Source organism: Anolis carolinensis, chromosome 1, assembly GCF_035594765.1.
Source record: "Anolis carolinensis isolate JA03-04 chromosome 1, rAnoCar3.1.pri, whole genome shotgun sequence".
NCBI classification, from domain to species: domain Eukaryota; kingdom Metazoa; phylum Chordata; class Lepidosauria; order Squamata; family Dactyloidae; genus Anolis; species Anolis carolinensis.
In genome coordinates this window covers 171,040,062-171,112,150 of record NC_085841.1, presented here as the reverse complement: position 1 = coordinate 171,112,150, position 72,089 = coordinate 171,040,062, and positions in this window count along the sequence as shown.

The following is a 72,089-nucleotide window of genomic DNA, read 5'->3' as shown; positions in this document are numbered from 1 at the left end:
TTAGGGCAATGTTTTCAAGGACATTAATATAAGTGGTGCTGGTAACTTCTTGTTGAGGCATAGCACAGAAGCACCTTGTGTTAAAGTATCGTGCACTTGGACACTTATTCTTTATGACATGCAAACTGAGAAGTGCCATGCGTATTTAACAAAAGAATTAAATGGCAATCCATCCCCCACCCTTCTTGTAGCTGGCAAATAAGGCACATGGGCACATGGAGTATATTTGGATCTGTAGGGTAGATAGATTTTTGGCTGTTATAAAAAAAAGTTTCCTTTGCCTCCTAAGTGTTCTGCTTGCAACTTTGTGAACCTAGCATACAAGGTGCAAACAAAATAGTACACTATGGCTCCTTCTATCCACCTCCATACTCTTTTCTAGGACATTCCAAACAATTCCCAATATAGTTTTTATGCCTCTCTGTAAAAGAGCATTGTGGACCAGAGTGTTTCATCACCTTCAGAGTGCAGATGTGTAGAAGGGTTGTCAAGTAGGGTTGTTGTGAGTTTTCTGGGTTGTATGGCCATGATTCAGAAGCATTTTCTCCTGGCGTTTCGCCCACATCTATGGCAGGCATCCTCAGAGGTTGTGAGGTATATTGGAAACTAAGCAAGGGAGGTTTATATATCTGTATTGAATCAAGGAACATGAAAGGCACTGCAGACTAACTCAACCAGGGAAGTCAGCCATAGCAGAGCACTTGATGAATCAACCTGGACACAGAATATTATTTGAGAACACAGAAATGCAGGACCACTCTAACAATTATCATGTCAGACTACACAGACAAGCCATTGAAATCCACAAGCATGTGGACAATTTCAACAGAACAACCAGAACAGTAAATAAAGAACAACACTCTGAAAACATAGGAATTCCAGACATGAATCAATCAGGGCCAGCTAACACTTCCAAACAAAGAATTTCCCCAGGCAGGAAGAAATCAGGCCTTGAAGCTGGCAAGGCCATTAATGCTAATCAAGGTGATTAATTACAACATTAACACTGGCCTCCAACAGACAAGAGGTCTTTCTCCCACCCTGGACCTTCCATAAATATATAAGCCCCCCCGTGCTTAACTTCCGATATACCTCATAACCTCAGAGGATGCCTGCCATAGATGGGGGTGAAACGTCAGGAGAGAATGTTTTTCAAACATGACCATAAAGCCCAGAAAACTCACAACAACCCAGTGATTCCATCCATGAAAGTCTTCAACAATACGGTTATCAAGTATCTTAGGACACTGCCACACATGACTTGAACATGTGCCAAAGTCTCTCCCCTGCTGAAGAAACCAGGTCTAGATTGCTCGATTCCTTTCAGCTACTGCCCGGTTTTGAATCTTTTGTTTCTGGGCAATGTGATTGAGAGGGCAGTAGCGGAGCAGTTGCAGCAGTTCCTAGACGACACAACCAGACTAGATCCCTTCCAGTCCGGCTTCCATGCGGGGCATGGGACTGAGTCTGTGTTGGTCTCCATCACAGATCATCTTCGATGCCAGCTTGACCAGGGTGGGTCGGTGCTGCTCGTGTTATTGGATCTCACAGCAGCATTTGACACAGTCGATGACAATCTTTTGACCCATCGCCTTGCCGTTGTTGGAGTCAGGGGGACAGCTTTAAATTGGCTGACCTCCTTCCTTCACAACTGTGGACAGCGAGTGGAGAGGGGAGACCTGATCTCTGAGAGGTCCCCTCTACTTTGTGGGGTTCCTCAGGGGGCCATTCTCTCCCCTCTGTTGTTTAACATCTATATGAGACCACTTGCTCAGCTGGTCCGAGATTTCGGGTTTGAGTGCTACCAGTACGCTGATGACACTCAGCTTGTGCTGAAGATGGAAGGCCAAACGGACTCTGTACCCGATAACTTTTATCAATGCCTCGAGGCCATTACTGGATGGCTATGTGCCAGCAGGTTAAGGGTGAATCCAGCAAAGACAGAGATCCTATGGCTGGGTCAGCCGGGTAGTGGGGAGGCACTACGTCCGTCATCACTGATAAAGAGTCTGGGAGTCCTTTTGGACCCTCTGTTGACGATAGCAGAACCGCCTTTTTCCATCTGCTGCAGGCTAGACGGCTGGCCCCCTATCTGTCTAGAGATGACCTAGCCACGGTGATCCAGGTCACGGTCATCTCAAGGCTGGACTACTGTAACGTCCTCTACAATGGCCTTCCTCTGTCGGTGATCCGGAAGCTCAAGTTGGTACAAAATGCAGCAGCTCGGCTTCTTGCGGGAGTCCCGTTGAGATGCCACATAACACCAATCTTACTACAGCTGCACTGGTTACCAATTGAGCACCGGATCGCCTTCAAAGTGATGGTACTCACCTTTAAGGCCTTACATGGTCTGGGGCCGATATACCTGAGGGACCACCTCACCCCCTACCAACCGCAGAGATTGCTCCGTCCTGAGGACCACGATCTATTGGAAGTTCCTAGTTTTAAGATCTTGCGCCTAACAGCAACTAGACGCAGAGCCTTTACAGCAGTGGAGCCATCACTTTGTAACACCCTGCCACCTGAGGTTCGTGCCTTGCGGGACTTATAAGCCTTCCGCAAGGCATGTAAGACACACCTGTTTCAGCAGGCTTTTGATTTCTGTTATTGCTGTTTTTAAATTGTTTTAGATTTTAGTCAGTTTTTGGAAGCCACTCCGAGCCCTAGGGGAGTGGCGGCATATAAGTTTGAATAATAAATAAATAAATAAATAAATAAATAAACCCTGCTTTGTTCCAAATCAATTTGGTTTTACCGGAAGCGTCATTTGGATGCGTCCAGTACAACTGTGACAGGTCCCAAGATATAGGCCTACCTGGATGGGCCCTTAGCAACATCTCAGAGACTCAAGTAAAGCTGAGGGAAAGAGGCCAGAGAAAGCCAGAGAAAGCTGAAAATCACAGCAACAACTGGACTGGGGACCAGGGAGGCTCAAAGAAAGCAGTTAGGGAGCAGCTGGAAGCTTTGTACCAGGCCAAGAAGCTATTTCTATTGCAGTTCCAACCCAGACAAGGAAGTTTCCCCAAGGAGAACATTGAGAAATAAAGCAGCCAGGACAAAACCAAGAGAGACCCACTTGTCCAGGGGTCCCCAAACTAAGGTTCTCGGGCTGGATTCAGCCCTCCAAGGTCATTGACCCAGCCTCTGCCTTAAACTTTAGACTTAGGGTTGCCCTAAGTCTGAAACAACTTGAAGGGGCACAACAACAACAATCCTAATTATCTTGGCTATCGCATCAGCCAAAAGCAAGCCCACACTTCCCATTGGAATATTGGTACGTTTATGTTGGTTAAAACTGTTCTTCATTTTAAATATTGTATTTTTTTCTTTCTTGGTTTTTTTTTTTTTGCACTACAAAAAGGATATGTGCAGTGTGCATAGGAATTCATTCATGTCTGAGTGTGAGGGACCATGAACTGTTTTTTTTTGTTTGAAAAGTTTAAGATTACCTGCACTAATCTTTTGTTCAGTAACTGAAGTGAGATCAAGAAGGCTAGTTTCTTAAGAAACAACTGGACAGGAACCAGATTGGACAAGCAGGGTCTGGCCAAATAAACCTTCTTGTCTCTTGGAAGACCAGTGCCAACCTAAGAGAGAAACATTGCCTGCAAGGCTTGAAACTAGAACATTTGTATCAGATCTTGGGATTTTTAGACTACAATTTCCACAATCCTACTGACCATTCTGGGTTGATGAATTATGAAAAATGGAGTCCTAAAAATAAATTCCCCACATTTCATTTCTATGCATGGATAAGCTTCAAGTTTTAGCTTCTGCTGGACTCAACAAGAATGTGTAAATATGTAAACAGACAAAGCCGGAATTCAGCTCACCCTTAAGTTAAACATATTTAGACAAGGGGAAGGCAGGTTTGGTGCTAGTATAGGACATTTCTAGTTCAGCCTGCAAGCAATCTGAGCTCAAATGTGTGACTGCTCTCTCAATGTTGCCTGCACGGTGTTTAAGCATCATAAAATGTGATGTGTAAGAATTCCCATAGGTGAACTTTTTAGAACAATGGCATCCTGCATTTTGAGAAAATATCTTCATGGAGCTATCCTTTCTCTCTGAAGTGTACTGACCACATCTCAACATTTAGGATCTACCTAAAGCAGTGTTTCTCAGACTGTGTTCCTTTAGGTGTCTTGGACTTCAGCTCCCAGAAATCCCAGCCAGCTTACCAGCTGTTAAGAATTGTGGGAGCTGAAGTCCAAAACATCTGGAGGAGCACAGTTTGAGAACCACTGACCTAAAGCATTTTTCTACCTGTTTAGGGTTAGCTTGTTCAGGATGTCCTGATTCCTCAACACTAGTGGTATTGCTTACAAAAACATGTTTGAGCTTTCAGTTTTATTTTCAAGGAAAAGCATCTGGAAGAACCTCTACCACAAGGTTGTTGTATGTTTTTCGGGCTGTATGGCCATGTTCCAGAAGTATTCTCTCCTGACATTTCACCCACATCTATGGCAGGCATCCTCAGAGGTTGTGAGGTATCTGAGGATGCCTGCCATAGATGTGGGTGAAACGTCAGGAGAGAATACTTCTGGAACATGGCCATAGAACCCGAAAAACATACAACAACCCTGTGATCCCAGCCGTGAAAGCCTTCGACAACCTCTACCAGGTTTTTGTACAGGAAGGAAAAAAACTAAAATTTCTAGTTGCTGTCTTCAAAAATGAAATTAGTGAAGGACTAAAATCCCTATTTGAATGACAACATTTTTCCCACTGTGTTTTGTCTTCCTGAAATGTGTTAGGCTAAAGTTAGGCAGTTCACTAAACCCTTTTCCATCAAATCCCACAGTCTGTAAAAATTACACGCCTCACTATTTCTTGTGGAATGCTCAGGATCAAATTAACTTTTATGCAGTATTTTCAGAGTTTTCTCTCTCAACCCCTTTGCCTCTTTTTAGCAGAAATAGAATTAGCCTGAATGTGAGAAAAGCCAATTGCTTCTTGTTCTCAGATGCAAATTCACAGGACAAATATTACATGTTCACTATTGCCTTTGAAACTAGCCCTGAATGTTCTATTTTAATATAACTTTATTTAGGATATTTTTCACATTCTCTTCCTCAAAAGGTTGTTTGTTGGAAAAGTACTAGAAAGGATGTGCTATTGAACTACTTTCTTTCATTGGCCAATGAGCAATTATAAGTCAATTCTCCTGTTATCTGGGGATATTCAGGAACGTAAGTGCAATTAGTAGACAAGTAATTAAGCTGTGCATATCTAAAATTATTGCAGGCAAATCACCTTCAATCCAGGGTATTTTTGGAAGCATGTAAAACATTCTCCTGAGATATTTTGTTGGAATTGAACATATACCTGGCCAAAAATCTACAGACCTTTTAACTGCAATGTTGTTTACTCTTTGCCATTTGGTCCTGGCATATCTAATGGCACCTATTTTTAGAAATTTTAACGGAATGGATATGTCATAATGTGTGCATTGTCTTCCCTACCACTGACTGTCTAGTTTGCATCATCTGAGGCATTCTACTACACTAGCTTTGTCCTCAGCATCTATATTATACAGTGGGTCTGGGAGAAAATATGTACAGAGTCTGGGAAATCATTCCACAGGCATCCATCATGTACTCTTTGTCTGCCTCCTTCCTATGCATTGGGAGTAGGGTTCACTTTGACTCATGGAGGCTGCCCAAAGGACTTGTCCTCATCAGGCGGACTAAATTTGGTGGTGTATGAAGATCCTACTTCACTTGCACCACTGAGCCTGCCCAGCTCTCATCCCACAACATCAAACTACTTCCAGCAGGGCTCCATGGTAAAAGTGAAGAGGGAGTGTCACACACCATCGCAGCCGCAACACAGATGCCTCCCATGTTGCATTGGCAACAATGGGGGGGGGGAGCCATGCGGTAACACTTCCCCCGTGGGATGTGATAAGGGGTAAGTTGGGCAATTTGGGGTGTGGGGTGATGAGTTCTCCCCGCTGTGCCCCACCAGATTCGCTACAATATATAGCCAATCATGTAATGTGCTGATATCCTTAGAAGTCTGGTTTCCTGAGTTCTGTAGTAGCACAGGGAGCCTACAGGATTACAAAAAGGCTTCTCATTGCAGAAGATCAGCCTGCAAGGAATGGAGAACTGCATGGATGTTGGGCTCTAGTATACTTTCAAGTATGAAGATTCACAGAATTATAGAGTTGGAAGAGACCAGAAGAACCATCCATTACAAACTCTTGCCATGTCTCTTTGTTGAATTTAGTATTTCAAACTGCTCTCAGAGAAGTGACTTGCATCCTATGAATCCCTTGCTCACCAAAATGAGCAAGAAGCTTTAGTGCCTTTCTCTAGAAAGTATTACTATAAGGAATAAATGATTACACTACTTTCAGCATATCCTCCATTCCTCTCCTTCAAAGATTTATACTGGGATTTTCAAATTTTCTTCTTCATTTTGAAGAGCTGCAAACCTGCATAATAGTTACGGGCATTCTTTATGAAAAAAAGAGGGGTAGGTTTCTGAACTTCCTACATTGGTTCCATGACTTCATTTTATAGGTTTTTCTCCTCCCGATCATAAAGGAATATGATGCTTCCACCTCACATTTCAATAGGACTGTCAATCCTTCCTCTCTCCTATTCTCCCATCCAAAGCAGTGATTATAGTAATATTTGTGACATCTTTTTTGTTCCTTTTGTGAAAACCTTGGATGGTGTAAGAAATCCCATAACTTCATGATTGAGGCTGCCTAAAATGTAAGGACAAGCATAAAGAAGATTAATGGCAGGATAGGACTGAGCCCAATTTTCCTTTACTCTTCAAAATGTCTAATTAGTGCTTAATCAATTTTTATAATATAAGATCACCACTCAATAATGCCCAATCCCTTAATTTTCAACTCATGTAAGCATTTCTCTGTCATGTTAGAAACCCTCAAATGCTATTTCCTGTTCTCTTTGGGGTGTGGAGTCTGACAAGATTCTTCATTCACTATGTGCTCATTAAAACGTCAAGTGTTTTTAAGTGTGAGTGTAAAACCGGTCTTAGGTTCTTAAGTATTTCAACTTAAGAATTACTGACTAGTGCTTATGCAAACATAAGGTAATTGTACCTTTAGTAACATATTTCACTAACATAGTTCCTTTGTAGGACTATTCACAAGCCTTTTCCCCAAGATATCTCCAAATTAGTTAACTGGCTAAAGAACCATGCTATGTATTCCACCTAAAAGATAGAATTCAGAGCCCTTTCAATCCACAAAGCTTTCCACTTTAACTTATTTGGTTCCATCCATCTGGGATTTGCATTTTAGAGAGAGGCATTCAGAATTCTCACGGAGAATTCTTCTGGTGCCTGGCAAACTACAAACTCCAGAATCCCATGGGATGAAGCCACATCAGCTAAAATACTATAACTGTCGTCTGAAAGGGCCCTCAGCTTAGATTCCTTATGGATACAGTAGAATTTTGCTTATCCAACATAAACGGGCCGGCAGAACAACGGATAAGCAAAAATGTTGGATAATAAGAGGGATTAAGGAAAAACTTATTAAACGTCAAATTATGTTATGATTTTAAAAATTAAGGACCAAAACATCATGTTTTACAACAAACGACAGAAAAAGTAGTTCAATACATGGTAACGTTATGTAGTAATTACTGCATTTATAAATTTAGCACCAAAACATCGCAATGTATTGAAAACATTGACTCCACAAACATTGACTACTAAAAGACAGACCATTGAATAATACAGAATGTTGGATGAGTGAAGGTTGGATAAGCGAGACTCTACTGTATTTGCTCCATGTGCTCTTCTGTACAAACTTTGCAGCTGATAAAGAATGGCTTGCCTCTTCCTACTCTATTAGCTTTATAACAACAACAGAAGGGAGGTAGCATCACAGCTTGTAAGTGAGCATTTTGGGCAATCCTATACAGATAACTAAAGAGAGCTCAAACCTGCATCAGATGCCAATTTGAGCTCACTCAGCGGCCTGAAGGGGACTCCCTGAGCAACCTCGGATGCAACAGGGAATCTCTACTGTTCCAGGACACAGCAGTGAGATGGCCACCTACCATATTCCTTGGGGAGGTTCTTCTTCTTTATATCATATTGTTTGATTCATAAATGAGGCTGGGAGGAGGAAGGGGAGACAGGGGAATCTGGATATTGCCTGTCCTTTGTTCTCGCCTCTCTGTATCCTTCTTTGGTCTGTACATGAAAGCCTTTTGCTTCCTTCTTACCTGAAGACATCACTTCTCCCTTTTCTCAATACGTTAGAGCCTTTTAACACTACTGAAAATGGGGTTGTTGTATGTTTTCCGGGCTGTATGGCCATGTTCTAGAAGTATTCTCTCCTGACGTTTCACCCACATCTATGGCAGGCATCCTCAGAGGTTTATATATATCTGCAAGGAAGGTTTATATATATCTGTAGAAAGTCCAGGGTAAGAGAAGAACTCTTTGTCAGTTGGAGGCTAGTGTGAATGTTGTAGTTTATCACCTTAATTAGCATTGAATAGCTTCATCTCCTGGTTTCTTCCTGCCCAGGGGCATCCTTTGTTCAGAGTCGTTAGCTGCCCTTGTTTGATTCATGTCTGGAACTCCTCTGTTTTCAGAGTGTTGCTTCTTATTTACTGTTCTGATTTTTGAGTTTTTTTAATACTGGTAGCCAGATTTTGTTCATTTTCATGGTTTCCTCCTTTCCGTTGAAGTTGTCCACATGCTTGTGAATTTCCGTGGCTTCTCTGTGTAGTCTGACATGATAGTTGTTGGAGTGGTCCAGCATTTCTGTGTTCTCAAATAATGTTCTGTGTCCAGGTTGGTTCATCAGGTGCTCTGCTATGGCTGATTTCTCTGGTTGAGTTAGTCTGCAGGGCCTTTCATGTTCTTTGACTCGTGTTTGGGCGATGCTGCGTTTGGTGGTCCCTATGTAGACTTGTCCACAGCTGCATGGTATCCGGTAGATTCCTGCAGAGGTGAGAGGATCCCTCTTGTCCTTCGTTGACCGTAGCATTTGTTGGATTTTCTTTGTGGGTCTGTAGATGGTTTGTAGGTTGTGTTTCTTCATCAGTTTGCCTATGCGGTCAGTGGTTCCCTTGATGTATGGTAAGAACACCTTTCCTCTGGGTGGATCTTTGTCTTTACTCTCCTGTTTTGCTCTTGGCCTTACAGTTCTTCTGATGTCTGTGGTGGAGTATCCATTGACCTGTAGAGCCCAGTTTAGGTGGTTAGGGATCCTCTCACCTCTGAAAACAGAGGAGTTCAGACATGGGAAACAGGGGCAGCTAATGACTCTGAACAAAGGATGTCCCCCGGCAGGAAGAAGCCAGGAGATGAAGCTATTCAATGCTAATTAAGGTGATTAACTACAACATTCACACTGGCCTCCAACTGACAAAGAGTTCTTCTCTCACCCTGGACTTTCCACAGATATATATAAACCTTCCTTGCTTAGTTTCTCCATACCTCACAACCTCTGAGGATGCCTGCCATAGATGTGGGCGAAACGTCAGGAGAGAATACAGCTGATGTAAAGGAAGTACGATTGAGATCAATTAGTACTCTCTGAAACTATTTTAAACTTTATAATATTAAACAGAGCTTGAATAAATAATTGAAGCATGGGAAAAATCAGGCTAAGGTTTTTTTTAAAAATTATTTCCATTGTGTGCTAAATCTCATATGTGCACATGCAAATATGCTTGTACTTATATGAATATATTTGCATGTGCACATATAAGGTCTAGTGCATAAAGAGTGATTAAAAAAAAAAAACACCTGCCAAGCTTGTTCCAATACTGAGGAAGCCTGTGAAGTGGGGGAAGAAATCCTGAGACCCACAGGTCTGTGTGGGGAAATATTCTGAGGTCTCGAGTTTTTTTGTCCTCCATTTAAAACCTGCATTTTCATGCTACCTGGAACTGCCCTGAGCCTGGGGGATGGTGGGAGGGATGACTGTGGGGATGCTTTCTGGGATCATGAATTGCAATCTCAGGAGACGGTCTCTACTGCAAAGGTATAGTTCTTTCAGTAAGATCTGGACCTTTACAGATATTTTTAAACCTAGGACTTTATCCCATTTGGGGGCGGGGAATCATATTATTGTGGCATTTAGTCCTGTAGGCTTGCAAAAAACATTGTTCCATTTCTCATTCCTTGTCACGTGTTGTTCTTTTTCTCCTAAAATAATCCATTTTCAGATTTATCACACCAGCAAGTACAGTTCCCGCCCACTCCATTGGTTTTTTTTTTAAACCTTTTGGGGAAAAACCCTAGGGATCCTGAGGCTTTTCCCTCCCTCCCATCCTGCTGCTCTGGAGGAGAAGGGAGCACTGATGTATTATGCTGGCAGTAGAGAGATTTCTTGGAATTAAGATTTCTGAATCGAGGGGGGGGGAGGTGCAAATGAACAAGTGGGTAAACGGGGGAAAGTAGGAGGCTCTTTTGACGTATTTCTTGTGCTGTGTTCACAGCAATCCAATGGAATTCCGTTCACTCATTACAATTGTGCCCTTGTACGGCTGGGAGGTGGAAGAGCAGCCTTTGCTGGGGTTCCTCTTGCATCACAAAGCTTTTCTTTAGGCAAGAGAATTTACCAAAGTTCATTGCTCTGTCTTTCCTTCTGTTTTTCAATTAAGCCCCCCAATGCTTCATACAAAACACTGTAATGTGAGGAACTTATTTGTGAAACTTAAAGAACTCAGCAAAAAGATGTCCAGTTACTGCCTCCCTGACCTGCATTTCCATGGGGGAAGAGACTGGAGAAAGCAGTATGAAGGAACTGGGGATACCTGCATTTCTCCAACCTCAGTATTCTCCATTGCAGGAGTCTGAGATTAAAAAAAAAAATAGCAGAAAACACAGATATTTTGAAATGTTGGTATTTCAAATGATAACATTGATTTTAAAAAATTACCGTGCCAGGCTCATGAATTTGGGGGAAAACATGTCAATGCATTGACATGTTTTCCCCCAAATTCATGAGCACAGGAATGCCCCTTACTCTCTATCACTAAAGCAATTCAAACCGGGCAAACTTGACAGCTTCTATCCCATGTGTTTTTGGGTGTTTTCTCCAGTTATAACCTTATTCCTGAGCCCAGAAGATGATCTCTGACTGTCTTCTCCCCTCTCTTTTTTTTATAACTGTTTCTGACGTTTCCCTAACGAATCCTGATGGAGCTGAGAGGAAGTTCTCATGCATCATGAGAAGAGCTCCGTCATAAATAATACCCTCAATGGATTAGAAATGTTTTAAATTGGGGGCAGAGCCGGGGTTAAGGTCCCTAGAGTAAACCTGGATTGCCCAACTGAAAGTCACCATAAAAAGCCAGAAGGAAAGTGCCATGAAAGACTGCTACTTTTAACAGGATGGAATAAGAGTGGCAGAAAACTGATCCACCAAGGCCCACTACTATACAGGACTGAAATAATAATAATAAGAATTGGACTTTTCCAGAAGAAAATCCTTCAGAAGAGCATATGGAAGTGCCACACACCCTTCAACTTGATCGTAGCCTTAGTGTGATGTCCCAGTTTCCCTCTTTTTTTTTTTTTTTTGGATCATCTGCCCGACACAATCATTTATTGTAGTCCTAGTCACTGGTTACTTTTAAACATTAAAAGTGACGCAATTCATTTTCATATTTAGGATGATGGACAAGATTAGCATTTCCACAGTTTAATATTTCAACAAGTGATCCATCTATGGGGAGTTTCAGCTTCTGTTTTCTTTACAATGCCTGTCAACTGCTATTTCATCTAACATCTCCTCTCTACCCCTGGAGATATTTCCCAATATTCTGTAAGAACTTAGCATTTCAAATACTTCTTTGTTCTCCAGCCAATACCTTATTCCGCTTGCAAGGTCACAACTTGATTGGTTCCTGGTTTATCTGCTCTCTTTTCCTAAATCGACACTTAAATCTACACTCAGTGCAACAAAATTCACATTTATGTCTATTTTACTTTATTGGCATTTCATTGTGGGATTGAATAAATGTTCATTCAAAGTGATATTATTATTTTAGCTGCAGGACTGACGTAGATGAGTGGTGCTTCTACATTTTTTGTTCATCCACTTTCTATGCGGACATTTGTGTAACATCATCATTCAAATGACGTTCATTTATATTTTCTCAAACCTCAGAGAACCTAAATTTTTGGTGCTGACTGGGGTTATAATAATAGCAAAATGTCCACATAACTATTCTTATGTCTTTTAAGGAGGTATGGTTTTAACCCGTACAGTGATATAGAAGATGGGAACAACAACAACAACAACAACAACAACAACAACAACAACAACAACAACAACACATTTCTAGCTCATGCCACTTTAGCTGTTTTTAAAAACTGATCCTTACACTTTTTTCTTGGGAGAGGGCCACCTGGATGGAAAGGGTCCATTCTACTTTGGTCCCTCCCCCCTCCCAGTAGGCAAACTGGATACAAGAACACTGGATTGCAGACAGGTCCACTTATGATTGGCCCCTTTCCCTACGCTGGACTAAACGTCATCAGCAATTAGCAAGAAAGTTGTCATCACTCTTATCCCAGTTCTTCTTCTCTGTCAGCTTTGTTTATGGGGTGTTATTTGGCTTAGATAGGTGTGAAACATGACTTGCTGCACCTTATGCAGCAATATATCTTAGACCAGCCCTGCCATTATATATCTAGAACAAAGATAATTCTAGTCATGCAGCAAAGTGGTCATTTCCTATCCTGAATAATCCTGATCTTTTACACAGCTTTCATTGCCCTTGCATTTTTCATCAAATATCTAAGGCCTCTTGTTCCTTTGGGTATTTATATGAAGCTTTTCTTTGTATCTTGATGAATGTGTATAGCGATGAAAAGCTGCATCCTCTACCAGACTCATCAGCTTTTGTGGTTTATTTATTCAGACTAAGTTCCTTGTACTTGAAGAACTGTCTAGCAGTGGGGGAAATTCAGAGGGGGGGGGGGGACAAGCAAGACATTTGGTAAGATTTTAGCTGTAAAGGGCATCTGGGGACCTGGAGTCATTGCAGTGACTGTATCATCTTCAATACACTATATTAATGCATTCCTCTCTCTTAAATTATACACACATGAACTCTTTGCAGCACTTTATTACATTTAGACAGTCTACGGAAAATACTTTTAGGCCTGAAACAGTACTTTGACTAGCTATGACTTTAAAAAAAAATCTGGGATGAATGGCTAAACCTACCACTATTTTCAGACAAAATCTGTGAAAGAGAATTATATGTTCTTCCTTTGACAAAATTTTCAAAATATAAACTGGGGCTTTCTTTGTCTTTCAGTTAACTTGCTGTATGTAACATTCCCCTTAGCAATAATTTGCCTTTCAAAAACACTTTTGGTTAAAAAGAGTTATGTTGGTAAAAGGCTGGAGTGGGAATGAGACAGAGTTTCACTCCAGCACCTTCTTGGGGGAAAGTGGGATATAAATAGTGATTGATTGATTGATTGATTGATTGAATGAATGAATCCTGGAAGGAAACTTAGCTTCAGCAGAAATATTTCCCGAACTAATCCAGAATTCTCAAAAAGGGAGCTGTAACAAAAATAAACAGGTTTTTATTGTGTTTCAGTTATTTATTGATACTAATCTGTAATTGTTTATACATTAATTCTACTGTAGAAGATTAGCAAGCTGGAGTGATAAAGTCCTAAAAAATCCCATTTTACGTCAGTGAGCAGAATTATGGGAGCCATAGTCCAAACGTAGTGCTTTCCAAGCTCTGGCTATTCATGCACACAGAGGCAAAACCTTGGTTACATATTTTTGTGTTGCAGTATTTTATTTTGGGAATTGATGCATCAGAAATAGTAGATAAAACTTCAGTTATAGCTACTTTTCTCACTTCCTTGTATGCTCTGCTTTATGAATGTTATGATTTCTCTTGTTATGGGATATATATAACTGAGATCCATTGTCTGCCTATTTATTACCTCTAATGTTGAATTACTCCATTATAATGAAGCAAGTTGTCACTACTTGGTTTCATAGTAAAGTACACCAAAAGAAAAGTGCATGTTCCCTTAAAATATTCCAAAATTGCCTTATGGCATGTTTTTTTTTTATCTCCCTTCCTCTTTTTAAGGTAGTAATTTTTTGGCACAACTTACTTGTATCTTTTATTTCTAGCTTTGGCAACTTTGAGATCAGTCTTAAATTTGACAACATGGACAGCTACTTACCAGATCTGAAACCTGAGCCACAGCTGTCCCAGTCTTAAACTGAAATGGCCTGGCTCAGGGATGATGTAACAAGTGGTGTATGTTACATGTACATAACTAACATACTAGAACTGATGGGGTTTAAGTAACTACAAATGCCAGAAATCAACCTGCTTGCCCTTGGTCCTTCTTAGTATAACTTTTGGGTCTGTGGTTTCTGCATGGCTAGACTCCAGAGTCATCATAGAGACTTTGGTTCAGTTTAATAGTTTCCCCAGTAGAGCCCATTTCTGGTTGAAATGTCATAGTAACTGGGTAAAGGAAATTCCAAATATATTCCATTGATTCCTCGTCAGAATATTTTTCAAATCAGTATCTATTGTCATTAGGGTACCATCAACTTTTATTTTTAGAGGACTTTCACACCAACATAGAGTGTTATTTATCAAAGAGAGACCAGTAGCTTGACCGACCTGCTTGGGCATTCACATTGAGGGCTAAGTGCCACATAGCTTGTAATGGTGTGAGACATTTTTCCATTGCCCTTCTGAATGTCAGTGGGGAATGATGTAGTAGAGGTAGGGGAGAATCTTTTCTCAACAAGCATGGGAGATTGAATTGTGCCCTATCTTTATATGTTGCTTTAAGTATTTTACTTAGTGGAAAAGTGAATAATAGCTGAAATACAGATCAGGGTCAGAATATTGTGGTCCTCAAGACATGATCGGACTGCAACTCCCATAATTTCTCACCATTGACTGGACAGGATTGGTGTGAGTTGTAATTATTACCATTTAGGTTAGTGGTTCTCAACCTGTGGGTCCCCAGGTGTTTTGGCCTACAACTCTCAGAAACCCCAGCCAGTTTACCAGCTGTTAGGATTTTTGGGAGTTGAAGGCCAAAACATCCCACAGGTTGAGAACCACTGCTCTAGGTGGCCCATGTTCCCCAATCCTGGTATAGGAACTTAATGCTGGAGGCAAATCAAGCTGTGTGGACTTGACATTGTTCCTGAAACTGTCAAGACAGCACCTGGAATATCCCCTCTTCTATGCAATGCTAATGTAACCAACATTAAAATATGGTGTATAGGCTGAAAAAGACCTGAAATTATATCAACCTACTATCAAATACATTTTGTTTACTTTCTCAGTGCCTCCCACACATCTTCTGAATAAAATTGTCCTTGTTTGGCCCGTGCAGTAATACTTTGCCATGCCCACCATTTGGAATTATTTAGATGTGCTGCAAGTTTAAGCAGCAATTTCCACAAGAAGGAAACTTTCCTGAGCTTGGATTTATATTGCCAAGCTCAGTTCTTGCTTTATAGCACCCTGGGTCACCATGGAGATATTTCTCCTAGGAATGGCTCATTTAAATATTAGATCTCAGCCTTTGAGAGTATATTGGCAGCTCACAGTTTCTGAAGCCTTGTAACATCTGCTTTTTCAAAGCAAGAATTTAAAAAGTGTGGGATGGGGAGTTCAAGAAAGTTGATTTGGCCTGCCTTGTTTGTTATTATGGCACAGTGTGCTTTATAGCACATTTTATAATAGAATCAAATGTTTCTGATTTTAACAGGCACCCACATTGTTTTAATGATATCTCTACATTATATGCTTTGTAACAGCTTGCTATAGCCTCATCTCTTAGGAATTTACAATGAACGTATTAAAAAAACTGCAAAGAAATGTTTTCTAATAAGACACCGAGGAATGGAGCTACATCTAATGACCTTTTAACAAATACATGAGCACAGCATTTATAAAATGAGCCTTCATTTAGAGTGCTTTTAAATATTGACATAGCTCAGCTAGGAACTGGACTTGTCTTTTGTTGTATACCAAAAAGGCCATCCTCTAGAAAGGAGCCTTAATAAAGAGCCTCTCCTTTCCTTGATTATTGATGGGCATGCTCAAAGTACAAATGCTATTTAGTTTGCAGTAAGGCGAGACTCTTGATTTGAATGGAATAAAGCTATCAGAGTGTGGATCATTTAATTTTTTTAAATGTACATTCAATTTTGATAAAGATGTGCAACCAGAATTTTCATGTTTACAGAGAGTAAGCCTCACTGAGTTCACTGGGATTTCCTTCTCAATACAAGTATGTATGACTCTACTGAAGGCTGATTAAATCTCCTGACAGTAAATTAGGACTATGCATCCTGTGTGGATAAGATTTCAGCCCATTTGTTTGTTTGTTTATTTAGGACACTTCTTCCCCACCTTTCTCTACCTCTAAGGGGACTCCAGGCGGCTTTACACATAGGCAACTATTTGATGCCTTTAAAAACAGTGTACAATAAAATAAACATTTAATATGGAATTATAAAATACAGTTAAAACAATTAAAAAACATTTAAAACAATGCCATCACAATTAATCACATGATCCAGAAACATAGATCACTGAAGTAGATAACTGAAGTTCTGAGTTATCCTCAAAGTGTTTTAGGTATGGGGGAAACTACTGCTGTCTGGAGTTCAGAGGGATTTGTATTGTATCAGTCTGTGCCTCCTCAGATACCCATCAGCACCAGTTAAAAGGACCAATAGTCAAGGATCATGGGAGCTGGAGTTCTACCACATCTGGTTAGCTGCAGGTTTCCTACCCTGGATTTTGGGCTGGGAACAGAAAGATAAATGAACCACAACTATTTATGTGAAAAAGAAAGAGACGTTTACCTTTACCTATCCCAGGCTGGTGTCTCACTGCAGTTGCATTAGTATAGGCGCCTGTCTGGAAGCTCTCTCGGAATAAAAAGAGAACAAAAAAGAAATAGAAAAAAAGGAAAACAGTCAGCTTGGGAATAGCAGGGGGGAGAAGAGGAGAGAATGGCTACTGCCTTTTTGAAACAGAAGCAGAAGGGACCTATCACACAATGGAAAGACAGTGGTATTGGTAGACATTGATGGGGTTTTCCCATCAATGAAAGGAAAGGAATGCTATAGTCATGGAGAGAATGCAAAGCAGCACACACATGACTTAATATAATAACTTCCAGTAAAAGATTACATTCTCCTGCTGAAAATGTTTTAATATGCACTTCTGAACCATCAAATTGGCCCGAAGTTCAACAACATTCTGGAATACACAGAACTAGCCATTGTACTTCTCTACAAAAATACAAATAATGTTTACTCTAAATAAAATGCAGTCAAGAAAGGATATATGGATATATGGACTGACCAACTATTTTTCACTTGTGCAAAAGGAAATATTTGTGGAATTTTAGTGAAATAGGACAGCAGAGATCAAGATGAACATGGCAAGTTTAAAGTGAATTTTGTGAATTTTCTCAGTGGTCTAGTTCACAAAGAAAAGGATAATATAATACAATTGGCATTAAGATGTGGATTTATTTTTGGCCTGGCAGTCAGCTTTATAGAGTTGATGTAGAGAAACATACACTGAAATGACATGAAGACGAAGAGTGAGCTGAAATGCAAAGTTCAGTTTTCTATGCAAAGCTGGAGGAGCAACACAAAACAGGGCAGCCCCATTTTCTATCTAACATTTTGTTCCACTTCTGTGGAACGAAACCGCAACCAAATGAAGAAGTTAACAAAAATGTTCACAATCCAAGAGTGGAAAGGGACAGTGGTTCACATGAAAATTATGTATGAAACAATTTCAAATTCAGAAATCATTACTATAATGGAAATTAATGCATCCTGCCATACTAGGAAATATTGTGATGAGGTTGGGCTACCTACTTAGTCTGGTATCCAGGCCATGAGGAGCAGGGGGTGAGGAAATGCAACTTCAGGGCCCTTGGTACTTTCCATAGCTTTAAACTAGTTATAAACTAGAGAACTCTTTAAACAAGGGCTGCCCCCAGGCTATGCAGTTTTTTTTCCCATGGAAGACTATATGTTTACCACCACTCCGCTCCCCAGCTTTCTTTTTGCTGTCAGGCATATACTTCTTATTTACAGATCTTTTAATTGGAGAGTGCTGCATTTTATAGGATCGCCTTCTATATAATCTGTCCTGCACGCTTAGGCCCTGCACAATGGTGTGGTATGATTGGCTCAGCAGGACTACATGCAGAAAAGACCTTTTGGATTAGTTTTGATGATAAATTGAATATGATCCAGCAGTGTGATTCTGCAGTAAAGTAGGTGAATAGTATTTAAGTCTGCATTAGTAGAAACATAGCTTCCAAGTCAAGGAAAATAATAGTTTCACTATATTCCATGCTCTTAAGGCCTCATCTAGTTACCATGTATAATTCTGGGCACCTCATTTTAAGGAGTGTGTAGACAAGTTGGAAAAAAATACAGGGAAGGGAAAGAAAATACTAAGAGCAGGGCCGGTCCAACGTGGAGGCCGTTGAAGTGGCCGCTTCGGGCGCACATCAGGGGGGGGCGCTGTCGAGGCCTTGACAGCGCCCCCGTGTAAATTTACTGAGGAGGGAGGCGGAGGCGGGGACCATCGCCTCCCTCCTCAGTGAAGAGCTAGGCCTCAGATGAGGCCTTCGCTGAGGAGGGAGGCGATGGTCCCCACTGCCGCTGCCGCCTCCCCCCCTCGGCGAATGCAGAAGGCCTATCTGGGGCCTAGCTATTCTCGCGAGGTCTTGCGAGGACTCACAAGACCTCGCGAGAATAGCTAGGCCGCAGTAGGCCTTCCCCGTTCGCCGAGGGTGGTGGCGGCGGCAAGACCATCACCTTCCTCCCAGGTGAAGGCCTTCCGTGTTCGCCGAAGAGGGAGGCGATGGTCCCGCCGCCGCCTCCACCCTCGGCAAACGGGGAAGGCCTACTGTGGCCTAGCTATTCTCGCGAAGTCTCGCGAGTCCTCGCGAGACCTCGCGAGAATAGCCAGGCCGAAGTAGGCCTTCTGCATTTGCCAAGGAGGGAGGCTGCGGCGGGGACCATCGTCTCCCTCTTCGGCGAACACGGAAGGCCTTCACCTGGGAGGAAGGCAAATGCGGAAGGCCTTCACCTGGGAGGGAGGCGATGGTCCTCCCCGCCGCCAAAGCCGCCGCCAAAGCCGCCGCCAAAGCCGCCGCCAAAGCCGCCGCCAAAGCCGCCGCCAAAGCCGCCGCCAAAGCCGCCGCCAAAGCCGCCGCCAAAGCCGCCGCCAAAGCCGGTATGTGCAGGGGTGGGGGGCGCAATTTCTGGGGGGGGGGGCGCGGCCACTAGGTTCGCTTACAAAGTGAAATTACATAGGGCCGGCCCTGACTAAGAGGTACATGGAAAAACATATATGAGGAAAATTTGAAGCAGCTAGGCTTGGTGAAGAGACTGAGGGGGTGGGATATGACTGCACTCCTTAAAGATCTCTCAAAGCCTGTTATAGGGAGGAGAGGACAGGTTTGTTCTCTGTTACCCTAGAGGATAGGGCCTGATCTCATGTCTTTAAGTTACAGCAGAATAGATTTTAATTAAATGTAAGAAGGATCACTGTAACAGCAATAGAACCAATTGTCTTAAAAAGTGGTGAGGTCTCCTTCTCTGCGGACTAATGGCAGCACCAGCTCTGTTGATGACTGAAATGTATGGGATTTTCATGCATGCACACTGTAGAAGAGACCCAGAGCTATGCTTGTGATTGTTGCCTTGTGAAGCTGAGATATCATTCAGTATCAAGAAGAAATGTTGAAAGAAATCTGGCATTTAATTTCATCTTCTATGCTCCAGGAGTGGCATGAGATCCTTGAATCCAATGAGATGCTTGACAACCTTGCTGCCTTGCCTACTTTATTTTTTGATGGGGTATATTTCAGCGGTGTGAAGCAGGATGGGGTCTTTATTTACTTATTTCCTTTGCGATATAATCTCCTACAATGGCACTGATTTACACCAGCTCAGGGGATGTGGTGCAATGGAATCCCAAGAGGGCACATTAAACTGAACCTAGTCTCCTTGAAGGCAGAGCAAAATACTGCAGTGATGTGATGTGACTGAGGAAGCTCATCTCAGTTTTTGAAACAAAGGGAGAGAAACATGCACTGCATATTTACATAGAATTCCCCAAAGAGTATCTGTCATGCCAGAGATTAAACCGAATGTTTCTCCCTAGTTTAATGTTATGCCTTCAGGCAGTTTGAGCCCAGTAGGTTTCCTTACTCTACTCCAGATCGGAGATTACGAACACAGGCAGTTTTAAACCCTGCCCTTATTCTCAATACACTACAACTACTTAATCATTGACTTCTGTTGGGGTTTTATAGCACCTCTTCTGTTCCTTTCCAACTTTTGGTTCTTCCACACAAAACGGGCACTGGAAAAGTTATCACCTTTATTTAGGTTTTTGAAAAAGCCATCAAATATAAAAAATAAGGAAGGATGTGAATCTGTCATTTGTCCCTTCAGATGTTGCTGGACTACAATTGCTATCAGGCCTGGCCAGCACAGCAACTCACACTGGGAATTGCAATCCAGAACATCTGCATGACTCTCACCGTATAAAGCATAATTATGACAGGATAAGAGTGCCTGTTGATGGGCCTTATAGTATGAGGTTGGGGCTATCCCATAGACCCAAAGTACTGAATCTGATTGGATCGTCTCATTTCACTGACAGAAAACCCCCAACAATGAGTCCAATATCAATGTCATTCCACCAAAATGGGGGGGGGGGGGGTTAAGAAAAATAGGAAAAAATACAGTATGCATTCCTTGGATAGGGCAAACATTGAGTATAAAGTGAGGCTGTGTGGAAGACTGTAGGAATTCACATCAACCAAGTTCCCGGCATTGTGCAATTGTGCTGAGGTGTGAAAAACCTGAAAACCTGGTTATTTTAATGGGATTTTGACTAATTCGGCACAATTTGATGGAGTCCTTTTACCTCCACCTATACCCAGCCACTGCAATTCATTACTGGCCATCTTATTAGTGACCTTGCAATATATTGCACATGTATAATTTATTGCCTTGCCTCCAATTTTTTAACACCCATTGTGCCCAGCTATTGGTTATTGATTATCGGTTGATGTTGAGTTTATGCTTTTATGATTTTTATATGTTTTTATATTTTAGTTCATTGTAATTGAATGTATCTTACGTTGTTGTATTTTATTGTTGCATTACTGGGCTTGGTTCCCATGTAAGCCGCCCCAAGTCCCTTCGGGGAGATGGGACAGGATATAAGAATAAAATTGTTGTTGTTGTTAGAGATTATTCTTGATTCAGTTTGTGTGGTTCTCAACGTTTGGTTGTCTGGGTGTTTTTTACCTCAGCTCCCAGAAATCCCAACCATCTACCAGCTGTTTGTTAGGAATTGTGGGAGCTGAAGGTTGAGAAACATTGGTTTAAACAACCTGGTTGTCATGAGACAACAAGCTGGTATGATAAATTCCAAATGCAAGTCATGAGTAAGTGGTTTTGGAATTATGGTGATGTTGTTTTTGAGAATGCTTTAAGTTATGAAGGATTTGTTTTTTTCTCTTTTACATAAGTTATAGGAGAATAGTTGCTCCTCTTCCTCAACCTGTTATCCAATAGTAAAAGAGCAGTAGCTCATTTTCCCCAAATTTTTATCCATTTTAGAGAGACAATTTTCCATGTGTTTGCATTCCCTCCCATAAATGATGAAATTTTATAAGCCTTTTGAGAATTCATGCAGCCTGATCAAAGTTTCACTTACTTCCACGTAATTGTGCATAGGACTACAGCACTAAAGGGCCCATTTAAACATTAATCTGCCAGCTTATTTTGCCATCTCTATGAATGTCTCCAGTTTCATATGTTTCAGATCAGGCTCACCTTGTTAATCCTTTGATTTCAAGCATGGGGAGTGACAGGCAAGCACGGTTTATAACGTATCTTTCTGAAACATTTCCAAATGATCAACCTGCAGTCACTTTTACCAATGCAGCCACCTCCACTGCTGTAATTTTTCCTTTGCTGTCTAGCCCATAGCATGGTGTAGTGGGCAACTTGGATGTCATCAAGGGAAGAGGGTGTTTGCTCAGAATCATAAAACACCTCATTAGCTGTATAAGAGCTTTCAGGGCTCTGAACTGCTCTAAACAAATGCATCTCTCTTCAAGTGCCATTTGTATTGAATCCCACTCAGCCCAACCATTGCATAATCAAACAAGAAAATATTTTTCCTGGATTTCTTATTAAAGAGCCTTTAACTGATCTTGGTCATGGGAGATAGGAAGGGGAGGCGTGTGTTTGAGAGCTCAAGCTCGCCTTGGGGAGACAAATTTCCCAAATTTCACAAATTACTTTTAGGGAAACTCTTGCATGCAAAAGATAAGATCTGGGCAACCATTGTGTTTGATAGGGCGCAGGTAAAGTAAAGGTAAAGGTTTCCCTGACGTTAAGTCCAGTCGTATCCAACTCTAGGGGTTGGTGCTCATCTCCATTTCTAAGCCGAAGAGCCGGAGTTGTCCATAGACACCTCCAAAGTTATGTGGCCAGCATGAGTGCATGGAGCACAGGACGAGTTGCAAAATTATTTGCTTTTATTTTGCTTTCTTGTGTGGAAGAAATTAAAACCTCTCCTAATGTAACTTTATTAATTGTTACAAATGCAGATCTGAAAGGGAAATCATTGGGGAGTGGGGGAGATTGCAGTGGAAAACTGATAGATGGGGGCAAAGTTAAACATCTCTAGCCTACGTAGTACCTCTCCAAATGTTGCTGAAGTTAAGTTGCAGATGTGATGACAGTGTTCAGGTGTATTCTGTGCTGTGGATTTATTGGATATTTCTCTGAAGGTATGAAACAGGATTCTGTTTAGTTTCAGAAGGCACTGACTCATGAGTTGCCAAATGGTTCCTCTTGTTATAGAGTCATAGGCTGCTTCTACACTGCCATATAATCCAGAATATCAAGGCAGATAATCTATATTATCTGCTTTGGACTGGATTATCTGAGGGCACACCCAGACAGCCCCTTAAAAGTGTGAGCCCCCGTGTTTTCACGTGGGGTATCCAAATGACGACCCACATAAAAACAAATTCATTTGAGACAAAGCAGGAAAAACCCTGCTTGTCTCAAGGTAATTTGTCAGCTGGAAAGACCTGAGTCTTTCAGAAGACCCGGGTCTTTCCAGGTTCGGGTGCTATGTAGATGGGGACTGGGGACTGTGCCACACAACTTCTGGTGACCATTTGCATAGCTGTCTCAGGTTTCTTGGGCCCCTGGAACCCAAGACAGCCCCCTCCCCAAACCCCTTTTAAAATCCTTTTAAAAAGAAAGTAATTTACCCAACCACCATTACCCCTTCTCCAGAGCTTTCCTGGTGTGTAGAAATGATGCACCATGAGAACAGGGGGAAGAAGGAAAATCTCTCCTGACTCCCCATTCTCCTGGCACATTCTTTCTATGCGCCAGGAGAGCTCCAGAGAAGGAGGGATGGTATCCGGGTAAATTATTTTCTTTTTTTAAGGCTTTTCGGGGGAGGGGGGGTTGTTTATGTTCCGGTGCCCTGCCGGAAAGTCCTGCAGGGCATGTGGACCCCCCCCCCCCGAAAAGCATGTGCTTTCTGGGGCATGTGTAGACTTTAACCCAGGTGCAATCACGTTTAACAAACCAGATTGCTGCCAGGTTAAAAGGCTGTGTGGAATCACCCTGAGTCTACTCTGTCATATAATTCGGTTCAAAGCAGAAAATGTGGATTGTGTACAGCTTTATAGAAGGGGCCAAAGTAGTATAGAGTTGGAAGAGATCACATGAGCTATCTCATCCAATCTGCTGCAAGAATACACAATTAAAATGTATTCTTGTTACAGGATCTACACATACCCAACCTGTGTCCACATGAGCAAAGGCAAGACTTCTTTCTAACACTTTGCAGGTAATGTTTAATTCTACCCTCAGAATGATGAAGGGTTCTTATTCAGCAGGAACAAGAGGTTCATTCATAGGGGAGAAAGATAAAAATAAGGAGTGAAGTGCAACAGAATCTTAATGTTATCAGTCTTCATAATTTTATTTAAGACTAAAAAATACATTTCTTGTTTCATTCAGTTTTCATCTATGTGTATTAATGGTGTAATATTATTTTTTAAGTCCTAGTAAGTTTGGCAACTAGTGAGTAGTAAAAAATGTAGACCGCTTAGCTGCAAATTAAATACTTTCCATGCTGTTTTCAAAGAAGTAGCCGCCCTCTCTGATACAAAACTTTTAAAGTCCATTAACATCGTATCACCTGATTTTGTTCCTATTGTTTTCAGTGATCTTTATAATCTTGCACATTTTATTGCTGCCTTATAATCTGCTAATGAAATTGGTCTACATTAGTTGTCAGAGTACTCCAGTTTCTTGCTCCATTTGATCTTTTCAAGTGAATTGAGTGTAGTCGTTAATGACTTTTGATCTTACCACTCCAATGTTTTTCCTCCCCCCCCCTTTTTTTTTTTAAAAAAAAATCTGCTTCACTTCATTTATGGACTTTATCACACAAGCCTGCTGTCTCCCCATAATCATGTTAGTTAAGGGAAGGGACCAGGTACGTTCATTACCACACTGAATGGAAACATCCTGGGACAGATACATCCATTATTGCACATCTCTGCAGTAGTGCGACAATGGTGATTTGGTGATGTATAGGCCTGCATTCTCTCTTCCATGCTGCCTAAATAAACCCACCTTCCTGCCCTATACCCTTCCCATGTGCCTTTGGGTTTTCTTTTCAATTGCACAATTATGGCAACAAGAAAAAAAAATTGAAAAGAATAGGGAAAGGGCATAAAGAAAAACATCATGCTTGGGAATAACAAGAGGTAGGGAGAGAGGAACTGAGGATGACTATAAAAAAGTTTTAAAAAGGACAGTTTTTTAATGAATCACACATCCCTAGTTAATAGTTTGATTAATTTTCTATCTCTCCTAGTGTTCTTGCTAGCAGTCAGAAGATGTGGTTATTGTTAATTCAGGAGGTAGTTTAGGACTTTTCTTTTTGAATAAGGAACTCACAGACAATTCAATCTTGCCTGCATATTAGGAGCAAAGCATCTGGACATTTGCTTGAGTGGGCCTCATTTAAACATATTATTAGGCCACAGTGTAGTCATCTCCTTATACCTTGCTCTCTGCACAGATCTGTGACATTCTCTTCCACCCCAAATCCATTAAAATGGCCATGTGGAACTACTATGTCTGAAATACCATGGAAATTATATTTAGGCATGCAAATGGAGAATAATTAGAATGAATGCAGCTATAATTTGTGCCCTATTTCATCTAGCTTTCTTAAAAAGGACTCAAATCAAAGAGGATCTGACCATTTTATATGCTTCACAACAAACTCTGTGAAAACTTCTCTTTTACAGACTTCTTATACATCATATATTTTGCAAACTGGCTATCTTCAGGCATGTTAATTACATCAGATTGTTTTATAATGTAGAAGACCATTAAACATTCACTTTCTTCCCACTGGCAGGAAAATTTGAAACCCATGGGGTTACATCATCTGTTGATGTAAGTGGACACAGGCTTACTGCGAGAACATTGCTTTGGTAAATGCCAACAGAGCTTCTTGTCGAATACCATGACTAAAAATGAATGAGGTGCACTTCATTCAGTGGAATGTTTTCCTGACATGAATCCATTGAAATGAATGAGGCCAGTCAAAGACAGTTCAGGGAGAGGGGCATTGTGACCAGGCTTTTCCTAACTGACAGCGCAAAAAAATGGAGTCTGCTTATTAACTGACATCCATACACTGGGCATTCAAACAAGTTGCTCCAGAGCACATTTCCAATTTGTGTAATTGGGAAAACAAAGGACCTTAAATGGGTTAAGCTTGAGATTCAAAAAAGTGCTAAGGAATGGTACTTGGATACATAGAGTGTGCTGCATTTTAAAACTTGTGTCCATGGTTTTACAGAATGTATGCTGTGTATTTTGTACCTCTGAAACATGAGCTTAGCCTTAATCAGGTGAAAGACCTTAACTTGTTCAAGCGACCCTTTTTCTACAATGGCTGACTAGATAGCTCTGGGAAAATCACAAACCTTTCTCATTGTTACCACCCGTCATCTGTTTTTTTGTGGCAATGCAACACTGTAATCAAGACATGGCAGCCACTGTGTTTGCACATATTTGTGGTAGGGGAGAGCTGTTGACCTCTTTGGTTGGCATAGACACCCCTATGACTTTTTAATTGTTTTTTAGAAAGCAATGACCAACCTTGATAAAATAGTGAGGAGTAGAGACATGACACTGGCAATTAAGGTCTGCATAGTAACCTATGGATGTGAGAGCTGGATCATAAGGAAGGCTGAGCAAAGGAAGACAGACGCTTTTGAACTGTGGTGTTGAAGGAAAATCCTGAGAGTGCCTTGGACCGCAAGAAGACCCAACCAGTCCATACTTCAGGAAATAATGCCCGGCTGCTCACTGGAGGGAAGGATATTAGAGGTAAAGATGAAATACTTTGGCTACGTAATGAGAAGACAGGAAAGCTTGGAGAAGACAATGATGCTGGGGAAAATGGAAGGAAAAAGGAAGAGAGGCCGACCCAGAGCAAGATGGATGAATAGTATCCTTGAAGCGACTGGCTTGAACTTGAAGGAACTGGGGCGGTGACGGCCGACAGGGAGCTCTGGCGTGGGATGGTCCATGAGGTTATGAAGAGTTGGAAGCAACTGAATGAATAAACAACAAAAGAGGTCCAAAATGTGGAGGTGCAACTGTCATCTAACTGTGCATGAATGGAAAGCCCTTTCCTATGACCAGGCCCACCACATGGAATTGGAGTAGCAGTATGAGAAATTTCCATAAATAACAAACACAATTGGGTGCTTTCTTTTCTGTCTGTTATCAGGCGCCCAGATTGCTCTCAGTTGGTCAATCTGCCCTATTTTGATGGGAAACTATGCCCCCAAAGGAGAAGGGAGTTTACAATCTTGCCTTTAACTTATATTGTCTACATTGTACAGACAGTTGGACAATGGAGTGCTGTTGGGTTGAAGGGGTCATTTTACCATAAATAACCAGAATGCACTGATTAGGCTTTCAAGTTGAGGACCAAAAGGAATAAACATACTTAGACATGCTCAGGGGGGAGATGGCAGTGCTTCTAATGTATTACACCTCCTTCTCCCTGAACAGGCATTTCTTTTAACTACTCAACTGTACAAAGCAGCAGAATATGAGACATAGTTTTAGTTTCAACAAATCATCAAACATTGTAAAACTCAATTACACAAACATTTGGATTTTCTGACATCTGATGCCAGTGTTGTTTGGGCAGTCAGAGTTCACAGTGGAGGTTTCTAAACAGGCAATCCAGTTTTCCAGATAATTAAAAATGTTTGTATAGGCTAGTCAATTTATCTTCTGAAACCATTTTAACACTACTGCTCTCTAGAGTGGTATCAGTTGACAGAGCACATAATCTAGAACAGACTAATTGCCACATGACTTCTAATTTTTCTACAGCCATGCAAATGAGCTGAAGTCTGTGCAGGTGGAACCTATTAGAGTGAATGATTTTGCTCTCATGTTGTGATCTTCATTTGCCGTTGTCTTATCAACTCAATGGAGGAAGTCTGCTGTCGTGAAAAAGCAGGCAAGGGAACAATGTCTGACTGAAAAGTCGTGTTTCATTACTCTTTAATTCATATGGTACTACCTGCCTAATGCAGTTTTCTGATTATCATGCCAGGCAGACCAGTAATGTGGTTTTATTCAAATAAGGAAGTAGTGGTTTAATTTAAGCCAAGAACTCATCCACATTTCTTACGAGGCAACACGAATTGTGATTCAATAATATATGAATTTAATAATGCATCATGATAGACTTTGCAGGTACTAAACAGAAATATCAGAATGAATTCATATATACTGTAGTTTTTATGGAAGACAATTCTGCGTGTGTGTGTACTCTCGTTCACGGTTTCATTCCATCTGGCTTCCCTTTTGGTACTTCCCTCTCCCCTTATACCTTGATCTTTCATAGTTTGCAAAAGTTAAATAAAGAAATTAAGCTTACATTCCAAAGGCCTTTCCTTGCAAAAGCTTTTAGCTGTATCTCAAGACCTTGCCAAGGACTATATAGTGCATAGGTAAAAGAAAAGAAACACAATCCAACCAAATGTTATATTCTTTACATTAAAGGAGAGTGAAATCACTAATGGGGAATTAAACTATTCTGTCTCTCTATTTTGAAGGGATCCACCATAAATTTGCGTTTTAAATGTGTATTAAAGTATTTTCATCTTTTTTACATTCACTAACTTTAATTCAAGGAGCCAGTATGGTGCAGTGGTCTGAATGTCAGTTTAATACTGAGGGAGATCACTTTGAATCCATACCCAAGTTGCACTCCCGCAGCCTCAGGGAAAGGCAAGATACCACCACCGCCCCAAACAGATCTTGTCAAGAAAACCCTATGTCAGAGTCACCATCTGTTATAGTTGACTTAAAGACACATGCCAGCAAAACTTTTATCCAGTTCAGGTCCAGCTTAAAGATAAGGATTCACAAGAAGGGGGAATAAGAAGGGAGCTTAAAGCTGCTCATTCTCAGCACTGAGCCATTTCACACCCATTCCCAATTTTTGATAAGATGGGTTACATTTGGTTAGTGATGAAAAGGTTTTTCTAAATGGTCTTCTGTGTAAACATATCCATTTTTAGGAGCTCTATTAAAAATCTTGGTGTGGAGAAAAATTGTTCAACATTTCTGAATGGGACATCATTTCTGCCAATAGGTGTTTTGGTGGTTTGAACATTGGACTACAACTCTGAAGATGAGTCGAATCCTTACTCGGTCATGGAAACCCAGGATCTCATCATATCGGGCAGGGACCGGGGGGGGGGGGGGGTGTCTTCTTTTGTTCCCTGCTGTCAAGGTCCCGTGCTTTGCTGTCTTCTCTGATGGCAACGGTCAATTGCCATCACATGTTCTTTGTTCACTTTCCCCCACCTCTGCCTGTTGGGTAGCACTCAATTCTTGAAAATGCAATCTTCCCTCCATTTCCCTGTGCTGCTACAACCAAGTCCCACAGTATTGGCGTCATGTGACATCCTCCATGGGACTCCGTTTTGGCAGCACAGAGAAACTGTGAGAAGACTGAGTGAGATGAGGTCTCCAAACAAATTTTCTCATGAAAACTTAGTACTTGCTTTGTCTTTGGGTGCCCATAATCTGAAAATGACTTGAAAGCACACAACAGCAAGTGCTGCAGTTCCCAACATTGGTCCCAATTGCATCTTGAAAAACAAAGTGGGGGAGATATTGAAAGAATTTCAATTTGTAGGCATCTTTCTTCTGTGGTGAATGCCAAGTTTATCATTAGAAGCAAGAAGTATGATAGAATAGGTTGGACAGCTGACAATTTTTTGCCTTAAGGCCTACATTCACAAATAAATACCCAGTTGTCCAAACTTCCAATGATCTTCTGTCACTATTTGTTTCTTTTTAGGTTTCCCTCTAAACAGAAAACAAACCATGTAGCATACCAAACCCTGTTATCCATGCATTTTAAGCTCTTGCAGATCAGGAGAACTCCAATACAGGGAGCAAATAGCTCAGTGTCCATGTTGCTAGCAAAAACCAAGCAGCTTTGTGTGTTTGATGAAAAGGAGTGTATGCTGCAATTATGGAGTTCGTGGAATTTAGGCTCCATCCATGTTTATAATACTGGCCTAGAATAAATTACTAGGGCACAACCTACCCATCCAGTATTTTGGGTTTTGTATTGGAAGAAGAATATTGGTCAGGAATCTCATACTTTTCAAATAATTTTTAAGTGGGACCACATGCATGAACAATAAATACATACACCCTAACATTAAGGAATTGTATAAATCTAGCACAAAATGGTGTTCCTCTGGCCTGCTTCATAACTATCAGCTGATATTACAAGATTACTGGCTCTCTCAGGGCCCTTCCACACAGCCATATAACCCAGAATATCAAGGCAGATAATCCACAATATCTGCTTTGAACTGGGTTATCTGAGTCCACGCTAACATATAATCCCGTTCAATGTGTAGAGGGGCCTCAAAATGAGTGAGCAAATGGTAAGTCAGAAGCTGAACAACAACCATTCTCATTGTTGAGGCTTGATCTGAGGAGGAGGAGGGGGACCCTTTGTTGGGGCCTTGTGTCCCTGAATTGAAGCCTACCACCAGGGTCGTAGCCAGAAAAATTTGGGGGGGGGTTTGAACCCCTAGCACCCCCTCCCCCGGCTACAGACCTGTCAATATCTGCTTGAGATAGTGCCTGTAGGGACTCTTAATGTTTTGCGTCTCATAGACTTAGCATGTGGATTTGGATAACCAGTTAAAATTCATGAGTAAACCAGTTTTTTTAACCTAATTTTGGGGGTGGGGGTTGAACCCCTAACCCCCCCCCCCCCTCGCTACAGGCCTGCCTACCACATCTGTAGTGCCTCAGGGAGAAAGTAGTTCTTTCCTGGATGATGGGAATGGTTTTACAGGCAGATCTGCTTTTAGTGAGGATGTTTCACATGGAACGCTGCCAGAGGCTCTGCTTCTAGAGGGTATCTCTGACCCTGGGAAAGATGTGAGGGAGGTGGAAGATGCTGGATTGTTGCCCATAACTCAGCATCTTCAGTTATGATGAGAGAATACCAAGAAGAGGTAAATAAGGTTTTCTCAGTGTTTAAAAGATAAACAGAGGGATTCCAGGTGTTAGTTAGATAGTGTCTCCATGGGAATCAATTCAGTTTCTTAAGCTGACCCCTTGGATTGCTCTCTGTGAGTGCAACTTTGTATTTTCTGAAGAAAATCATCTTTTCCTTGCCCCCCGTGAATGGAGATTCTGGCCTTGCTTTCATATCATGTTTTCCTGTTTGGTATTGGGGAAACTTGTTTGGATACAGTTCTTGGTCCAGGTTTTCTGGATTTTGGGCTTTACTGTCAGTGCCCAAAGAATTATTGGTGCCTCAAGAATACTCTGACAGTAACCTAGATTTTGGAATGACTTTTGAAGCTTATACTTTGGATGTACTTTCACTTTTGCCTTTTACATATACCTTGGAAATACTTTTGTACTCTTTACCGTGGAATGGATTTTTGAACTAGTTCTTTCTACAGAGAACTCTTTTCTTTCTTAAACCGAATTAACTCATTGATTCCTGTTGTCTGAGTTATATTTGGGTTAATTATCTCTCCATCTTGGGTGAAAAGGAGTCACATAGGTGGCTGGGATGCAACACTCATGTTCTCACACTTAGGGTCTAACAGAAAAAAAGAAACATTCTTACTCTTCTTTGCAAATCATGCAAAACAGAAACTTTTGTTATAAACAGTAGCATAAAATCAAACAAATGGCTTAGTTGAGAAGATAGACACAAAACGACTGCATGTGAGAATGATGATGGAGGAAAGTGGGGTAAAACAAATAAACATGAAGTCTGTAAACATGTAATCTAGCAGTTAGTGAGCAAAGCTTCCTGTTAATAGCACTGAGTGCAATTCAGTTTGCTTGGGCACTGACAGAACAAAAGCTGCTTTAATTTGACAAATTTTTGACTTTTGACAAAATTCTGACTTTGGTATTTTTGTGGCAATCTTCATTCAGGATGAAGCAAGGGTGGGTATCTCTGATGCAGTCCACATTTTGCAAAGCCAGTTGTGCCCTGGATCCAGGATATACTGGCATCTGCAGAAGAACTCAGGCTTTCTTCTGCCTTTTTAAAATGCAGGGCATACCCTTAGATGTGTTGCCATGCACACTGGAAGTGTGCATTTTGTGGCCACAGCAGCCTTGAGTTGGCTTCAAACTACATTATATGGTCAGTATAAAAACCTCCTTAATTTCTCCCCAAGTCCTCCCTCCCATTTTTTGACCTTTCCCACTTGAAAGGAAGGAACTATCAATAAGTTATAAATTACAAATATATTCAGAGTGATTTTATATCCACATAAAAGGAGCTCTTTTTTCATTCCTTTGTTTTGTGCCCTCCTCTCCAAATCCGGTTTTCTCCAGCCCTCCAGAAGAGATATGCAAAGTATGGTTGGCTTCAGGGGGGAGAGCAACTCCATTTTGCCAGCCAGTACAACTGAATACAACCTGCTTATGCACATTTTCCATGGGAAGTAGTATTTCATGCAAAGATGAACTATAATATCTTGAATAAGAATCCAACTTTGAGGAGTTTCAAGCTCATTGAATGTAAGATTATGCCTTTCCTCATCCTCATCATTATTGCTTTTCTTCTTCACAGCAAACAAATAATGCAGAATGATTCAAACTCAAGGAACGATACACCATTTTGAAGTCATATCAATCTAGGGCCAGCAACTCACCATATGAATAGTAGAGGGAGTTCTTTGGATGTAGTGTAATGCTGTCTGAAATGTTAACTAGTGTTCACCATTCTAATGGTTACTATCCACCTTAGCTTAGGCAATATCATTCCTCCTGCCTTTGTCCCCAGTGACCATTGCTAAAACTGAACTACTCACTTCATGTTTTGCATTTTTATTGATATTCACATATTCCACCTGCTCATTTATAGCTATAAAAGTCTGTTTCTAAGTACTTCACTCAGTGTATCTGAGGAAGTAGACTTAAGTCTAGCGATCTCATCATATGAGGCTAGATTAGTTATCAAACACTGATCTAGCCCCAGTCACCCATGGAGCTGTATGGCTGCTATCAAATGACGTCATGTCAGCTTCATGGGTGCAGAGGGATGGAACCAGCGTGCTGCCGCCAGACTGGCAACATAGGAGGCTTCCCGTGTTGCCCAGTCTATGGGGAGAAGCCACGCACACCATGGTTCCCCCATGTGATTGCCCTCCAAGTGAGGTGGGTGATGTGAGGCATGGGATATCGGATTCCCTACTCGTCGAGGCGAAGCGGACCGCCTCCTCCTTCTGCCACCAGCCATCTGATGAGTTAGTAAGAAAGCTCATGTTAGCAACTGCTTTCTTTCAGTTAGTCTCAAAGTTGCTACAAAATGTGTTGTCGAAGGCTTTCATGGCCGGGATCACAGAGTTGTTGTATGTCTTTCGGGCTGTGTGGCCATGCTCCAGAAGTATTCTCTCCTGACGTTTCGCCCACATCTATGGCAGGCATCCTCAGAGGTTGTGAGGTATGGACAACCTCTGAGGATGCCTGCCATAGATGTGGGCGAAACGTCAGGAGAGAATACTTCTGGAACATGGCCACACAGCCCGAAAGACATACAACAACTTTGCTACAAAATCTTTTTGCATACTGAGCCAGATTAACATGGCTTTGAATTCTCCACACTTCCAGTTTTTGGCTGCATCAACATAATTAAAACAAGTGTTTTATTTTTGAGTGTAACACTTTAGGAATCTTTAATCTCAATATTTCGACATTCTGAGTTATATATAAATGTACCAAAATTAGTTAGGACTACAACAAATTCCAGTGAGTAGACCTACTCTGTGCATGACTGAGGTCTGGGGTCCAGTTCACAATATTTTATTGTCTTCTATTCATAGATCCCGAACCTACCACTGAAACAATAGGCAGCTTTAGAGTTTAAAGAGCACCGAATAATTGAATCCTTTCAGGAGAACAAATTGAGTACAAAGTGGTTTGGTGGAAGAACAATTTTACATATTTGTAAACTGTTTTAGTCACTTAATTACAATCAGCAATGCCTAGGAAAGTTCTTATAAAGCAATATTCCCAGTGATGCATAATAATCATAGCAGCTTTCTCTTCAATGATCATGTCCATTTGAAATGGTGAAGTACATTCCAGATACACATGTCTTCCTCATGTGGCCATCTCTTGTGGATAGTGGTCATTCTTCATATGGGCTTAATAAACTAAGTAGAGTCTTTGGCAAGATGAAGAAATTCTCTGCATTTCACAGTCTTGTGGTATAAACATATTTTCTCTTCTGTATTCTACCCCCTCCCCCCCTTTTTTTAAGTAGCTGGGCCATATTTTGCTAGTGTGATTTCAGGTTGTTCTTAGTCACATTAGAACAACAATTTACAAGCAATCTTATTTCTGCTAAGCATAATTATAGTCAATTATCAGCTTGGTAGGGCTGTATGTTTTTCAAACCTGAAATGCCTTTGAACTGTAAATAGTATCGTTGACAAGGGGAGTTAACTACTGTAGTTGACGACATTGTTTTCAGGGAAAACCTCACTCTTTGACCTTCTATGGCATTACAATTTGAGAGCAGGAAGTGCCAAAGCCATGGGCTTTGGGTGGGGGTCACCCAAACACCATTGCTTTGAAGTGCTCATCTGGCTGCCTTGCCAACGACAACTATATCAGGGCAAAAGGATCCCATGGGAGAGGAGCTGTCGGTTAAGAGAACTGACATGCTCTAGCCGAAGGGACAAGACAGAGAGACATAAAGAGATCTTTCCTCTCAGCCCTCAGTAATTAACACTTCGGTGTCAACAAAGTGTTTAGATTTTAGATTATGTTAGCCTGGGCTTGGCTTAAAGTGGCTTCTAGCCATTTTACTGTTGCATGGAGCAGGCATTCCCATTTCTCTTTGCTACTGTTAGTCTTGGGACTTTTTTTTGCATAAGACAGGCAAACCAGCATTGAATCTGGACCATCACCAAAGGTCCCTATCACATAACATCATGTGAATCCCACTGTCATCTGCCTCCTCTCCATGATTCTCCTGTTCCTTGCTAGGTAAAGGTAAAAGTTTTTGCCTGACATTAAGTTTAGTTGTGTCCAATTCTGGGGGTTGGTGCTCATCTCCATTTCTAAGCTGAAAAGCTGGCATTGTCCTTAGACACCTCCAAGGTCATGTGGCTGGCATGACTGCATGGAGCGCTGTTATCTTCCCACCAAAGCAGTATTATTTATTTATTTATTTACAGTATTTATATTCCGCCCTTCTCACCCCGAAGGGGACTCAGGGCGGATCACATTATAACACACATAGGGCAGTACCTATTGATCTACTTACATTTGCATGTTTTCAAACCGCTAGGTTGGCAGCAGCTTTTTGGTCAGCAAATTCAGCAGCTCAGCAGTTTAACCCACTGTGCCACCGGGGGCTCCATTGTTACTGATGGGTAAAACGTGTCAATTGCACACAATCCATAATATTCCCATCATTTACCTTGACATACTCTTCAATTCCTGTGGCATCAGACAAGATTCTTCTTTCTCCCTCTTGCTATTCCTGAGCTGCCCATTATTTTTTCTATTTTTGCCTTTTTTGTTTGAAAAAGCTTGAATTGAAAAATTGCTCTAAAATTAAAAAACAGTGGTAGTGCGGGAGGCAAGGTTATGAGAGCATGCAGAAGTATGATTGCAGGATTACAAATTGGCACAATTGCACAATTGAAGAGTGGTGTGATATTGAATATGCCATTATGTATCTACTATCAATGATAGTATGACTGTAGTGAAATAGCAGGTTTCTGTGATAAAATCTTAGCACTCAAACCATAAATCGAGTTCTGCAGTTCTTTCCTCCAGAAGTAGATGGGCAGTGACAGTTAAAACATAAAGCACCTTATGCAGGTTGCCTAAATGGTGAAGCATGTGGCATGAGGGGTCCTAACCTTCTAGTGATTTTCCTGAAACAACCTTCTGCAAATTGCTCTTTCAAAGAGAGAAAGAGAGAGACAGAGAAGAGAAAAAGAGAAACTCAAATTCAAGTACCAAATAGGGCTGGCCCTGTATAGTAGAAATGTGTGTGAATTTTTTCCTTAGTTTCCTTCGTCTACACAAAACAAATGACGACATTTTTTTAGGAAACGAGAGGTGACACAAAAATGAAAGCCACACAGTCATCGTGCTTGCTTTTGTTTTCCTTTTGTTTTGGCCCCATAACAATAAGCAGGTACTGACAGAGGGCTGCTTTCCCATTACAGCTAATGGGTCTTAATAATAATATTAATATTAATAACAAAAGTTATCCTGAGACCCTAAGCTGAATCTGAAAGTGGAGTGCCTCCCCATGACAGCTGATCTGTATCAATGGGTGTTAATATTAATATTAATATTATTAATAACAATAGTTATCCTGGGACCGTAAGCTGAGTCTGAGAGAGGGCTGCTTCCCCATGACATCTGATGTGTAACAATGGGTCTTAATAATATTAATATTAATAACAATAGTTATCCTGGGACCCTAGCTGAGTCTGAGAGAGGAGTGCCTCCCCATGACAGCTGATGTGTGCCAATGGGTGTTAATAATAATATTATTAATAACAATAGTACTCTGGGAAAGACCCAAATGTTTTAAAAGTTGGTGGGCTAAAGGGGGTTGAAATGCCCTCCATGTGTGGCAATTTTCATCCCTCTAGCCAAAAAACCTAGGCGGGGGGTGAGCTTTGGAAGCCCTCCCATTGCAGCCAATGGTTCAAAAAAAATTGTTTTTTCCTAAGCCAGAAGAAAATTCTGTTTGTATAGGCACCCCATTTTCATTAGCGGGAACAAATACGAAAATGAGACGAAACAAATGGAACTACACAAAACAAACAGCAATTCAAAAGCACAACACTACTGTATAGCTTCCAAGATTAGTCAGGATCTGATTCTTTGGGGTAGGCATTGTAACTACTTTATGTTACTCTAATTTATTTATTTATTATTGCTAAATTATTCATTGCAGTTATTATGTTACTATGCTGTAATCTATTCTATTTATTTATTTTAATTATTATGTATGGTCATTTACAATACCAGAAATTTAAAATGCAAAACCCATAGGAAAATGCCCATATTTACTTGAGTCTAATGCTCCTTTGAGTCAAAACCCTGAAAACAAAAATGATATTTGCTGGCAAATGTAAAGAGCAGCAGCAAAAAGTGCACTCTTTGTAATTTGCCAAAAAAGGTGTGCATCACATTGTCTGAATTCTTATAATTCCTTCTTTAAAAGCAAAAAAGTTAGAACACCATAGCTTCCAGCAATGGAAAAGAAAACCTTGGGGTACATTTATGTTGTGGAATGAATCCACTTTAATTGCCCTGTCTCTGTGCTATGGGGTCAAGGGGGCTGCCAAAAAATGCTGATGCCTCATCAAACTACAAATAAGTGTCCTGAAAAGCGGGAACTCTGGCAATCGACCTCATCACATTGAGAAATTTTCCCCTCGTAGGACCCTTCACCCTCCTTTTTGCATGGAGAGGAACAGAGCTCTTCACATGTTGAAAAGGGTTGAAAAGAGGCAGAAATGTCCTGAAAGGAGGGAGCTCTGAACACAGGCCAGCAATGGTGTTCAGAGCTCCTATCTCTTATCGCACTTTACTCCCATGTTTGCAACTGAAAAACAGGTGGGATGGGAACCATCAAAAGTTTCCTGTCCGGTTTCATTGCCCAGCTGTCAGCAGTCTGTTGTATCCTATGGGCTTTGATGCAGAATCATAGGATCCCATGGAAAGCAATGGTTTTAAACTGATGTCAGTCTCCTTTAATGTAAGAGGCTTTGGGCAGGGCAAGGGATCTCTTGGTTTTTGGATATTGTTGTTTTTCCTGATTAAAAACAAAAAAGTAATACTGACCTTGTGATGAATGTAAGATGAATGTATTGCTAGCTCTTAAGTTTCCACGTGTGAGTGTGATGGGAAGGCAGAACGCAAAACAAGACTGCTGACAATATAAGAGGGATGATTCCCTACTCTTAAAGGGACGGTCACCCATGCTTTCCCCCCCTCAATGTGATGAGGTGGTAATAGTGAGGATAAACCTTATTACACCCTGTACTTGAGTAAAGGTGTCAGGTTCACCATTATGAAGGAAATGTCCAGGCACAGTCATGGCAGGTGGCTGTATGATTGTACTCTCCATTTATTTCCACACCCAACATTCAGAGGTTGCTTGCTCAGACTTATTAGCCGTTTTGAGTCCCCTGTGGGGTAGAGAAAGGTGGGGTATAAATAGAGCCAATAAATAATAAATAATATCCCAAGATAAAAGCTTCTAACAACACAAATGAAGGCATTCCTGTAGTTACCTCCTTGCTCCTCAGTGTTCATCATTCCAAGTAATCCACTGATCATTTATTTTTCCTCCTTACTATTGTTGTATGTGATAATGTATCTGGTAATGAGAGGAGAGTTTTTAAAAATTCCTTCGAACTTCTTAAAGATAGATTGTGTGCTTTCTTTCTCACACTGGGTCCAGCCTTTAAAACATATCCAGATTTAAGTTAATTGAGAAATTAGTTGAGAAGTTGTTATCTCACAATAACATTTTAAGACACTTTCTTGTAATATAATTTCTTGATGGAGTGAAAGGACCTTTTGCAAAGGACCTTAAGTTTAATGGAGTTACATTCAATCACAGCCATTCATTGCATTGCTGCATCTAACATGATTTTGTTCCACTGCTGTAGGCTTATTAGTATCAATGTTTGTGTATCTGTTGTTGTTGAACACAGATAACATTATAGTAATTAACCATCATTAATAATAACAGTCTAATTCTTATTGTTATTCTCATTAACAGAAGCAACCATAGTAGTCGTGATTGACAGATTTGGATTATTCAGGGGAGGAAAAAATGCTTGATGAAGAATGGAAAGCTACAGAATCACTGAGATTAAAGGAACCAAGTTTTACCAGCAATCATAGGAAATATCCAACTTGCCTAAGTGAAGCCAATTATGGTATTATTGCCTCCTTTTGCACTATGCACAGTAGGGATGTCACTGGATAATGGTTTGCGTGTAGAGTTAATCACTTTGATGCATTTTTGACTGATCCCAGCAAATTATGTTTTGGTTCCACTATATTAAACACAAGAGCAGGGGATTATCATTAATAAATCTAAGGCACAGCATGCATAAATCTTGAATAAATCAAATATCAATTACATAGGCAGTATCTGCTGACATCTGCTTTCATCAAATAATATATTTGAGATAGGTTTTATTCTGCTTTACTGGAGTCAAAGGAATGTGCACCCAGACCCTGATCTCTAAAGAGTTGGTTTTATAAAGACAGGCTGTTGCATGCAGCTCCCTTTTTTATTACCCTCTATTTTTATATATAAATAGGACATTGGTTTCACATGATAGCTCACATGACAAAAAAGAGAATTTATATTGTACAGTAGGAAAGCTCTGGTGTACCATTTCTGCACAAATGTGTGTGAGCAAGCTCTTGCTAAATTCCTTTTTAAGGTAATTTATGACTCTTGCTTATGTGACTCCTGTGTATTGTCATGGGCCTTTTCACAGCGGGCCTGTTGAGTGGGGTGGAGCTGCTTTGGGATTTAGCTGTGATTGTGACAGCAGGTAGAGCTGGGCAAGTTTAGCCAATGACTGATACCAAGGGAATTGTGAGAAGGAAGGATTAAAAATGGGCAGAGCCCCATGAGCTGAAGAAAGCTGAGAAGCCTGTGGGCAGGGTGAGTATTTGACTCTAGGAGCATTGCCTTCCCAACCTGCTTAAACAGCCTGGGTGTTTCACTGCCTGCATGAACATGCCCTAGGAGAGCACTAGCAAAAGCTCACCCCTTTACCAGTCGTGCTGCTCCCCTTCTGCTGCTACATTTCCCATTTGCTCTGGAATACACCAGACTCGTCCTTGACAAATCTTTGGTCAGTTCAAACCCAAATATTGGTTTCTGGTCTTTAGTTGTAAAATTGGCATGGACTCAAAAATCTTGAGGTCAGACAGTGGCCTCTTGCTAACCAAGATATCCATGTAGCAGCCTGTCTTCTGGGTTTATGAGTACTGTACTCATAGCTGCTTTTTCTGTGGTGTTGATTTCATGTTGATGACCAACCAGGGGCAGGATTGTTTTGCTAATCAGTTAATTTATTGTACTGCTACTTTAGAATATTTGTACCTTGTCTTTCTGCTTAAGTAAAAAAAAATTAAAGCATTAATAAAAAGCTTAACTGATTTAAAAACAACTTAAATCATTAAAACAGCAGCAAGAGAAAACTTAGAAGTAAAACATTCATGAAACTTTCCTCAAAAGAAGAAAAATATTATATTTTATTATGCCGTCATACCCAGGCACTTTTTAAAGCTTTAGGATGTGCTTCTTCCTTTGCCCAGGTGAACTGCGGGGGCCTTACTTAGAAGCTCTGGAAATCCCAGTAACCAAAGGCACTTCAAGTAGAACAATCAAACAAAATTTTATTTTCACAAAGTCCTTGGCAGACTTGGCACGCGTAGTTAAGGTTGCAAATCAAAACAGTCAACTTATAAAACCTTGCAGATGTCCCTTTCTTGCTTTTCCTCTTTAGTTGCTGGGTTAACTTCCACCAAAGGTGAAGAGATCCTGAGATCCTCTTTACCCTAGCCCTGAGCTGCTATCAAAAAGGTCTATAACTATCTAAGCTCAAAGCTAGTTTTTGAGGCGAAGTTGGTAAGGTTTCTTCCAGTGGCAAAGAAATCCAGAGATGTTCTTTGCCCCAGTGCTAAGCTATTAGAAAGAACAGGTCTTTCCCCTATCTATGCTCGGCACTGGCTTTAAAGGCAGGTCAGTACTTATGATGGCCTTGTCAGAGTTGGCCTGGCTTGGCCACACAAGCACATCTAAGTTGTTTCTTCTTCCTGTCTAGAAGGCAAGAGGCTTCTCAAAATGGAGCCTTCTTTCCCCAGGAAAAGGGGCAGTCTCCAGAACAAAAGGATACTTTTCAAGCCTATAGCAGCAAGGCTTTGCAAACTGGCTATAAACTCTGCTAATAGTTGAACTATCAGGTTGCTGCAGAATCTGCAACAGCCCTGGAAGAAATGCAAACAGGTGCAATTCCTGCAACTATGGGCAACTTGTAGAATCAAAACCCTGGGAGACGAAACATTTATCATTTATTGTCATCCTATAGAGAAGTGTTTCTCAAGATAAGCTCCTCCAGGTGTTTTGGACTTCAACTTCCAGAAATCCCCTCCAGTTTACTAACTGTTAGGAATTATGAGAACTGACGTACAAATATCTGGGGGAGCACAGTTTGAGAAACTCCACTATAGAGTAATAGTGTTATTAGGGGAGTGCAGGGTTGTGGACCCCACTGGATGACGCCATAAAAGAGGCTGACACTAAAAGTGGGAGTGGGGAGGATTCAATGTGAAAGTTTTCTGCTGCAGAGAAAGAGCTGGAAGAGGCCAGAGGGGCCATCAAAGCCATTACATGGTACCGCTCCTTCCTCGTGAATGGCAGGAATCGAACAATGCTATGATCTCCATTATGCACCAAACCGTATATGTGCACATGCAAATATCTTAATATAAATATAAGCAGATTCGCATGTGCACATATGAGGTTCAGCACATAATAGTATGAATTTTTTAAAATAAACTTCTGCTGGATTTCTCCCTTCCCTAATTGTTTATTTAAGCTCTGTTTAATATTATACAGTTTAAAGTAAAGAGTTTCCGAGAGTTCTAATTGCTCTTCATTCATGCTTCCTTTAAATCAGCTGTGTGTCCATTTCACAGCCCAATCAGCTGATCAGCTGTTTTGGCTTTTTAAAAGCTAGAGCAGTCTCCATGGGGGAGGGAAGGAAATCATGTATTTTTGGTGAGTGTAGGGATATACAGTGATGTGAATATGTGCATTTTTGGCCAGAATCGGGATAAAAGGAGAGCTTTTTTATCCTGTGTTATTCGGCCTTTGCAGCTAATATGCAACATCCGCAAAAGGCAACAGCAGGCTGGTGAAAAACTCAAGGTTTGCAGAGGGACATTTTTTCCAATGGAACAAAAAAGTAGTGGGAGTTGAACTCAACAGGAAAACTCCCCAAACAATCCAATGTGGATTGGCACCATGATTTATGTGTCAACCCTCATTGGAAGTTGGCTGAGCCTTTCAGAAGTAAAAATGGAAAGCCAAAGTTTTGAATATGTATGTCCTACTGGTGATAATTTAGAATAGGAGAAACCTAAATTGCAATATTTTCTTTCAAGTCCCACCGGTTAATCCTTATAATCCACCATAGCACATCTTTTTGGTGGTCTTCTGTGCTGGTAGTAGACCCTATCCAAATGGTTTAACTCCGAACAGTGCTACAGCATATTAGGCATTCACGTCATGTGAAATATAACATGTTCTTTTAAGAAACAGTTTACCATTGTGGTAAAGAAATACTCCTACAAAGTTCCATAATGTCTCCTAACACCTTCTCTTTGTTCATTTCTGAAGATGTTGTGTTCTTCCACAATCTATTCTCCTTCCACTTAAAGGAGGATCTACTTCTAATGAAAGGACACTAGAATTTTGACTCAACAATGATCAAGAAACAAATCTCTCCTTTTCCATTTTTATTACTGCATCTACTAATTAGGCATTGCTTGCTTTGACATCAAACGGGATTCGCTTGATCTAGATGTGCTTCTATCACTATTGGACCAAACTCCGAAAAACCGCAGCTTGGTTTGTGGAGCTGATCTATTGCCAATTGGTTTACCCGTAAGAAAGCTGTTTCTATAGCTGTTGCTCAGCTTTACTTGTTGATCTACCAGAGATCTGTTAATAAAAAACAATAATATAAGCAAACAAAAAATGTCAGCCTTAATAAAACATGAAATGTAACAGTGTAATCAACAGTATTTCATATTGCATGTTCTCACCCTTAACTCTCTAATTACATTTCTCTCTCTAGCCTATTTTTCTCAGTATCATTCTGATTATGATTAACGTAAAGCATATAGGTATGAAATTAAAACAGAATGTTTTCTTCTGCTGCTGCCTAAAGTGGGCAAATTGTTTTTTTTAATTGCTAGAGGAGTGGGAACGCCTCTCTGTATATCCTTGTGGAACAAACACACAGTGGACCAAATAGGCACTAAGTGGAATGTCTTTAATCCAGATAAAATTTAGCAAAACTGGATCTTAGCACATTGGGATATACTTTGTTTCTGAGACTTTTTAAATGTAATTCCAAATGCAATTCTGAACATGATGTGTCTCCCATTCCATCAGTAATCCATTGGAATCTGTCTGCAAAACATCGCAAAAATTGAGTAATGGAGTATTTGCACACGGGATTCTAATAGGGGTTTTTTTAAATTTAATACAGTTCTGAGGCACTGTTTTATGTGTGATCAGAAAATCAGTATGCCTTCTGTCAGCTAAATTCTCATGAGAACAGTACTTTTGAGTCCTCCAGGCTACATCACTGTGCAATGTCACATTTTTTTTAAAGTAATGTAGGGAGGCATTTGAATGGATTGGTAGGAGCAAGATTCCTGCGGTGTGATAAGTCAAAGCACAGTGTTTTCAAAACATAATAATAATAATAATAATAATAATAATAATAATAATAATAATAATAATAATTGTGTGGTTTTCTGGCATTGTATATTTCTGCCGCTTCTGTGACTGTTCATTTGTATTTTGATTCTGTAGCCCACTTGTCGATGGATGTCCAGAATCAGCAGCATCCACCATGGTCCTTTTTATCCTGGGTGACGACCGAGCCAGTATAGACTTAGTTTTGGTTTGATTTTCCATAATGCTAATGCTCTTAGTTCTGCTCCTCAGCTGAGGCCTCTCTGGCTTGGTTGGACCTGTCGGTAGTTACACTACCGCCAGCACAGCCCTCAGTCATCATTGGAGCACTTAAGCCCCCCCCCCCCACCACGACAAGGTGGCACCTGTGGGGGGACCCTGAAGAAGGAGACAGAAGGCCTGATCCTTGAGGCCCAGGAGCAAGCCATCAGAACAAATGCAATTAAGGCCAAGATCGAAAAATCAGCTGATGACCCAAAATGCAGACTGTTCAGGGAAACTGACGAAACCATTGATCATATCCTCAGCTGCTGTAAGAAAATCGCACAGACAGATTACAAACAGAGTCACAACTATGTGGCCCAAATGATTCATTGGAACTTATGTCTCAAGTACCACTTCCCAGCAGCAAAGAACTGGTGGGATCACAAACCTGCAAAAGTATTGGAGAATGAGCACGCAAAGATACTGTGGGACTTCCGAATCCAGACTGACAAAGTTCTGGAACACAACATACCAGACACCACAGTTGTGGAAAAGAAAAAGGTTTGGATCATTGATGTTGCCATCCCAGGTGACAGTCGCATTGACGAAAAACAACAGGAAAAACTCAGCCGCTATCAGGACCTCAAGATTGAACTGCAAAGACTCTGGCAGAAACCAGTGCAGGTGGTCCCGGTGGTGATGGGTACATTGGGTGCCATGCCAAAAGATCTCAGCTGGCATTTGGAAACAATAGACATTGACAAAATTACCATCTGTCAACTGCAAAAGGCCACCCTACTGGGATCTGCACGCATCATCCGAAAATACATCACACAGTCCTAGACACTTGGGAAGTGTTCGACTTGTGATTTTGTGAAACAAAATCCAGCATATCTATCTTGTTTGCTGTGTCATAATAAAATAATAATAATAATAATAATAATAATAATAACAACAACAACAACAACAACAACAATTTATATTCTGCCCTATCTTTTTATATTTTTATATATTTTTATATATTTTTATATATTTTTATATATTTTTATATATATATATATATATATATATATATATATATATATATATTCTGCCCTATTTATATTCTGCCCTATCTCCCCAAGAGGACTCAGGGCGGATCACAGTACACATACATGACAGACATTCAATGCGGTTTGGACAGACATGACAGAACAGACAGAAAGGAGGTATGTTGTGACAACGTCCAGCTTTGGAGCCTTGAAGGTTGTGCTCGAATCCAACCACAGGGAGGTGCTGTCGCTTCATCCTCTATGAGAAAGAGCCATCAGGACTTCCTCCTTCCTTTTGGTTACTGGGCATTTTCTTGTCTTTTTCTTTTTATGGTGTAAAATGCCTCCCCTGCATTTTTAAGTGGTACTTAATTTCTCTAACTACAGCTCTAAGCTGTTTTCGAACTGCTTAGGTAAACAGTGAGCTGGACTGACAGTTGGGTTCTCACTCCGACCCGGGGCTTTGAACTGGTCACCTTTCGGTTGGTAGATCTTATTGCTGCTGGTGATTTACCAGCTATGCTAAAGCCTGGCCCCAGTCCTAAAAAAAAAATACAGGATACCTGCTGATATAAGTGAAATATATCCCAGTGTGATAAGGTCCTTAGAGTATGGCAACCATATATACACCTTCTAAGAGTTGTTTCTCTTGGCCTGCCAAAACAGCCATCAATCTGTCAGGTGATTCCCTGGTCATGGATTGACTGCAGGAATGCAACAAGGATAATTATGGCTATTTTTGTTTTCTGAGTTAATCTATAAGAACAGTGCTTTATACCAAATCAGACAATGGATCATTGTGCACGTATGGTCCACTTCTCTGGGGTTTCAGGTGGAGATTCTTCCATCCATTCCTGGATTGTAAGCACCAGAACATGAAACCTTCTGAATGGACAGGCACCAAGGTTCTCCTGTTGAGGCCCAGGATAAGTGAATCTCATTGCTTATTGAAGGGCCAAAAAATTCAAATGGGACCTGGGTGACATCCCTTCTTTGCTTTGCATCCTTGCCCACTGCCCCTTGTAGCCCCTTTCTCCCACTTACTCTCCATGCATTTCTGATTTCTGAGCCAAAATGCAAGAAAAGCATTTCAAGTCATATTGTATAGAGACAAGGGAGGTAGATAATTCACCTTTCTCTCCTTTTCACATAAAAAGTTACCTCACCACACTAATCTGTAATAGATGTGAATGCGACAGGCATATGAATAAACAGCATGAACACTTCCTCCAGCCATCATTTCCACTTTGTCCTGCAATGCTGTCTGCAAAGCACTTTGAAGAAATGCACAGGCTCTTAAGAAGGAGTGCCTCCTGCTCTCCTGCCCCTCCCGCCCTAGAGCTAATGAAGAACAATTGGGGAATTGGAGTAGCATCTGACGTTTTTGCAATAAAAAAAATCTAAAGCAATTTGAAAATATTAAAACAGCATAACAGAGGAAATTAAGAACAGGAGAAAAGCAATCTTCTAGAAATTGAGTATTTAAAAATGTACTTACAAGTTGCATGTGGGGGAACTTTGAAAAGCAGCTGCTGCATCACAGATAGTTGCAGAGGTGTGAGATAAATGTGGCATAAATGTGGCAATGTGCATTAACTTAAGGGGGATAAGATTTTCTAGAGTTCAGGAATGGCCTTTTTAATATCGGCTTCATAACTGCCTCCTTTAGCCAACTTGGAATTTTGCAAAGTATGGTGCAAGTTTTTCACAATGGGCTGTTCAATGGTCAGTCTTTTCCCTTTGAAGACTCCACAGTATCCAGTGGTCTTTGCGGTAGCTGAAATTACACAACAGATTTGGTGATAGCCATGAAGACACCACATGATCCAATTGTGGCCCTGATACAGCCTTGCCCATCCCAGGAACCCCCAGCGAACACCTTCTTTTGATGGGAACAGAGAGATTAATCCCCCAGCCTTATCCAACCAGGTCTCTGTAAAACAGGTTGGGTAAGCAATGCATGCTCATCCAGAATCAGGTCATGAATGACACGTGTTTTTTTATTTTCTGACCTGACATTCAACAGCAGCATTTTCAGTCCAGGAGAATGGTCACCCTGGCTATCCAGGTTATTTACAGTTAGGGAACAATAAACACCCTGTTTTGTTCCCCCATGGTGGAATAGTGTGTTTCTCCAATAAGAAAATTACAAATAATTCATCTCAAAAATATCTTGAAAAGACTGTTTTCCCCTGAAAAGTGAAACTTTCTTGCTATGGATATAATTGAAAACATGCTAAGGAGTTCATCTAAGATTGTGACTACTCCTTGGTCATCTCTGATCCTTTGCATTACAATTAGCTCAACAGTACTATTTATGGGTGACAGCAGAAAAGATGGCAAAGTATTACCATACTTTACAGAATTCGACAAAGTTACTGTTTTAAACTACATCTCCCATAATCCACCAGACACCATCCAATTAGGAGAAGTTGGCCATTCCTGAAATCTCCATAAATCTCTGAAAGTTAACTGAAATTGAATTGAAACTAGAATTGTATTGAACCTATTGCGAACATACAAGCATTCTTATAAATAGTGCACTTTAACCCTGTTTTTTGTTATAAGGATCCTTTTGGCTCTTTCTTTTTACCACAAGCTTAGGGGAACTTATATTTAGCTGATATCAAAATCTCATTCACTCCTCAAATACAGTTAATTGGTACTTGAAAAAGACAGTGGTCCTGTCTTGGATATATGTGTATATATGTAATTCCCATTAACATCAGCAGCTGCTATATCCATAGGACTGAGCAGATTTTGGTGAATGGTGGTTCTACAGTTAATGATACACAGTTGGCTTTTGCTGTTACACCTGTGCAAACATGGGTGTAGATAACTAAGAGTTTGAAGAGATTTAGCCTTGCCATAAATTCAGGAATAGTATTGTATTCATAAGTAAATGAGACTCTGAAGCTACTTTATCTCATGAAGCACAGAGTGGGCCTATTAAAGTGAGTGAGGAGTTCTGCTACTGAGTCTTGGGTAACATGGATTACTATCTATAGTACTAACATGTGGATAGGAATCACCCCACACAAGAACACTTTATATACCTGAAATAATCGTGTGAAAATTAACATTTCACCTGTGAAATTGATACCAGAACATGATACAATGGCTGAGAAGCTGAAGCTGAACTGAGACCAAACCAGCATATTGTAACTTTGCTTATTGCTTTGCTAATATTTCTTTTTTGCAACAGTCCAATTATTGGGAGTTTCTCAGTCCTTCAGAACTTCCATGAAGTGGTTTTTCATAACAAACTCAACTTTATAATACTATAACTCTTTATGAAGTCCTTACAGTCTTCAAGGAAATCTCAGACATTGTTTAGCTATTTACCAAAGTTGGAAAATTTCCTATTCAGATCAACATTTTACTTGCAAACAAAAGAGATTTGATTCAATAAGTCTAGGAGCATTAATCAATAGTGCAAAAACAACCCCCAATAACCCCACGCTGGCAGAAATATTGAGGATTGGTGGCTACAATGGGCTATACAGAATATGAGTGGTGGTATAAGACCTAAAGTTACATGTGTGTCTAGCAGAAAGAACATCCCACACTCCAAATACACTTAAGCTCTGATAAATTTTCTAGATCAGTGGTTCTCAACCTGTGGGTCCCCAGATGTTTTGACCTACAACTCCCAGAAATCCCAGCCAGTTTACCAGTTGTTAGAATTTCTGGAAGTTTGAGGCAAAAACATCTGGGGACGCACAGATTAAGAACCACTTCTCTAGACAGTGTAGCCAGTGATGAAGAATGCTGCGAGTTACAATCTAATGACTTCTGGAGGGCAGTGTGATTGCCACACCTAATTTATGTGGAGAAGATCCAAAGAGCTCATGGTGGCAGAAGAAGGAAAAAAAACTTCGCCCACTGAAACTGTTATCCACCTTGTATGTGTGTGTGTGCCTTCAAGTTGCCTTTCGATTTGTGGTGACTCCAAGACTTTCAGAGAGAGCAAAGAATAACTGGAGGTGATTTTGTCAGTTCTTCTGAAATATTGCCTACAGCACTTGGTATTTGTTGGCAATCATCTATCTAAATACTAATCAGGACTGGCCCTGCCTTAAAAATAATACAGATAGAGCATTCCTTATCCAGAATTCTGGAATCCAAAATACTCCAAAATCCAAAATAGTTCATATGGGTGACTCGGGCTGCTTGTACACAGCCATTTATACTGGGTCAGGATATGGCATAGTGGACTAAGTCACTTGAAGGTTGGGTTGCTGACCTGAAAGCTGCCAGGTTCGAATCCCACCCGGGGAGAGTGCGGGTGAGCTCCCTCTATCAGCTCCATCTCCATGCGGGGACATGAGAGAAGCCTCTCACAAGGATGGTAAAAACATCAAAAACATCCGGGCATCCCCTGGGCAACGTCCTTGCAGATGGCCAATTCTCTCACTCCAGAAGCGACTCAAGTTACTCCTGACACGAAAGAGAAAAAAAAGGATATTGATGAAATAAACCAGTTCCCTGGGCCTACACAAGCACCTCGGGAACTGGCTGGAGGCTGGAATGGGACCCCAAGGATCTGCTGTTTTTTGTGGTCACTATTATATCGAATATTTTTTCCTATCTCATCTAGCAGGATGTACTAATAAGCAGCAGCCTGTTTGATAAAAATCAATGCTAAACAAAAGCAAGGCACAAGAAAAAAATGGAAAATGAGTGTTCCCATGGGAATGCTGTGGTTTCCTCTCCAGCAGGGAGGTGTTTGTTTTTCCTTCCAGGGAGCTATTTCTGGTTTCACCCCCTGGATACTTCCGCACTAGACCTGTCCTCACAAGTGCTCTGCATTTTGGTCTCAGCTTCTTGCTCTGCATTGGCTATACATTGGTCAGCTGCAGCAGATTTTATGCTTTATTCTGGAATGTAAGGTGTGTTTTTTTTTAATATGCTGTTTTTGGCTGGGTGTGCATTGCACATTAGGGGTGTACATTTTGTGAATGCCCCAACCTTGAGCCAGCTCAGAACTGGATTTTATTGCCTGTATGAAAGCACTCTGATATGGTGACACATTTGCTTTCTTATGGTTCAATATACACAATAGACTTGTATGCAGATTTTGTTTTCCCCATTTTCTCCATTTCCTCCATTTCCTTCAGGAGCACATAATGGTAAGGGCCCTCCCGGTATGGAAACCCATCAACACAAAAGCAAACAGGAGCTGATCTTGGCTCTCCCCTTTTCAGCATTACAGTTGAATCTTTTTTTATTTTCCTTTATTTTCTTGATTCTTTTTATTTAGTGGGACTGGCTGGGAGTTGGGGACCTGAGCGATGGTGGGTGGCATGTGTTTGCATGTTTGGGGGCTTGAAGAGTCACCCTTTTACCTTCTTTTTCTCCTTCCCTTCATCTACTTTAGAAAATACATCTAAAATATACTAATAATTATTAATAGTAATCCCTTCAAACAAAAAGAAAAGCCTACCTCTTCTGTAGAGTAGAAAGTAGAAACAGCTGTAAAGAAGCAAAACCCTAAGCAGAAAGGAGATTGCAGGCAAGAGATGGGATTTTTAAGGTAGTCCAGGGAGGATCGCTCTACTGAGTGATGGCTCACTAGGTAAAGGATCTAGAAAGAGTTGTATTTTTAACTTTGATGCTTTTAAAATACAGGTCTTAATGAAGGATATGGGAGGAGAGCCTATGGGAAGACAACCCCCCCCCATAATGGGGGGGATATGGTGCTTTCTTAACCCTGTTGCTGACACCAGGCTCCCTTGAAGGGAAGAAATGAAAGGCTCCCAGGGGAAAAGGGAGCCTCATAAGTTCCCCATTGCTTCCAGTGGGCCGAAAAGAACCAATTTTATTGGAGGTAGAACAAAAATGCTGATTCAGCAGCAAATCTGTTTTGGGATGTGCTGGAAAATGGATATGGAGGCTTCCAGCAAGCAGAAACAGATAGCAATTCACCTGAAATGCACAAGCCTAATATACAATATTTGCTTCATACTCTAAATTCTTAAAACTATTGTATAAAATTACCTTCAGACCATGTGCATAAAATGTATGAAATTCATGTTTAGACTTAAGGCCCATGTCCAAGACATTTCGTTATGTAAGTATATGCAAAAGCAGATATTCCAAAATCCAAAAAATCTGAAATCTAAAACACTTCGGACCACAAGCATTTGGGATAAGGGATATGCTATTAAAAAGTCAAATCAAAAGTAGTACTTGTAACTGTAGCTGTAGCTTACTTTTTACTCCTATAATTTAGCTTGCTGGAATTAAAGTGGGTTGTTTCAGGTCCTGGGCAATCCTGAAAGATGTATCTTTTGATTCTCCTAAAGCCAAACAACTTACCTTATAGCAAAATGGTGTAATAATCAGCCTGCAGCACACCACCTGGAGAGTAGGGTTGCTATAATTAAATAAAAAGTATGCCTAAAAATAAAGGGCAAGCAAAATTTATTTACTGGGCATTACATGGCTAGGAATGACATCACTGAAAACCAATCAGAACGTTCAGCTCCTCTCCAGCATTCTAAAGCCATTTATGTCATCATTTTCTATACGTTATTTGATATTGGGGGCTGCGTTCTTCCAGATATGATCTCACCTCTAAACTACATGACACTTAGGAATATGTTGCTCACATTTATTTCTAATTATGCATTCAATTTATACATTCAAAAAACAAGCCCAACAAACATTAATTTCTTAAACTAGTGTTAGAATATACATTTGTCACTGCAAGTTTGAAAGTTACTTACTCCTTTTCCCCTCCTCCTCATGAGAATAATGAATGTGAAATTTTGCTTTTGCAGCTCAAGAAGACCTCTTTTGAAAGCATGGGGATTTGTTTTTGAAACCCCACAATATTCCCTTGTAGCTACTGCGTGAAACAAATATTCTAAAATAGGCCTAGAATGAAAGATTGGTCTGAGATTGCTAACAAGAAATATGCTCATCAAGGGCCAGGAGGTTACTATCTAGTCCATAGCTCATTATATTGATACAGACTATCCAACAGGTAGACCAATTGTCCTCTTTGACAGCATGAAAACTATTTGCCCTGGTGATGCTTAGGAAAGATGAAGCCATGGCCCTTCTCATTAGACAAGGATTTCCTGATTAAGTAAGGTCCATTGGCTCCTAAGGCTGCTGCCTGCCCAGACTTCATCAAATCACATGGATGTCAGATATTTTGCAGGTACAAAATCCCACATGCAGATGGTTTACTTTCCTAGATCTCTCAACAACCACTTGCTTGGTTAGGTGAGCTAGAATCGTCTCCAGGTTATTATGTAAAGAAGAGGAGGGGGAATTGGTCTTCCCTCCCACATTCACTTCACTCTTGTCTTCAATGAGCAGTTGTGAAAACATTTCGAATCATCTGAAAACAGAGGTGTCCTTTGATTTAATTTACCCACATGGCCAAGAAGAGTAGTGACCTTGGTCTGCACTGAGATATCTCTAAATCAACTGAACTACAACAAAAACAAGTTCAGATAATAATAATAACAACAACAACAACAACAACAACAACAACATCATTTTATTTTTATTCCGCTCTTCTTCCTGAAGGGACTCAGAACGGATTACAGTATATATAAACAGACACAGGCAAACATTCAATGCCTTGTTACATGACATACGATGAGACACAAATACACAGACAAAGGCAAAGGCTTCTCCTTTCATTTCCAGTTCTGGAGGTAGTACTCATCTCCGGCTTTGGGGAGGTGCTTTTTCTCCATTTCCAAGCCGAGGAACCTGTGTCTGTAAACACCTCCTGGTCGTGTGGACAGCATGCTTGCTTGGAATGTCTTTTTGCCTTTTCTCACCAGAGCGATATCTATTGATCTACTCATATTTGCATGTTTTCGAACTGCAAAGTTGGCAGGAGCTAGCACTAATAGCAGGAGCTCACCCCATCCCGCAGATTCGAACTATCAGGTCAGCAGTTCAGCAGAACAAGGGTTTAACCCACTGCGCTACTGCTATTCAAAATGTAGGCCTGTGACTACCATCACCAGTTTTCTTCTCCTGTTTGATTTTAAAACATCTTTTGCCTGATGAAGAAGTCAGTGGAGAAGACAGTCTTCATGATTCATTGTGTAAAGTTATTTCTTTTTTGCAGATGTTAAGATTTTGTTGTAATTTGCTGCATGACCAACACACTGCTACCCCAGAACATGTTTTACACACAGGGCTACCTTTCTCGGCTTAGTGCAATTGAAACAAAAAGATAGGTTTCTATTTTTATCGAATTTTACACAGCACCAGGCAGTGTCTTTTGTGTGCTCTTGCACAATATTGTAGGGGAAAGCACCATTACTTGTTTTCCTTTTGTTACTGCTATCGTGAAATCCAACTCCTTGAAGTTAAGTGAATTTATTTTGAAGCTTCTCCCATCCTGACCATGGGTAACTCCCATAGGAAACAGAAGCTGCTGTTCCCTGATCTGTTTTTCATACTTCTCCTTAAATACTGGAATGAGCAATAATAAAAAGAATGAACTGGCATCCTATTCTGCAAAACATTATGGAAGATCTGTCAGAATTTTAAAGTCTGTAAGATAATATTCTTTCTTTATTATATAGGTGACACAATTGTTAATATGTTTTGGCTACAATCCTTTGCACTCTTGATGATTTATCCCACTGAACACAATGATACTGTCTCCTGGATAAATGTATGCTCTCAATTGCTGATTTGGCTTACTACCTTATAAAATATGTAAGGGATCCCCACTCCATTTTGTTTAGTATCCACATGATGAAGAGACATTAATGTGAACGGTATTGATTTGTATCAATTGATCATTGAAGAAGTATAGAGGACAGGATTATCATCACTGTCAGGTCCTGAATACATATAGAAAACCTTTTTAGAAAGAAGCGATGTCAATAGTGCTATTTTATGCAATCTTCATAGATTTCTAAACTATGCTAAAATAGTATATTTGATGTAGTGCTGCTGCAACTTTTTTGTCCATTTAAGCATTAATTGGTGTTTCTTTCAAATAGTTACTTAAGAACCAGGCAGGGCAAAAGAAGTGACTGGGGTGGGATGTGGGGATGACTTCATGCTATAGATCAGGCATGGGTAAACTTGGGCCCTCCAGGTATTTTGGACTTCAACTTCTACCTACCGGCTGTTAGGAATTGTGGGAGTTGAAGTTCAAAACACCTGGAGGGCCCAAGTTTGCTCATGCCTGCTATAGATGCATTTAAAGCAGGACGATTCTTGATTGTTGCTTGTATTTAAATGTATAAAGATGTAGCCACTGCTGTTTTGATGCTCATTGACACAGAAGTCCTGTATGCACAATGGAGCATACTTTCGAGATACAAGCAGAGCGTGCAAGCCTTAGGCCAACGTCCAACACCACTGATGTTCCCACAACAAGCCTTCCTCTCTTCCTGCAAATTTCTATGCCACCCAAAAATCTATGCTGCTCTTTACAACAGGCTTAAGTGGCACATGTCGGAAGGGATCCAGGAAAGAAGGAGAATTCTTCATCCCCTGCTTCTGCAACTTTGGATTGTGTGGTTCAGTTTCCTCACTTCCAGCTACTGTTAGCCAGAGGTGGGAACATTAGTAGAAAAACGTGTAAAAATTACAATCAATTTATACTATCACAGGATGGATTATTTTTAAACACATTGAGTTATTCTTATGTTGATTGTTAATGTTAATAACCATAGAAAACAGCATGTAATATTTTTGACTTTTGCCATCCTACTCTGAAAAGGGGATGGTGCTATTTTGGATAGGAAATAAGGCACAGTGATCACATTGATTCACAGATAATTCAATTAGGTTTTGGGGTTTGATTTTCTGACTGAGGTTTACTGATTTGTACATGAGTAGATTTATGAAGCATTGCCAAGCAGTTACATAGACACTCAGGAAAAGGAAGCAATAGCTTATCTCTCTGGGACAGCATCACGTTATGGACCTCATCTCACTAGAGCATGGATCCACTTTAAATTCAGTTTCTGCCTTCTACAGAATTCTGGGGCTTGTAGTTTAGGGAGGGGGCCTTTCGACTGCTCAGTCAGACAGGTCTTGGGCCTCACTAAACTAACAAACCCAGAATTCTGCAGGAGGCAGAGACCGGATTTAAAGTGGATCCATGTTCTAGTGAGATGAGGCTGTAGAATGTATTATTAAATGTTTTCCTTTATGTAAAAATAACTCCATGCATACATATACTCTAAGTGCCCTTTTTAAGCCAGGGACAATGATTGTATCCTTGTTTTTGTACCTGGTTGATACAAAAGGACAAGCTTGAAGAATGAGGAGAGGGTTGATTCTTTATTAACATTTTTGTGTGTGTGAATTACTAGAACTGATATTCTTCAAGATTTAGCCCTTTCTCCAGTTATATTCCTCAGTGAAAATGCATGCTCAGGCAGTCCCAAAGGTACAAACAATTGACTCATGGTTACCAATGGGAATGGGACAACTGGAAGTGAGAGCACTCTACTCCTCTGAAGGGAAATTCACTCCTGGGAGAGTTAATATGGGGGAAAAGTGCCTCCACTGAAGCTTTCTCACCAATTCTTGTTTCCACAGCAAGACAAAATTGTCAAAATCCAATAATCACAGGGACAGAAAATGAGGTGAGATCTTCTGAACAGGGGCACAGTCAGTAAAACAGACACAACAGGGGGTGTCAACCCTTCTCTATGTTATACAAAGTGTGTGTGTGTGTGTGTGTGGAATGATACTTTAAAATGTTTTGACTTCCATACAAATGCAATTGAAGAATAAACCTATGAACCTATTTTGTTCGTAACTTGGGGACTGCTTGTACTTAGATAGGTATAGATGAATCAATTTGTTTCAGTTTCAACGGCTTTTTAATTCTTCACAGCATAAGTTTGATTATCCAATTTAAGCATTATTTGCTATTTGTTGTTCTTGACAGATAGTTTTTAAAAGCCAGCATGAAAATTCTTATGCATACTTGTATGCATTTCTGCTAAAGTATGCACCTTTGTAGGCATTTCTCCCAATGCATGCATTAACACACCCAAAACACATTAAATGCCTACTAAAGGCATATCCCTTTACCTGATTGTGTTCTATGTAATTAATTATGCATGCATTTTTCTAATATACAATCTGTGTGTACAGTATGTACTTCTTGGTCAGAGGATGTCATAAGAAAAATCAGAGAAATGAAAGAAATGGAAAAATAATAGCAGCAAGGGAACTGTGGATTGGGTTGTTTCATAATGTGACTGACCCAAACACATTTCTTCTCCATCTGTGATAAAACACTGTGTAAATTTAACACTTTACTATTGCTATTGAAAATGTGAAGATGTTTTAAGTCACGATCCATGGCATGCATACAAGGTATGTTCTCATCTGTGAAACATTGAAAGCTATGAACAGACATGGAAAAACATCAATACATCAGAGATGTGGCTAAATGTGAAACTCTCTGCCCAGCATGCTGGTTTTCTAGATTCAATTAATTTTTATATACGATGACATTCTGCGCAACAATTTTTAATTTTGAGCTTAAGCCAACTTGAAAACATTTTGTATGCTTTTGAACTGTGGTGTTGGAGGAAAATTCTGAGATTGCCTTGGACCACAAGAAGATCAAATCAGTCCATACTTCTGAAAATAAAGCCTGACTGCTCACTGGAGAGAAAGATATTAGAGGCAAAGATGAACTACTTTGGCCACATAATGAGAAGTCAAGAAATTTGGAGAAGAGAATGATGATAGGGAAAATAGAAGGAAAAAGGAGGAGGGGCCGACCAAAGGCAAGATGGATGGATGGTATCCTTGAAGGGACTGGTTTGACCTTGAAGGAGCTGGGGGTGGCGACAGCTGACAGGGAGCTCTGGTGTGGGCTGGTCCATGAGGTCCCGAAGAGTAGGAAGCGACTGAACAAATAAACAACAACAACAACAACATCTTCTCCTGATACTTGTGCTGTTATACAGATGAATGAAACCAGTACCACACACATGCTCCAGTGTTCTTTCTTCATTATCATAGCATAATTTCCATTAGATTAACTGTGCTTCACTAAGCTAACCTCACCAGCCTCTTGCTCTTTACCTAGAAAACTCGCAAGGAAAAGACTCCCTGAATCTTGTGGGGCAAATCAAGACCAAAATAATGGAACATGACTTTGTGCTACCAATACCATATACAAAGAGATTCACCTTCACCAGATAATGGATTCTAAGTAGATCAGAGATTTAAAAGCAATAAAAACAAGAGAGAATATCAACTAACTTACTGCAAGCACAAACAAATGCATTAGTCAAGCCAGATCTCTTAATCTGCAAAGAAATAACAAATCACTATCAAAGGAATAGTGCTGGTCCAAAGAGGCTGCAGGGCTTCTCTTATAGAATCTACATATTTGGATTGCTTACATCAGAGTAGGAGCAAACCCAATGACCTAAGAGCCATACCTGCCTCCTTATCATGGCACATACCTAGAGGGGAGACTTGGCATGCTTCACCTCACTGGTTATCATTATTATGTCATCCAGATCAATCAGTTGTAGCTCAATGCATTGTAAATGCAGCTTTGATCATTCGTTACACTTTGTTAGTATTTATCAGATCCAGGACTGCACTAATCTGAAACAGCAAAGCAAGGAAGCCAAGTTACCAAGTACAGTCACTTGGTTTTAAATGTATCTAATTTTTTTGTCTTCCAAAAAAATTATCCAAACAATGGCAAACTGTTCCGTCTATAATGCACAAAGAAAACATTGACCGCCTACACATGAAAAACATGGCAAGAGCAAAACTTTAATGAAGGACAGGCAAAGTCCTACCCACAAGTCCTCCATGAGATAAGATATAATTAGCTGAAAGAATTAGTTGTCTCAACACAATTAGCTGAAAGAATTCAAAAATTAGGAGAGATTCACAGTGTAAGATCACTAAAATTGGAAACTGATATTATACAGGAGAGCATTCTCTTTACAGGAATGAATCATATACAATCTGTTTCTAAATTATTTATCACATTATGGATGGTCAACATGTGGCTGTCCCAGTGTTGTTAGAATACATTTCCCAGAACAACACACAACTGTTTACACTGGAGGGCTATGGTCACCCACAGAAAGGCAGCATTAAGGGTAATTCAAATTACTACTCCATTTGCCATCATCTCTTTTTTCCCTACTTGTTTGTGATCTAAAGACCTTCTTGCTAGAGATTTAAAATAATGTGTTTATCCTCTATTACTCAATCTACATTTGGTAAATCCATAGCAAAAACTGAATTAATGTAGTCATTGTTAGACAGAGCTCTTGTATACAGAAAAGCCTAGGTTTTTATAATATGGAATAGCAAGACCTTTGGCTCAGTCTTTCAAGGATCACTATTCCTTACTATTTAGTTGTTGGGAAGTATTGCTTTGCATAGAATAAAATAAGTTGGTTATATTGGGTAGAGGTGTGAAAACTACATTTATGTCAATGTAACATATTCAGTCTGTACCTGAGACTAATAATAGAATTTAGGGTAGTACATTCATCATGCTTCTAAAAAAGCTGCCTCATCAGGTAGTAAAAGACATTTGTCAAAACATATGATTTTCTTCACATACATATCTTGTGCATTTTGCTTTGTAATTTGTCATTAGAGGATATAGTGGTAAAAGATAAACAGAGAATATGTTGTTTGCTGTCAAATTTGACTTTGACGTATGGCAATACTAGGAAGTAACAGCTTTAATGTTTGATGTGACCCAAGGCCTCTAACCTTTCCCACTTCTGCTGTAGTTGTCCACAAACAACTGGGTTAACAAAGAAGGGGAATACCTTCACTTCCCATTCCCTACACTATACATTGAGGAAAAATTATAGCTAAGCAACATCGGGGTGTGTATATTATGTCAACAGTTATTAATAAAGAATAACACACAAGCTAGGAAACTCCAGAATGACCCTGAAATGGCTGTGATGGTATTCAGATGGACCCAGCCAAACACACTGTAGTTCCTTGTCCAGCCATTCCAACTTGTCCAAGACCACATTGATTCTGCTGGACCATCATTTTGACATTGTGTCCCCACTCCTTACTGGCCACAGGGCCATATGTAAGTGCCTGATCATTGCCTGTCACAAGTATGATGTCATAACAGGGCACCCAGGCAGTCAGCAACTTTTCACTTCTCCACAGTAATGTTGTGTGTGGTTTTCTGCAAAAGTAAAGAACTGTTTTAAAGGATTGCTTTTTTTGAATGTCTAGACCAGTGTTTTTCACTCTGCTCCTCTGGGTGTTTTGGACTGAGCTCCCAGAAATCCCAGCCAGTTTACCAACTGTAAAGAATTGTGGGAGCTGAAGTCCAAAACATCTGGAGGAGCACAGTTTGAGAAACTCTGGTCTAGACAGCTAAAGAGTAGCAATTATGGCTACCCATCATAGTCAAGGATCTCTGGAAACTGCAAAAGTGACAGAATTCTCTGTTAAATGGGAAGGTTTTTTGTTTTTTTAAAAAAATGAGCTGCTCTATTTTCCATGCTGTTGGATAGATGGTATTTCAATCTATACCCATTCGTAGAGAAAATTACACTAGAGGGAATGTTTCAACAATATACAGCAGCATATATTAGTTGTTCTTTTGAAGAGCAGAATCTGCCAAATAAACTCAGAATACAAAATTTCATAACCAGTGACAGATTGCAACAATTGACTGAGTTGAAGAAAAACAGGTTAAACGGAGTTCAGTACAGTGCATTTTTCATTCAAAATGTTCCCTACTGTAAAAAATTAGACGGCAATAAAACAAAAACGCTTAAGCGAAACAGTCAGTTTCATGACATGCCTAAGAATAAGTTTTGTACTATATTTTGCCTCCATGATCTACTGGGGGTGGGGAGAGGGGAGGTGCAACAGAAATCTTTTAAAAATAACCCCTCAATTGCCAGAATCAGTCCGCATGTGCAGAGTCTCCTAGATCATGACCAGCTGATGGTGTGCAGGAGGGAGGAGGCCTACTAGTAGGTGCTCTGGGATTCACATATACATTTATGAGGTTTAGACTTTCATATTCTATGTTAAATATGAAATGTAGATTTAATGTAATGGAGCTACTTAGCCCTCTAGGTATATCTCTTAGGACAAAAACAGGAAGAGTGTGGGCTAAACATGGTCCCCTGGTAGATCCACTGCATCACCTGGTGCTATGACTGTACCTAATTTTCATACGTTGAACATTGCTCTAATGACTTTTTTACAACAACCCGTTATTCTGCTATAGTCGCATTATCATAGATAACGGATACCTACTGGGTTGATCACCTCGGATGCTGCATCTTTATTTGTGCAATTGTGCCAATTTGCCATTCTGTGGCCCTACTTTCATATTTCTCCACAAACTTGACCCCACCTTCCTGCACTACTGTAGTTCCTTCATTTTTTAAATTATTGTTTTATTTTGCAGAATTGTGCAATTGCAGCATTAGCAACAAAAAAGGCAAAAATATGTATGAAATTAAAGGAAACCAGCCAGCTTTGGAATAATGAGCAGGAGAGGGAAGAAGGGGAGAGGAGAATCTTTTCCCCGGATATTTGCTGCCAGCACAGAAGCAGAAGGGACCCATTTTACCAAGGTAGGTGATGGGAATGTTTCAGGATTAGAAGCTATTGATGGGTTTTAGCCGTTAAACACTAGACAGATAAATTGCAGCAGGAAATTCCATAATTGAAAGTTACTTTTAAAAAACATATGTAAAATGCCTAACTGTGCCAATGGGATCTTATTTGGCCTTAATACAAGTGTGGTTCATTTCTTTGACAGATTTATCTGACTTCATCAGCTCAACACAGAGAATTCAAGAGTTCTGAGGTATTTCCCCTACTTTCCCAACCTCTAGAGCAGACCATAGCCAGCCTGTTCAGATTGCCAGAAGAGTCTACAGAATATCATACCATACATGACGGCATTCCTATTTCTAAACATGATGCAGACGACACCAAACTGGGAGGGATAGCTAACACTCCAGAAGACAAGAGCAGAATTCAAAACAATCTTGACAGACTAGAGAGATGGGCTGAAACTAACAAAATGAAGTTCAACAGGGACAAATGCAAGATACTTCACTTTGGCAGAAAAAATGGAAATCAGAGATACAGAATGGGGGACGCCTGGCTTGACAGCAGTGTGTACGAAAAAGACCTTGGAGTCCTCATGGACAACAAGTTAAACATGAGCCAACAATGTGATGTGGCAGCTAAAAAAGCCAACGGGATTCTGGCCTGCATCAATAGGGGAATAGCGTCTAGATCCAGGGAAGTCATGCTCCCCCTCTATTCTGCCTTGGTCAGACCACACCTGGAATACTGTGTCCAATTTTGGGCACCGCAGTTGAAGGGAGATGTTGACAAGCTGGAAAGCATCCAGAGGAGGGCGACTAAAATGATCAAGGGTCTGGAGAACAAGCCCTATGAGGAGCGGCTTAAAGAGCTGGGCATGTTTAGCCTGCAGAAGAGAAGGCTGAGAGGAGACATGATAGCCATGTACAAATATGTGAGGGGAAGTCATAGGGAGGAGGGAGCAAGCTTGTTTTCTGCTACCCTGGAGACTAGGACACAGAACAATGGCTTCAAACTACAGGAAAGGAGATTCCACCTGAACATCAGGAAGAACTTCCTCACTGTGAGGGCTGTTCGACAGTGGAACTCTCTCCCCCGGGCCGTGGTGGAGGCTCCTTCTTTGGAGGCTTTTAAACAGAGGCTGGATGGCCATCTGTCAGGGGTGCTTTGAATGCGATTTCCTGCTTCTTAGCGGGGGGTTGGACTAGATGGCCCATGAGGTCTCTTCCAACTCTACTATTCTATGATTCTGTGATTCTATGCTGCTTGAGATGGAGTGGCAGATGGCAATCTTCTCCTTCCACTTGCCCAAGACAAGTTGGATACTATCCAAAGCCAGTCTGGCTATTTTGATCCATGAATAAGAAAATTCCACAAAATCTCTTCTAATCACTAGCAATAAATATATGATCTTTAAAAAGGTAACTAAAAATTTGTTAACCTTTCATGATACCCAAAATTTGCTGCCTGATGCAGCTTTCTAATTCTTCCTCAAGTGCCCTTCCTGACCTCTCCATAGTTTCATTTTAGTTACTGAAGCTCCTAGTATTTGGGTTATGATTTAGGAATATGATTCAGCATTCAAGTGCTGAGAACTAATAGAAAGGATTTAACATTCAATTTTAAAAGCATCTGGCTACAGAAAAGCAAATGTCTTTCCTAGGAATAATTATTATTATTCACGCTACAACCCAAATGTATATTTTCTCTGCTTTTTTTATTTACAACATAGAGTGCTTTCCCTAGTAAATCAACAAATATGAGTATTCATGTCACCAAGTGCTGCTGATTAAAAATAATTACTTTAATGGGAGCTGGCCTTGTGCCAAACATGATTAGGGGCTGCGTTTCCAGCATGATAGTAGATAATTTACATCTCCTTTCAACCAGTTCCAAACTACTCTTAATGGATTCTATTTTAGTTTTTTATGAATTAATAGAAATTTAGTGTCCCATCCTCTATATTACAGTCACAATTTGCTCTCACATCCACAGAACTGTCTCAAAAAAGGAGACAGTATATCCAAAGCATACCCAATGAGCCCATCCAACCCCCACCCTTTCCAGTGTCCTTGCTTTTGTCCTTACATAAGGTAAAATCAGAGAGAATAACTATGCTCTCGTGGTCAAACATGGTCCAAAAAAAGTCCTGGTATCCATATGTATTATTTGTTTGCCAAATTCCAGTCAAATAGTGAGTATGTTTTATACTGATAAAATAAAGTGCACTCACTACTCAGCTGCTGTGGGAAGTCCATATGACTTACAACTGAATTTTCAGCAGCTAATAATAATAATAATAATAATAATAATAATAATAATAATAATAATAATAATAAATCTTTACTTAAGAGTTTAATTCATTTTGTGACAGAGCTCATAACTCAAAACACTCCTATCTCAAAGCAAAATTTCCAATTGAAATGCTATCAATCAATTCCAGCCTGTCAATCTCCCCCCCTCCCCCCCTCCCCCACATTTTTTTGTTTTTAAATAAAATGTAGTTTATAAATAACAAAGAATGTATAAATGTACATTCTCATGGAACAATACAAAGAAAGATCAACTTTAAAATGGTAGAAGCACAAAGTTGTGGCAAGGAAGCACAAAGCACAAAGTGAAGAGGCAGAAGTATCATTTTCTTAATACCATACACATTCCAGCCTCTCCCCCTCTTTTGCTCTCACTCCCTCTCTTGCTTTATAAAGCCAAACATACCAAGAATAAAAACCACAAAAATATCTAAACCAAAGTTCCTCAAAGATAATGTCAACAGCAATCTCCCAAAATGGATAAGAGCAGGAGACATGGAGGCACGAGGCAGTTCCCTTGAAGTGCTAAAGTTCTGTACTCTCATACTCTTATGTCAAAGTGTGACCTGAGCCAAGCTATTGCTCTTAACTCAAAATGTTCTTAAGATGGAATGCTCGTAAGTCAACTTTCCACTGTAGTAGTAGTAGTTGTTGTTATTATTATTATTACTAGTAGTAGTAGTAGTAGTACTGTTTATTACACACCTCTCCTGATAGCTTGAGGTGGGTACAACAAATTCAAAATCATATGAATATAAAATATATACCTTAAATTATATAGATCAGTGATTCCCAAAGTGGGCGCTACCGCCCCCTGGTGGGTGCTGCAGTGATCCAGGGGGGCAGTGATGGCACCTATTAGGACATGGGGGTGGGGCCAGGGGAGGGGCATAGCTTCTTCCCGAGAGCCAGAGAAAGGACTGAGAATCTATACCTCTCCTGAGGCGCCTGTTGGGGCACAGAGGGCAGAGCTAAGGAAGGGGGTGGGGCCTCTTCTCAAGAGCGCGAGACAGGGCTGAGCCTCTGTATACCTCCCCTGAGGCGCTTGTTAGAAGATGGGGGTGGGGTATAGAGGTTCAGCCCCATCAGACACTTAAGAGGCCCCGCCCCCTCCTCTAGCCCCATCCCCTGTGTCCTGGTAGGCACCGCAAGACAGGGATAGAAGCTCATCCCTGCCTCAGAGCTTGTAACTCTGCCCATCCCAGTCCTGGCCACCCATTTGTGGCCACACCCACCTCTCCCTCCCAGCCCTGCATCTTGGACTAGGGGAGAGGCTCAGCCCCGCCCTCTTGAGCAGGAGCCACACCCCCTCTAAGCCACGCCCCCTTTCCAGGGGGCACTGAGTAATATTTTTTCTGGAAAGGGGGCGGTAGGCCAGATAAGTTTGGGAACCACTGATATAGATAGAAACACAAAAATATATAAAAACTTGAACCAAACACCGATACAGAATTGACATAGTGTGAACAGAATGTAAATCAAAACTCATGATTGAAATTTGATTGGGCAGGCCTGCCAGAAGAGATGGATGTTCAGTTGCATCTTAAATTCCAAAAATTGATCATTTAGCTGTGAGAAATCTTCCAGTGGGTCATTCTACTGTCTTGACAAAGCATCATGGAGCCCATCAAATGACACTGACTTCTGCCTGTCATCCTGTGATGCTTTGTCAGGGAACTGTTTTAGAAGTGTTTAGAAATTTGGGGAGCAGGAGATGGGGAGAAATTGTCTTCTAAGCTCATGATTTATGTGGAAAAAGGAGAAAGTAGGGGGAAAGATATGGGATGGGATCTGTCAAAATTGCTTCAGTGATGTGGAGTAATGGATGTTTCTATGGGAGGTCTCCTACTAAACATTGACATTTCTCTCCCAAAATCCTGCTTCACGAGCCTAGCATGGTAATTTCTTTTAAATAAATTAAACATTAAGAATATCACAATTTTTCAAGATATCACCACTTTGTCGTTTCTCCTCCATCTTGGCTTTTGAAATTGCGCTATTGCTAGTGTTTAAACTTGTTTTCCCTTAAGTTCTAGTGTCTAGTAGGTTTCAAACTTCTGCGATTGAGAGTAAGGCGGTTGGGAAAGGAATGAGCGTAACTCAGAGAAGGGATGTCTTCCTTAAGAATAATGTCTTCTGTCTCCTCTACAGATGGTTGAGCTAGAGGCAGGAGGAGGCTATCCTGTGTGATGTGTAGGGGGGAGAGTGGTAAGTAAATTCTCTGTCTTCTTTAAAGATGGAACACCGTGCAAAGAAGACAATTCCACATGCAAAGAAGACAAGATATCTTCCGCTTTCCCCATTTTACCCAGCTCCATCTGATGAAGTTCATAGTCTATATTCATTATAGAGCTAGTAAGAGAAGATAAAATGAACACACAAAATTTGTATGCCAGATGATTGCAGGGATGTCACTTGTTCTCCTTTTGATCCTTTCTTGAAAAAGGCTAGAGCAAGTCCAGTTCCCAAGCTACCAGTCCCTGTTAAGTTTTCAAGAAAATAATATCTTCCAAACAATTCAGTGTTTTAGTCCTTCCATTTCTGGTGCACCCAGCTATAGAGGTAAGATAAGCCAGCCACTTCTTTTAGTACTGCCTATTCCATCTTTGGAGCCCCTAGTGGCACAGCGGATTAAACTGCTGAGCTGCTGGACTTGCTGACCAAGAGGTCAGCAGTTCGAAACCAGGGAGTGGGTGAGCTCCCGCTGTTAGCCTCAGCTTCTGCCAACCTAGCAGTTCAAAAACATGAAAATGTGAGTAGATCAATAGGTACTGTTCCAGTGGAAAGGTAATGGTGCTCCGTGCAGTCATGCTGGCCACATGACCTTGGAGGTGTCTACAGACAATGCTGGCTCTTTGGGTTAGAAATGGAGATGAGCACCAATCCCCAGAGTCAGGGGAAAACTTTTACCTTTACTCATTTCATCTTTACCAGTAGAAGAGCTTTACAAAGCATGTGTTGCCTAAATTTTAATTGAAACTTGATTCCTTGCAATTTCCAACCATTGGTTCAAGTCTCATCCTCTGGAAAAACAGGGAACAAATCTGTCCCAGTTTTTGTTTGACAGCTCCTTAAGCTATCTGAAAACTGCTATAATGTCATTCCTTATTATCTCTTCTACAGGCTAAACTTCTGTTATCCTTTATAGAGCATAGTGTCTACAGTATCGACTACCCTGGTCACCATTCTGTGGATACACTCTGTTTTTGCAATGTCCTGCTTTAAATGTGATAGCTACTACCGAACACAGCAGAACTGTGACCCTTCATGATCTGGATCTGATGCATCTGTTTACAATTGCAACATGGTAATGAATGTGTGGTATGTAAGGGAAGGGCCAGAATGTTTCATGTATGCAGTGGGAGGGGGAAGAAATATATTTCCCATTCATCCTGATGCTCATGAAAGTTGACAGAGCATCACAGCAGAAATCGGAAGCTTTTTCTCTCATGCTTTTCTCTACCAAAGTGTTAAACCAAGGGCAGCTTCCTCAACATGCCCCATCAATATGACTTGACCCTGACCTCAAGAACCACTGCTTGAGGTGAAAGGGCACTTAAAACTCCATGTCCAATTAATCCATTGCTTTTGCTGAGCTTCCCTTTAAAAGAGAACCAATTAGTAACTATTGTAATAATGTTTTGTATGATGCGTACATACAGTTTGCCATGACTGGACAAAGATCATCAACTGATTTCTCAAACTTCTTGGAAAAAATGCACTCAGCAGTTTTTTTGTCCATCCATCTAGGGGCATTATGGATGATTATCAGGCAAAACTTTTTAATATTACCACCTCCTTAAGTTACCCCACCCAATCTTAAAACGAGTCAAATGAGACCATGTTGAGATTCCTCTTTGTACTTCTAGTTTAGAAGACAATGTGGCATCACATTGCCACGGGACTGGAGAGCAGCTTTCAAAATAAAGCCCATTAACACAAATGTTGGGAAAGCATCAAAAAGAAAACTTTATGGTAAAATGTCTACCTTTTAAAAATGAAATCCAAACTATTTAATATATTATGGTTGATAATTTAAACCATGCAAAAGTCAAACCAAAAACAATTCCCAAAGAAACTTTAATAACCTGGCCTTCTTTTATATATACATTGAACCATAAACTTAACAACACTTTCACAGTTATATAAAAATGGTGAGAGTTCCAGTTATTAATATAACGTCACCATTTTCGACACTGTACATTTACATTTTCTTTAACAGAATGTTATTAATCTGGAGACTGAGGTTTTCAATGAATAATAATACATGTTGGAAAAACCCTGAAAAATTAAATACAAATTATTTCAAGAATCAGGTGTTTTTGGTTTTAATTTACAGAAACCCACAATTACACCCACCTGTAGGATTTGGTTTCAGGGCAGGGAAGGGACATACTTAAGTGCCAGCTTCAGATAGAAAGCAGGTTTAATACCATATAGAACTGTAAGGTTAAAGAATTAGAAGTATCTTTGAATGGGAGCATCACAGGGTGTGAGACAATTAACCATCCAGTTCAACTATTCATTATCAGGATGACTGAAAAACTGAAAATAATTAAGTGTTACAAACTTTCTAGTACCTGTATATTGTTACAGTAGACATTACAGTCTGCATTAATGACTGCAAACAACAAGATAGGGAATTGTAGTTTTTCTGAATTAATATTTTTCCAAAATTGTTGTCTTCAACGAATGGCATCAAAATTCACTATGGAATCTCTTTGGTATCCTATCCTACCATTTACCTTATTTTACTGTAGTTATGTTTGCTGCAAAATGAAATTTTACTAATAGAGAACTAATTCTTCAAGTGTTGGCTCTTATTAAACCAAACCAATACTATCTACATTTTGGAGTTTGGTGCCATCTGTATGCAGATAACACACACCTATATTACTCATTTCCACCTAAAGCCAAGGAAGCTGCCTGGATATTGGATCAGTGCCTGGCAGCTGTGATGGGCTGGCTGAATGAGGGCTAACAAACTGAAGCTTAATCCCAACAAGACAGAGGTCCTCCTGGTCAGTCGAAAGGCTGATCGGGGTATAGGGTGGCAACCTGTGCTCAATGGGGTAACACTTCACCTGAGGACACAGGTCTGCAGTTTGGGGGTCCTTCTGGACTCAGTGCTGACCCTGGAAGCTCAGGGGTTGGTGGTAGCAGGGAGGACCTTTGCACAATTAAAAATTGTGTGCCAACTGCGCCTGTACCTTGAAAAGTCTAATCTGGCCATGGTGGTCCATGCCCTAGTTACATCTCAGATGGATTATTGTAATACACTCTACATGGGGTTGCCTATGAAGATGACTCGGAAGCTACAATTAGTACAAAGATCAACAGCCAGACTATTGACTGGAGCAAATTATAGGGCACATACTCCCGCCCATTAAAACATCTTTATTGGCTGCCTATGTGTTTCTGGGCCCAATTAAGTGCAGGTATTACCTATAAAGCCCTACGGTTCAAGTCCAGCCTATTTACATGACTGCATTTCCCCCTATGAACCACTTCAGGCCCTAAGATCTGCCGGGCAGGCCCTCCTCATGGTCCCACCTCCGTCATAAGTGCGGTTGGTGGGGACGAGGGAGAGGGTCTTCTCAGTAGTGGCCCTCCAGATCTGGAACGCCCTCCCCACACTATCCATTCTGCAGAAAGAACTGAAAACCTGGCTATTCAAACTGGCATTTGAAAATGGGTAAACTTAATGTCATCCAACAGTTGGAGATATGAAATAAATTGGATCTTACTGTTCTTTTTCACTTGAACAGTTTCTGGGATTTTTAATGAATGATGTTTTATGTAATTTTAAAATGCTGCTTTATTTTTATATTGTTTGCCTCGTTTTTAACTGTTGATTTAATTCAAATTGTATATATGTATGTGTGTTGTTGTTGGGATGATTTGTATAATTATATTGCTGTCAGCCGCTCCGAGTCCCCTTGGGGAGATGGGGTGGGATAAAAATTAAGTTGTTTATTTATTTATTTATTGTTGTTGTTGTTGTTGTTATTACATGAAATATATCAGGGATATATTAGTAGATTTGGGGGAACTATAAGACTCACGGGGGCAAAACATTTTATTGGGCAAAAAATACTTGTGAAATCACAATGAACACTAATCATGGTGTGTGATCACAGATTCCTGAGTGGATGTTGGAAGGAAGAACAACATGATGTGTATGTGTGTGTGTAATACAATATCTCAGAAAATGGCATAACTGATTGGCTAGAACCCTGAATAGAAGAACAATGTAACTTTAGAGGTACACGTATGTGAGTTGAACGTGGAAATATTAGGCATAACTTTATTGGTTAGAGTTGCAAAGAAACAGGCTGGCTTTTGGATGGGTCAGGATCTGGGCACTGACCAACCTGCCTGTTGAAAGATGAGACCAACCATCCAATCTGGTACTGGATAGTTGGACTAGGAATCTGGTACTAGAATATCTAAGCGTGGCAGGAAAGGAACCACCAACCTCCACAGTCTCTCCACCAACAGGGGATTCTGAAAATGTCTTTAGCCTGCTCACCCCACCCCCACCCCCTTCAGTCCCCAGTAGGAGATACCCTAACAATTTTCCAGCCAACCCTGGAAAAACATAGTCCTTCAGATCCACAACCATGCCAATCACCCCCTAAAGATGTGACAAAGTTGATAACCATATCTTCATTGACAACAGAGTATAAGTGGTGGGAAGGTGGGGCAATAGTCATCTAAAGAGTGCCAAAGCCTCCCAGCCAGCACTGACTATATAGACCAGAGCTGGATCAGAATATAAACTACACCTGGGCTCTAGACAGGCTTATCCAGTCAATGATTTCAAACCCGCAAGTTCAAAACCATTGACTGACTCTTCTCCTTGCCTTATAGCCAAGAGGAAAGGCTGAGAAGGCACCACAAGTTTCCTGGCCCATGTCCTTAGAGGTCCAGCAATCTTTTGGCAGATCTCATGACTCACAAAATAGGCAGGGAGGAGAGAAAGGAGGAAATTTTCCCTTCCCACTCCCAGCCTTCTTCACAAGTCATTAGACCTGCCAGAAGATTACTGGACCCCCAAGGGTAAGGTAGCTGTAGCCAGTCACAACACAGGGCAAGAGGGTGGTAGAGGTGACAAGTAGGACTGCTGCCCAGTGGTGCTGAAATGTGCTTAGCATGACTGGACTGTAGAGAATCCTTGCTTGCTGTTGAGACAACTCAGGGAATTCATGTCGGGTTGCAAAGTGGGCCTGATCTGGCACAGATACACCCTTAGAAGCAAATCCCATTTATCAAAGGGCCCATTTTTCATGGCACTTCTCATTGTCTTCCTTCTTTGCCCTTCTCTCCAAGTGTCTTAAACTACTCAACTGCTATTCTTCTTAACTGGTTGTCTTATTTATTTTGACCATGGCATTACTGAGGTGGACCTTAAATTAAGCTTTCTTCAAGCATTCATATTTCTTTCATGGGATTTAGAATGTGTTTATAGCAAAGCGGAGCTTAGCTCATTAGTTATGCTCCTCTTGTTATGTTCCTGTCTCTCAGTTCATCTTTTCATCACTCAGAAGCATGGTCCTCAATGCACTAGAAAGCAAACTTCCACAATGAACACTCCTTGGGTAAGCTTTACACACAATTGAGAGCCTGTACAAAAATGGAGCAGGCATCTCCTGTGGAAGACATTCATACTTCAATGAGTGGAGGATGCAGCTGAGCAAGGAGATTCAGCTCTACCCTTCATACAGTGGAAATTATGTGGAGCAGGAGAGTAAACTTCTCAAAAGACTGCTTTCATGGGGTACCAAAAGCCCTGTAGTATTTACTTTAAAATCAAGAAAAGACATTCCTCCATTTTGCCAAAAGAGCAATTATTTATTTATTTGCAAAGCTTCATCTGATTCCTCATTGATTGCTTCCTGTGTGCTGCAGCTTGGTCTCTCATCTATCCTATGCTTTTCCTGGCCTTTCCTCATGATATCTCAATGCTCCACACTCTTGCTTTTTGCTTGCATTGATTGTTATCCTGTCTTTCCTAACCTATATCTCACCTTACTTCACGACCTCGTAGTACACACGTCATTTGCTTCTTGGACACTCTGGTTCTCCTCATGCCTGAATTCCTGCAGAACAATTTGACAGAAGATTATCTCAATATTTTTCTTCATATCTCAACTTCCACCAGGGTTAGATACTTACTTAAAAAAAAAAACCCCAAAAGCTTGAATTCTGAGCCAAATGATGGTTCAAACAGGGACCAGGTAGCATGCCAAGAATCAGGCAATACCCGATTATCTGGGTGAGATGACATCCTATAAATTATTGTTTTTAATTTCTTAAAATAGCATTGCATTTCTCTTTTGATTACTCCCTGGACATTTAGGCTCTGAAAAGTCAATGCAAAGTGAGTTTATGCCCAGGATCACATCCTTGAGCTTTATCCTCCTGCATTTTCTCCAGATCGATTTCTCACATCTCTAAAATGATGGCCCCTTGACTCCAAATATAACACAGATGTCAGATAATCACCCCAGAATGTAATCAATATGGAATTAAATTCTTATAAATTAAGACCAAATAATTAGCAAATACAACAGTGAATAAACAACATGTGAATTAATCAGCCCTGTATCCGTTTTGGGTACAGTCAGCTGTAAGCTTGTACGTGGAATTTGTTTCTTCTATTTCATCCGTTTCCCTTTGGCACCTTTAGTACTTTGGGAGCAGGTAACAGGAAGAGCCCTCCCAGTATGAAAACCCACCCACAACAAAAGCAACCAAGAGCAGCTCTCAGTTTCTCCTCTGCTTTTCGGCATCACAGGTTAATCTTTTTTATTAATCCCCCAACAAACAAAAAGAAAACTCAAATTCCCTGAAAACTATCAGTTACTTCTCCTCTAGAGTAGAAAGTAGAAACAGCTGTAAGGAAGCATTAAGCCCAAAGCAGAAAGGAGATTGAAGCATTCCAGGAATAAGAAGGGCTTTTTTAAAGGAAGCCCAGGGAGGATACAGGAGATCATCGCTCTTCCTTACCTTGAAGTGGGAAGCCTCCTTAAAATGCCTTGGAAAAAGTGCTTGACTGCTGGCGCAGTGCAGGACCAGGAGAGAAAGTATGTGCTCTGCTTGCAGCATCTCTCCTTTTGAGTAAGAAATGGCTTTAAGAATTTGCCTCCTTTAAATGCCTTGGAAAGAGCATGTATGGCGTGCAGGCCCGGGAGAAAAAGTGTGGACGCCTGCCTGCAGCACCTCTCCTCTAGAGTAGAAGGTAAGAAGACTCTTTAAAGCTTGTGAGCCTGTCTGCAGCCCAGTGCCTCTCCTCTAGAATAGAAAAACAGCTTTAAGAACAAGAAGCTTCCTTAAAGCACGCACCTGGCTGCAGCCAAGTGCTTCTCCTCTAGAGTAAAAAAAGGTAAGAACTTGAAGGCTCCTTAAAGCATGACTGCCTGCCTGCCTGCAGCGGCTCTCCTCTAGAGAGCTTTAAGAACTTGCTCCTTGAAATGCCTTGGAAAGAGTGTGTGTGGTGTGCAGGCCCGGGAGAGAAAGCACACACTTATCTGTAGCACCTCTGCTCTAAAGTAGAAACAGCTTTAATGCCTAAAATGATAGGCTGAAAATAAAATTCTAAAATATTTTTAATAATTGAAAAGCATGCTTGTCAAGTGTCAGGAAATTCTAATTAGAAGAATCTAGGAATGTCAGGAAGCTTTGCAGTTCAGGACTTCAAATGCTGTAGAAAGCCAACTACAGTAGAGTCTCACTTATCCAAGCTAAACGGGCCAGCAGAA